We start from the raw sequence: 70,497 nt of genomic DNA on the forward strand, positions 1-70,497 counted from the left end.
GCTAGTCGTTAGCTACTAGCTAGCTCAGCAGAGACATTTCCTGCTGTTTTACGAAGCAGAAACAACAGTTAACTAATATTACAGAAGTCTAAATGTACTGTGGTTAGCTTTAAGAATGATAAATATGCTAGTTAGTCATCAAACGATCGCTAACAGCTAACACAACACCGAGTTAACTTACCTTTGCTAAATCAGCGTCATTCAGTAAACTAACCCAGGTTTACCTCGTCTCAGGAATGTCCTCTGACAGGTGAGCAGCAGGAGGGTGACATCACCATCTGGTTAACTAACTTACGTCTGCTTACGGTCAGGTAACCCTAAACAAACCCGTCCGTGGAGCGCAGACATATTTCTGCTCGAGTTGCCGTCGCCATGGCTGCGCGCTGCCGTGGAAAACCCCACGAACACACCCACGTGCACGTCAGCGTGTCACGCGGGTAGCTGATAACGCTTCTCATTGGTGGATACACACACACACACACACACACACACACACACACACACACACCTCTATCCAAAATGTGTGTGTTCGGTCTGTCATAAGTTACCTTTGGGGACAAATTTCAGACTTAGGACCAGTTATTTGGGGACGTTTTGTCCGATTTGGGACAAAAGTCGTGTCCCCAGTGAACCAATCATGTGTTCAATGATTTAAACCTTTGTACGTGAGTGTATGTGATGTACTATTGTGTGTACCTTTGCATTTTGTATTATGTGTCCTGTGTGTTTTTTTGCTTTGTACTGTTTGTTATTGTGCTGTTATGTGTTTTAATTGTGACCTGCTGAAGGGACTGCAGATGAAAATTAGCTTTAAGCTAACTCTGGTGCAGTACATCAAATGTTAACATTCATGTTTAACACTGTACATGGTCCCAATAAATACAATACAACTGGTATGGAACCTACTGTTTTCCAACATACAGAGTATGTAATGTATTTTTGTATGATGTTGTTTTATATATGATGTACAGTTTGTAAATTTGGTAATTGTATTGTTTTTAATCGTTTGTATTGTACTATATTGTTTTTTTTTTTAATTTCCCTGCCCGACGGTTGTGTTGTGCATGGCCCCTGTTAAATAAATTAACTAAACTAAACCCAGTTGGGAAAAAAATATTTTTTTAGGTCAGTGGTTACGGTTAGGGTAAGTCTCCAGGAAATGAATGTAAGTCTATGTAATGTCCACAAAACTTGATTGACTGTGTGTGTGTGTGTGTGTGTGTGTGTGTGTGTGTGTGTGTGTGTGTGTGTGTGTGTGTGAGTCTGATCTTCAGCCATGTGGCTTTTAGAAGCTGCTCCAGTGCAAAGTTCATATTAGTCACATCGGGCTTGAGGTAACTTATTTCTCCTATTTCTAACCACGATAATAATCAAACAGTAACTTATTAACTTACACGTTGGCTCGGTGCGGACAGGGGAGGACCATACTGTGTTACAGTGACCTGTTTATCCAGATAGTTTGGTCGTAAATCACCACTAAAACTCAGTCAAGTTGACCTTACAGTAACATATGCATACATGCATAATAGTAATATGTAATGGTGGAAATTAACTGTACAGTAATCAGTTGGTGCTGTTGTAAAGGCAAAGCGTACTCACACCAAATATTGATTTCATTTAGGTTTTTTCTCTTATCTGAACTTTGTTTGATGTTAGCTGATAAATAAAAAACGAACGATTCATAGCATTATTTTTGATCATCCTCACTTTACTTTTAGTGCCTAAAACTTTTACCCAATACTGTACATTTAAGTTAACAATTACAAAAAACTCTATACAGTATATTTCTACGGAAGCCAAGAATGGACGTGCTTGCAATTTTTTTTAGATCACGAATTAATTTATGTTGTGATATCGAGAAATTTGTTCATTCCTGTCTTCTCCTCTCCACGTCTCCCTCACATGCATATCTCAACTATTCAGATAAAGCACAAGAAGCCTTCAGGTGGACATGGTTTTGAAATCTGTCATATGCTGGTTCTTATTCCCTCTCTCCAGCCCACCTTCCTTTCTGTAATTAAGTCTAATAAAATGAAAATGCTTGAAAGGTACTCTTTTTACATCTCCTACATGAAACATCCCATCATATTATGACCAGGAGTTAATCAACCTGCTATTTGACCGTGACTCAGATGTCACTAATAAAGGTGCTGATAATAATAATGGGTACTCCTTGATCTGACATTTTCAGCTTAAATCAGTTGCTACAGATGTCAAGACGCCCTCTATGCTCACTGGCATGGCGCTCCTGATCTCTGATAAACATTATAAGTAAAAAGAGGAAACAACCTTTTGTTTTCTTGCGATAACGGGTTGATTATCTCGTCATCTCGAGATAACAAAGCTCGTTTTCTCGTAAGTAGGTGTATCTGCAGACTCGTAGTACTTTACACGACACACCCACTTGGTTAGGTTTAGTTATGAGGACTGAGATGGTTCTGTCTTAACTTACTGTTAAGGAAGATCAGTGGTTTGATCCCTGGCTCCCTCGGTCCATATTGTTGTGGAAAAATCTTCAAATTGGCCAATAAATCTTGTCACAACTTAGTATTATACTCAAAACTTATAAGAGAAAGACTCAAAAAATACACTGGAAGCTGGTAGAGTTCAATGTGAATAGGTTTACTGTGCATAAAGAGCACTACAAAGCAAACCGAGACCTTAATCCCGGGATAAAAAACCTAATGCAAAATCAGAAAACATGATATTTTCTACCCTTCTTAACCCCTTATATTGTGGAGCTTATTTTCTAGACTCCACCTTGTTTTTTTTAATCATACTCAACCATTTGGTCATTATTGCTGAGTTCATGAGCAACCTTGACGCTTGGTGATAATACAAGTATGATTTATCTTAGAAATAATACTGTCTCAGCATCCTTTAATCATCTCACACAGAAAACCAAAATGCTACACCACAGATAAGCCTTCTTGCTAACCCCCTAGGAACTGTCTCTCATTGACACAATGTTATCTTTGCACACTCACTGGCACATTCGTTTGATCATGGAAAGGCAGTTTCCACCACAATATGTTGAAGTGTCTTCGGGCAAGATAGTGAACCTCAAATTGCTCCATTGGTGTGTGAGTGTGTGTGAATGATTATTAGATTAGATTTCCTGATGAGCAGGTTGGTACCTTGCATGTCAGCCTCTTCCATCAGTGTATGAATGTGTGTGTGTGTGTGTGTGTGTGTGTGTGTGTGTGTGTGTGTGTGTGTGTGTGTGTGTGAATGGCTGACTGTTGACATGCAGGCCGTATTCAAAGCACTTTGAGTAGTCGGAAGACTAGGAAGGTGCTATATAAATGCCAGTTACCATTTAGCATTTGCTATATTGTTTCTTCATTTTGCTGTTCTGACACCTGCACCAAAACAAAGTCCTCGTACATGTGTTCTTAACTGGTGAATAAAGTCTGATTCTGATTCTTCAGTCATTTTTTATATGTGATTGAGAACTTAATTACAGTACTACTTAAATATTAGTTATGTAGTACTTATCAGAGTACTTCTACCCCCACTGCAAATGAATAAACCAAAAATCTAAGTGCACATTATCACTAATTTACAGCATTAAGAGATGCATAGCAAATAAACCTGATAATCGCTTCTGGTTTACTCATCTAAGTAAAATAAAGGGATTTAAATATTTCTCTACCAGAACTCTTCTGCTGGCAGTGTTGTGTTTAGACGTTCATTTAGTGAAATGCAATTTACAGAAACATAATGTGATAGTTAAACTACCTGCATTTTTCCAAAACATTCTCAGGGTGATGTGGTTGTACTTGGGAAACTTTGCACACATTATCTCAGCATTTCCAAAATTCTGGCTATGATCTGTTTATAACTGACCAGAATCAAAAACAGCTTTTTGCCATGTAGGTTTGCACATACAATGATAGAAAGACCTTAAATGTTATTTCACCACAGTTGAATTTCTACTTTTCAGTTCAATGCTTCATATAATGACATGAAATTGCATTTCCTAGGGCTTTTGTGAGAAAGTAGCATAAAATACAAGAGAAGTATTTAAAAATATAAAAAATATTTTAAAAAAAAGAATATAGTGTGCAAGGCTGAGTTGATGCAGGCAGTTGAAACTGTAGCAGCATTCATGAACATGGATTGTGCGAAAGATACAATCCAGAAATACAGAATATACAGAAGTTAAATAGTGCAAGAGGATCAGATGATCCAGTAATTGTGAATTGACCAGATGCTGAGGTAGTGCATTGAGATTTGTGTGTGTTTGTGTGTGTTTGTGTGTGTGTGTGTGTGTGTGTGTGTGTGTGTGTGTGTGTGTGTGTGTGTGTGTGTGTAGAGGGGTTAAGGGCATGAGGGAGTTGTGTGTGAGGCACGGTCTCTCTAAAAGTGTCCGTCGGGTGCAGAGGGGGCAGCAGGATGTTGAGGAGTCTCACAGCCTTTGGGAAAAGTTATTCCCCATGTGGGAGGTGAGGAACAGCTGGGGAACCTCCTGTTGGAGGGGAGGGGTGTCAACAGTGGTGGAATGTAACTGAGTACATTTACTTAAGTACTATACTTAAGTACAAATTTAAGGTACTTGTACTTATACTTGAGTATTTTCATTTAATGCTATTTTGTACTTCTACTCCACTACATTTACTGAGGTGCATTATATTGAAAAGTGTTCCTGATATTTAGCCCCCCTCTTGTATGTTAATGAGGTGGACAAAATATTAGAAACACCATTCAATATATGCACCTTCAGTACACCACCACCACCTACTACGACCTCAATATTAAACATAAAGTAGAATTTTCACCTTTCTGACAATGTCAACAAAAACTGAAAATGTAGAAGCTTCTTAATAGTAGAATTTATGGCAGAGCTGTTGTATTGGATTGCATTAGATTACACAGGTGCTCCTAATGAAATGGCCAGCTACACCTACCAGAACCATTACTTCTTCACATATTTTGCACAACTTTTTTATTTTATTTTATTTTTATTTTTTATTTTTACAACACACCAGTCAGGTGATGCATATAACCTAAGTATTGTAATGTAGATTGAATTCCATTCACTTGAGTTCTTATTTTGTTTTTTTTTATTACTTTGTTTGTTATTGTTACTTATTTCTTTTATTACTTTTATTACTCCTCATTCCTTCTTATCTGTTTTCCTTGTTTCCTCCTTATCTTATCTTATCTTATCTTAGTTAACAATAATAATAAAAAAAATCCATGTACATCTACACAATGCAGAATAGACACAGACACAGTATACACAATATGAACTTGAATTATGTACAAAATCAATCAGTTTTTGTGTTTTCAATAATTGCGTGTAAACTAATGTTTTCTTCTTGGAGCAGTGTGTTGTCAGGCTCTGCTCGGTAGGGGGCGGTGTAGTTCTGTTACCCGCCATAACGGATGCTGGCTGCTGTTTTAAAAAAAAAAACACACGAAGAAGAAGAAGCGGTGGCGCAACTCCGTTAGCTCTCGCTGACAGCCGCTGTCATCTAACGCTGCATCTGAGCTTAATTTACTGTCCAGCCTGGTTTTCTTATGACATCCTTCAAGCCCGGAGCTCACATCACACTATGTTTGAGGTAACCTACATAACTTTGCTATCATTCGGCTACAGCATGCAGCCGTTTTGCTGTGATTTTTAGATTTAGCTTTACTGTTACAACAGTTAGTTAGTTAGCTAGGTGTATGCAGCTAAACAAGAAGTACCTCGTTACATGTGTGTCACAGCTGGAGTGACATTAGTTTAAACATTAACCTTCTTTAGTTTTTTTACATTTAACAACCGCCCTAACTACTATTAATGTCACAATAGCACCACAGCTAGCTAGTTGGCTAGTGGCGTTTTGTTATTAATCTATAGCGTTGCAATTAATAACAGATGTAAAGTTACAATGATTGATGTGCTGCTCATGACTCTCTGGAGACGCTCAGGATGTTTTTGGGCTTCTTTTGTTTCCAAGTTTGATGAAAATACGGATAGCTCATGGTGATGTTTGTGGATAATGCTACACAACGTAACAAAACTGAGAAGTTTGTTTAAGACAGCAGCTTATTGCTTTTATTCAAGACCATCACTGTTTGAACAAATCTCTATTGCTTCTGTTATCCATTAAAGGAATAAATTAAAGCTGGCAGCCTCCCTTAAATATGTGAATTTGGCATAATGCTTTACTACGCTACATTGGCCAAATGAAAGCATGCAAAATGTTGACTTTTTGTCCAGTAAAAAGATTAATAGATGGAAAGAACAGCCACGTCACATCAATCACAAAAAATAAATAAATGAAGGACGCTCAGGAGGTAACGTTATATATGAAAACAATATAGAGATAAAGCCTTAAATAACAGATACTAGATATTCAATAAATTAAGTCTGAGAATAGAAATACCAGGACTTTATTATAACTCTAATGTGTATTGAATTTACACTGTTCATTGATAATAGGTATAGAGGGTAATATATCTATTAACCATAATCCTAATATACTATCCAATAAACACTTTACACTAAGATGCTGGATTGAGTTTGAATAGTAGATTAAAATAGAATGATGTGTTCATAGAATATTATTATTATTATTATTATTATTATTATTATTGTTATTATTAGTAGTAGTAGTAGTATCAGCCTATCACAAATATATTGGTAATTGTGTTATATATAGTTATATAGGCAGCATTTTATGTATATTTGATCCTTTTTCTTAATTCAAGTTTAACATATATGTACGTTTTTTTTGTTTTTTAAAATTTATACGTATTTATAATTATTAAATTCACAGTGAAGTTTACTGTTTCAGTGCACTGATGTCATTTTATATAACAAAGTTTATTGTTAAACTGTAAAATATTATGCCTCCATTACATAGTTTTGTCATAAGTGTTTGATAACCACATTTAAAGGATCATTGCAAAAAATGTGTGTTTATGTATATATTCTGTATAAATAAGATTATCCGCCGATATATCAATATCGGAATTTTTTTACTCCCTAATATTGGGATCGGCCCCAGAAATCCAATATCGGTCACACCCTAATATTTATTTATACAATATATTACTCAGCTAGAGAAGTAGTATGATGTAAATACTGCAGGTGGAAATACTTATCTATTTCAATAGTTTTATTATCTCACTTCTTTTTGTATTAGTCTCAGATGGTTTTTCTGTTTACATTTGTACTGTCTTCTTATCAGCTTGTCAGTCATCTGTAAAGCACTTTGAAGTATCTATGTGTCTGGTCTTTAAAGGGCCTCACCACTGTCTTAGCAGTTAATTACATACACATAGCTGAAACTAATGCATGCAGCAACAATGCAACAGCCCTGCAGTAAATTCCCGTTGTGACATGACATGAAAGTGATTCAGAGAGGTGTTTTCAATGTAATGGTCTTTAGTTTGGGGTGCTGTTGAACTGCATTATGTTATACTGTGAGGTGTTTCTAACATTTAGCCTACATCCTATGATATAAAATACTCAAAGGTATGATTCATTGCAGGGCTGCCACAGTAGTTTCAGCAAGGTGTAAACTGTCAACTGTGTGTGTGTGATCATCAACACAGTGCTGTGATTGTTCTGTCTGAATGGTACACACATCAACTTGAAAATCAACTAGCAGTGATTTGAAACTGAAATTTGTTAGCGTTGCGTAAATGTAATCACAGTAAATCTTATCTCAGCTTCTTTTTCTCACTCAATATGTAGAGAAATGGCCACCTGCTCACCAGTGAACGGACATAAATGTGCCAAATCACACAAAAAAACACTGTTATGGTCACATCAGAGCACTTTGCTCTGATATCTCTTTCTTTGTCGACAAACTGTCGCCACAATGGCTGCAACTATCATCTGCACATCACTGTGAATAAAATCTAATATTAACAATAATCTAGTTGGTTCAGTTCATTAAAGTCAAGCTGTAAAGATGATGAATTCTGTTTAAATCTGGTTTAACTTATTGACACATTGCTAGAGATAGGCAACACAATAAAAACAGCTATTTCAGGCTTCTTTTACATTTGTACAGTTTAAAACACGGCACACATTGAAAAGTCAATGTCAGGTGTTACAACTTTTTATTGCAACAAGTGCTACTGACTGCAACAACCAGTCAAACCACAAACACCTGAGATAATTACAATGTCAGTAATTGATCAAAAACATCCATAAAATGAGACGAGCAAAGCGTGACGACATTCACAGAATACAAAAGTAACCTGGAAATATAAAATACGTGATGGGTATTACAAAATATGCAAAAAAATTACAAACAGGGACCCATCTTCCTTCTTCTTTGATTTGATTTGTGATTAGCTGTTGCAACTTGTGTCTCAAATATGATATGAGTTGTTTAATGCCTGTCAAAGGTCTGTGACCGAAATTTTGCTTTTTCAATCAACTTAGTGCAATAGACAGCTGTCTATCAGGCGTGCATTAAGACAATTTAAATCTGACATTTAATATAAGGCTACAGGATTGATAATGCAGGTAACATTCTTGGAATAATACATGAATACACCCAAGTTGCAAAGATGACACAAAGGTAATTTCCTGCTTCCTGTTCTGGCTTAATGAATGTTGCATTAGTCGTCTAACCTGATCTGTTAGAATTTAAGATGCATGTCTTCAGAAGTATTTCTGCCTGATCTTGCTTATATTATTCTTCAAAATTTTCCCCTTCATGGTATCTGCCCTAAACTCTGAGGTTTCTGAGGTTTGTTACTGTACGTTGCTGGAACTCACCAAGTACGTTTGTCTTTATTTCTTAATAGGATCCTGAACTCCAAGATCCATTATCACTGAGTCTAAATGAAAACTATGGTGACCAGAATTCACCATGTCGTGAGTCAAAAAAAGCACCGTCAAGCCCCGACTACACCTGCGAGACACCTGAGATTCAAGTAATCATCAAAGAGGAAGAGGAAGGCTGGACTGTGAGTGAAAATCGTGAGTGGAAAATGAAATCCATATTTTAAATACCACCTTACTAGATGAGATACACACAGTCACTTTGTCTTGATTCTTCAAGTTTCTGTTTTTGCCTTTTTTTATTGTTAAATACAGATGAGAGCTTCGGCTCGGACGTAGAGAACGAGGATACTTCCGCACACACTTGTCATTCCCACTTCAAAGCATGTGGGAGGGACAGCTCCGTTTCATGTGGAGTACAGAGACACCAGAGATCCTGTTCTGTGGAGGAATGCTCTGAGGAGTCCGCCGGTCCCGCTTACTGTGAGCAAAGTTCCTCTGCAACAGAGGAGCAACAGAGACACATGGATTCAGATGAGAAACCTAAGCTTTCGTGTATTCGCGGAAACGGGCCGGGACATGTGTCTGTGCATCAGTGCAATAACGCAGGAGAGAAACCTTTCTCCTGCGCAGTACGTGAGACGACCCCCGGTCACAAAAGGAACGCGAAAGTCTGCGAGAGAGGGGAGGAGGGTTACGCTCAAGACCAGAATCTTGACGGAAAACAAAGCACATCTTTGTCAACAGAAGCAGAAGGACATCAGACCAAAATATCAGCACCTTACCAAACAGTATGTAGGAATATTTTCTGTAGAAATGTATTTTACAACATTATGCAAACAGTATATTTATAAAGAACAATGTCCTTTCTCTTGTTTTTCTAGTTATCCAGTAGACATTAAGTAATAAAACTGATATTTTAGGCATCAAACAAATTAAGATTATCAATGTAGGCAGATGAATCACTGTGCAAACCAACCAAACGAGACAAATTTGGCGTCACTTCTTCTCGTCAGACTCAACTTGTGGGTCAAAACACTTTAAAGACGTAAAGAAATCAGAGTGGATGAACACCTTATCAACCTGTTATCTGTATTTAGGATTCTCCTGAACGTAAACCCTTAATGTCACACGGACTCAAGATGGCATCTGCAAACTTAGAGGACCAAACGCTCCATCTGACTGTCAGGCTGCAAGCGGGGGAAGAGGAGGAAGAGGAAGAACAAGACGAAGAAATCGGTGGTTTAATCAACTCTGATGGCGAAGTGGTGGAGTGGGATAGCAGTAAGTGATTCATAAATGTACGTTTATTTACTGCAGAGAGAGTTCTCGTTGCTTTCTCCATGTGAGCTTTGAAGAGTTTATTTGATGTTCCAAACAAGACCAATGATATATTTTAAAAATGAATTGTACAAAGCCATACTTCTCTTGTTTGCTTCGTCATTATATGTTCGTTAGTTGACTGGGTAGTAAGAAATAACTGTTAGTATGAATTGAGTTTAGTTTTTTTAGGAAAACATGAACTGAAGCTTTTGATATAAACACATTGAACATCTTGATTTTTACAGGAGACAGTCCCGACAGAGGCTCTGAAAGCACAGAAGGTCCCAACCCAAGCAAGGTAATTTGTTTTTAGGCATCACTTTCTAGAGATAACTGTGCAGATTAGGGATTACTCCCATAATACAAAATTGCAATTGCATTCTGCAAATTTTAGTTTCACCGAGCTGTTGGTACACACTATCTAGCGGCAAATCCGATAACTACACCCTACTCCTGTGCTATTGATGGCTTCCAGGAAGTTTTGCCCCCCCCCCCCCGTAATACAATCACATAGTAATAGTTTTATAATGTAGGTTTCCATTTTGAAAAATCTTGACTAGATTAAAATTCATTTTAAAACCAGTTTGCCTACAGAAGTTTTCATGTGTATCCAAACCAAAATGACGGTGCGGCTGTTATTTGTCCCCCAAATTCTATTTTTCTAATTTCTATTTTTTATTTGCAGTAGATGTCAGACATAAACATCTATTTAAAGTCTTAAGATGTTAATTTTACAGTCTAAAATGATTGGAGTAGCACAGTGTAAATTCTGTTTTATGCTAGACTTTCCCTTTAAAGATTATAACAAGGTTCAGTGTCTTTATGGTTCACTGGAGCATAAACACACATAACTGCAGCTTCATGCGTACTGGTTATTAAACATAAAAACATCAGCCACTCTGGAATAGGAGTGCTTCTAATGGTTTTTAATGGTTTTTAATGGTTATGATCACAGGGTGTCGTCCTGTCAGAGTCTCAGCTGCAAGGCCAAAACCAGAGAGACAGCAGTAGTCCAACACTCATCATGGAAGTTGTGTCTGTGGGGGAAGATGAAGAAAGGGATGAAGGGGAGGATAAAGAGAGAGTAGTGAAGATGACAGCTGTTTCGCCAGTAAATCGTGGTAAACACAAGCGAAAAGGAAAAAAAAAAAAAGATACTGGTTGTACATAATATCAGACACAGTTCTGAGTTGATCTTTTTTTTGTACCTGATGTTAACAGGAAAGAGACGCAGGAGGAAGAAAAAGGCTCCTGAGGTAACGGTGGTATCGCCGGACATCCCAGATGAAGATAAAGAAGGTCCTGCAAAACGTGGTGAGTGAACTGACGGTTGGTTGAAGCGGGAAATGTTTTATTTTAAAGGCATTCAGATTTAGGCATCTATATTTGTCTCGCTTAACATTCAATAATTGTTTCTGTGTGTTGTTATGTGTTTCTCTCCACATGGTAACATTTTCTTCTCTTTTTCTTCGTCACTAAGTCAAAAGAAGGAGCAGAAGAAAGATTTCAGAAACTCCACAGTTGCCAAGTGAAGATTTGGAGGCAGAGCCAGGAAGTGAGTGTTCCTCTTAACGTCATGGTGACTGAATCTTTGTCAGTGCATCTACAATGATCATTTTTACTGTTTTGTACATTAATATTAAGTCTGTATTTTTATCTCATAGTATCAAGGCGCACCAGGAGAAAGAGAACGTTCCCTACAACGGTGGAAACAGAAGAACTAAACTCAAAAAGTCTCCGTCGTGCGGCGGGTAAGACGAGGAAAAATGACATTTATCGGTAGGGTTGGGTATCGTTTCTGAATCCAGTTCCGCTTATTGGTTTGAGTTCATAACAGTTACTGGTCCTGGTTGGTACGTTATTTGAGCAAGAAAAGAAAAATAAATCTATGATATGGATATTTTTTATGCTTTTTAGTTTTCAAGAAGCTGATCAGATGAGGAGCGATTACAGCAGACAGGGCACATCAAACTTTGAACACACCAGTAAGATAAAACACCGCTGAGTGAGTAGAATCAAAAAGTACATTTTCCTAGTTTTAAAAAATGTTTAATCAGAACCAATTCAGAACTGGTTCTCGATACCCAACCCTCATCAATCCTCATTAATTTAACAGTAGTTTTATGTTGCAGATAAAAAACAATTAACTTATTTTTTCTTTCACCAGCAAAGAGACTTTACAGAAAAAGAAAAGACGCCAAACTGTCTTCTGAAGGAGGCGAAAGTACAGGTACCAGCACAGCTCTGGCTAATGTTTGTTTGTTTGTTTGTTTGTTAAATCTACTTGGTGCAGTGATTTAGAACAGTGGACACACTGTTGACAGGAACTATAATTTAATGTAAACCTGCCAGTTATTTTCTGTTAATGGACAAACTCCAGCCATTCAGGCCACACTATAAGTATCAATGCTGAACTTTTTCTAATTTAATCTAACACACACACACACACACACAAGGAAGACACATTATAGAACAAGGACACACAGCATCATTGATGCAAAGTATCATTATCATCCTAATGCAGAGCAGCAGCAGTTTCAGACCTGCAGTTCCAGTCCGACTAGTGTCATCCGTCACCAAAAAACTGCAGCAGCAGCAGTTTAGAAAATAGGATTAATAGATAGGATCTGCAGACAAGAAAAACCAGGAAAAAAGGGTATTGGAGGAAACTTGGGTGGTGTGGAAGTCATTTACATATCTTTTTTATTGTTTTGTGATTTTAGTGGCTTTATATTAACTCATTTTTGTCTGATCTAAAAAAGCTAAAGGTCATAGATGTTTCAAAGTCGAAATAAATGATATATATTCCTTTACAGAACCTTCAAAAGCTAACTATGTGTTTTACAGTCAGCAGCTAAGTCATACTTCATGTTGAGTATTTAATATCTACAGAAGGCTGGTGTCAAATTATTGCCCGTTTTTACTTTATTTTGGCCGATAGCATGCTGAGGAATGTTAGGGAGGTTTGAGTTTGTGAGTAAATTACAAACCAGTTCCATTACGTTTTTAGCATCTTTCTTGTAAAAAACAGATTTGACTGCAGTTGTTTCATCAAACTATTAAGGATGTTAGCACAGTATCTGGTTGGTATGTGATTAGTCTACAAGCTCATATCATAACTGTAATTTCACTTTCGTTTTCCCCACACAGGGAAGAAGCGTCCCGGCAGAAAGATGGTTCACGTACCGATAGAAATACCTCCTGAGCTCCTGAAGAAGCCCAAAGAGAAGATAGACTACCACTGCTCAGTGTGTGGCAAAGAGTTCCCTCATGCCTACAAACTAGAGAGACACGAGCTGATCCACACAGGAGAGAAACCTTACTGCTGCTCCATCTGTGGTCGTGGTTTCAACCAGAAGGGAAACCTCAAAACACACTACAAAGTCCACTTAGGTGAGAGCTGTAGATACTGTACTTAAAGGATATGTCGGGTAATACTCGAGTAATTTTACAAATCTCATGAAAAGTTCAAAATTAAGAATGAATTTATACTAACAAACGTGTCCTGTTGCCTGTCTCCAAAGCCTGGTGTAGCCTATTCCTCTGTTGTCTTAAAACTATAAAAAACACACATCAATAAGCTTCATTATTGCACTGGGTCACATGTTCTTTTATTACTATGAACATGGGCGCTGTAGTTTATTTTAAGTCATTCCAATATCACTTTGCTGCTGCAGTAAATACTCACAAGAGAGCACCAAATCTGGAAATAGTCCTCAATAAATGCACTATTTTCTCCTGTTTGAGTTATATTTGATTAAAACTTCTGTTCCCAGCTGTTGTTAGGAAATTATTTTTGCCTTTTTAAAAAATGAAAGCATATATTTGTGATGCATTTTTAAAAAAAGATTTGTGTCTTCAGTAGGAAGGAATTGGCTTTGAGAGCCACAGACAGGCAATTAGTCCATCTCTCAATACTTCACATATTGAAAGATGGACTAATGTGTTGTTAATTTTTGTCTTCTCATGGGATTTGTTGATAATAACAAAACTAAAGAACAATGCCAACTTTATAACTATTTACAACTCTCTCAGATATTTGCATTTCTACCATAATCTGACTGATTAGATGGATTTTTGAGGCTGAAATCAGATAATGATATATCAGTTAATATTTATTTTCTTTACACAACCCATTACATACATATTTTTCTTTTGGTTTTACAATTGCGACCAAGAAATGTGCTGGACAGGACATTTTAACATTGGAAAAAATAAACTTGTCACTACCCTCTTGTGGACAATCTATAGAATAGTTGTGAAAGTCTGGAAAATTACAGACGTTACTTACGTGACAAAAACATAAAAGTGAAGTAGTAATGAACTCCTTAACAATGCAAAGATTGTTATACCTGAAGAGGACAAAGAGTAAAATCTGATTTGTCTCTCTTTGGTCTCTCTGAAGGTCGAAAGGGTGCTGTGGATTTTGACGACGAGGTGAACCCCATAGCGTCAGAACTCTCTGAATACTTGAAGTCTCTGCCGGGGGAGTCGAGGATCAGGTCGTCCCTTCATTGCCTGGAGTGCGGAAAGGACTGTGAGAGTCAGTCAGCTCTACAAGCACACCACATCACCACACACACAGCCGCTGAATCGGAAACGGTCGAGCACAGCGCAACGCAGCTTCTCTTCTGCCGCCGCTGTGGCATTCAGTTCACCGAGAAAGAGAAGCTGGAAGAACACATGAAAACCCACGTGAAGGAGAAGCCCTACTCGTGCCCCGACTGCGGCAAAAAGTTCATCAACGAAAGCTACATACAGATCCACCAGCGCATCCACACCGGGGAGAAACCTTTCCTCTGTTCCCAGTGCGGAAGAGGCTTCCACACCGCTTCCTCTCTCAAGCTGCACGAGATGCAGCACTCCGAGGAGAGGCCGTTCGCCTGCTCCATCTGCGGGAAGAAGTTTCGGATAAACTCGTACCTAACAGCACATTACCAGACCCACATTAAAGACAGACCTTTCATTTGTTGCGTCTGTGGGAAAGGCTACTCCAGAGCCGAGGAACTGAAGGTGCACCACAGGCTGCACACCGGGGAGAGACCCTACGAGTGCGGAGAATGCGGGAAGAGTTTCATTTATCGCCAGGGTCTGCGACAGCATCAGCGCACACACGCCGGAAGGCGCATCGGGCCGACCAGACAGCTCGGTAGACCGAAGCAACAGGCCAGGCTGGACATCTAGCTCTGTTGATGCGTCGTTTTTTTTTTTTGTTGTTGTTAACTGTGTCTGAAAATATTACAGTAAATTGAGCTTCTCTTCTGCTCTCCTTCCTTCAATTCCTCAGCAGAGACAGTTACTGTCTGAAAATACAGTTTGCGCTACAGTCAGTGTGGGTTGCCAAGAATAATTTGGAAGCTTACTGTGTTGTCTGTCTTGTATTCATGTTTTGTACCCATGTTTTTATGTTTACTATTCTCTAGTAGCCCATCTGTACAATTTGAGTGCCTTTGTATCCTGCATGCCAAATACTAGTACTTAATGTTAAAAAAATTATGCACAATATCCTTATTATTTTAAAGTCCATGTTGATGGAATACAGACTTTTTTCAGAAACATGTCTGAGTGTTTTTCTACATTTGAAATAATGGATCCTTAACATTATGAAATTTATATTAAGACCCACAGTTTCCCCAACCAGATGTTCAAGCTCTATTACTCTACTAACTCTTGGACCTTCTAGATACAAAATCTCACACTCATTTAACTCATTATGTGACCTCTAAAAACCATTGGCTGCACCAGTGATCATTAAGGTGTGCAGTAAAAGACGTTAGATTTTTCATATGTAGTGTATCAGTTTGACTTTTTTCTGTTGAGTAATGGAAAAAAAATCCAATTACACTGTGATTAGGTGTTGTAGAACTGAACAATATTTAGTATCGAGCCATATTTCAGTGAAAGTATGACATACAGCAGTAGTTTCATAAGTTTATTTAGACATTTTAGAGTCCTTCCACCATAAAAACCCCAAGCTGAATACAGCTGCTGTCCTCCGAGAGACGACGCTACCGACTTTTAACAGTCTCCTTACTTCATGCCTTCAGGGAGGTAAGTGAAACTAAAAAGACTGCGGGTGGAGTATCACTTTAATGTAGTAGTAATTTGGTGTAACAGGCTGAGTAAGTACAGTGAGTGAAGTGAGTGAATGAGTGAAATGTGTGTAATAAAGAGATCACAGCTTTACAAAGTGTCGCCACAGGAATTTGCAGGAATTACAGGAAGGATCGTCTTTTGTTTGATCATAAAAACTGGAAGAATGTTATTAAATCCCTGCGACTACCTGCTTTTTCTAGAGATGAACTGCAGTCTACAGCTAACGTAATAATATGTTTGTTCGTTATATGAACACTGAAAAAGGTTTTGCTCTCTATAATCATTCCTCCTGTTCATACTGGCTGTTGAAAGATCTTCAAATGTGCTTTTAATGGAACTGATGGGAGCTAAAATCCACAGTGTGTCCACACAATCATTTTGTGTAAAAATGCATTTAAAAGTTGATCTGAAGCTTATACGAGGCTTCAGCAGTCTGCGTTAGTCTTAGCAAGTGGATATCTGCCACATTTACAGTCATTTTAGCATCAAATTCCCTCTTTGTGTTTCCCTGTTGAGCTGTGGTGGACGTATAATAACAAAAAGTTGCTGGTGCTAAAAAGACCAATATTGAAAGATATCTACTTGATTTGATTCATTTTGATGGCTGAAGCTTCATATTAGCTTCAGATAAACTTTTATATACATTTTTGCACAGGAGGACTGTGGATTTTGGCCTCCATCACTTACATTGTAAGTGCATTATGAAGGGATCTTCTAATGGTCAGTATGAACAGGAGGAATGATTACAGCAAGAAAAACCTATTTCAATGGTAATTTGGGCTCCTGACTATTATTTTAAGACAAACTTGAAAAATTGTGAACCCGTCTTTAGGGTTAGTGGTGCATTAATATTCAGAGTTTGTGCTAATGTGGAAAAACACTTCTCTCTTTCTCTCATATAATAGCCATCATTAGTTAAAAAGTCAGGTTTTTCATTTTTTAATATTGCCTATTAATCCTTGAATGATATCTAGCGAGTAATACTGTAAAATAATGTATCAGTAAAAATTTCTAAGGCATATCAGAGCAATATAGAAATCACAAATTCATATTTCTCTTTGTCAGAGATTTAGATATTAATCCTTGTTTTAAGAATCATTTTAAATAAAGTGACTTAAACTTGAAAAGCAGAACAATGTTTTCAGCCATCAGTGTATGAAAGTGAACGTTAAACAGCCGTTAGACAGCCGTTAGACAGTCGTTAGGTGTCGTTGGCAGCTTGGATTGCTTATTTCAGACCTCCTAACTGGCAACCCTGAAGCTAGCTTCCCCCTTCTCCATTAACATCTCAAGCTAACTGCTGTAGTGTTATAATTGCTTTTACAAACACATACATTATCTTTTGGTAAACGTACAGTGGTGACGCTGAGATTCGGGTTTCTGAGTTTAAGCTAACGTCGTATTTTTTTTAATCTGCCATGAATGAGGTGAGTCTAAAAAAATTGCCCAAAACGGCCGATTCAGCGCAACATGCTAGCTAGCCGTTAGCCAACGGTCCAATAACAAAATGCAAGTTTGAGTAGCATCGTTAGCATCCAGTTTGTTGCCCGCAGTTATTCTGGTTAAACCGTATCAGCCATAGCTGTCTGTTAGTTATTTTGAAGCAGCTCAAGTTAGTAGTTAAAATGCTGTTACTGATCAGACATACGCAGATCCTTAAGTAAAAGTGTCAATACAGCAATGTGAAATTACTTCCCTACAAATAATGTAAAAGTCCTGCATGAAAAATCCTACTTAAGTAAAAGTACACACGTATTATCAGTCAAATGTAGTTGAAGTATTGCAGTAAAAGTAGTGGTTTGGTCCCTCTGATTGATATATTGTTATATATGACAACACTAGATTATTAATTCTGAAACATCAGTTTTAGAGCAGCATGTTACTGTTGTAGCTGCTGGAGGTGGAGCTAGTTTGAACTACTTTATATACAGTTAGATAGTTTAGTCCAGTGGTTCCCAATCTAGGGGTCGGGCCCCTCTAAAGGGCCACCACATATATCTGAGGGGTCGTGAGAGATGATTAATGAGAAAGGAAAAATAAATAAATAAAAACAAGTTCTGATGCACAAATCTTGTTTCACAGTTTTTGGATTTATTCTTTAATCTTTGATTTTTGGTGAAATATTGAATCATTTGGACATTCATTAAAATAAAACCATGTGAGAAGTTTAGAGGAAAAAAATCACTATTTGGTGGAGCTATTAACAACTCATAGACATCTGAACTGTGACCCCGACTACACACTACTTTTTATAAGACTTCAAAAGCCAAAAAGGTTGGAAACCACTGGTTTCATCTTTAACAATGTGTTATATTTTAAAAGATTGTTATATTATCCATTGTGTCAAATCTCCATCTGAAAAGTGACTAAAGTTGTCAAATAAATGTAGTGGAGTAGAAAGTACAATATTTCCTTCTGAAATGTAGTGGAGTGGAAGTATAAAATAGCATCAAGTGGAAATACTCAAGTAAAGTACAAGTACCTCATAGTTGTGCTTAAGTACAGTACTTGAGTAAGTGGTAAAGTGTATTGGGACCACACAGCATGGTGATTCTGCACTTTAGATAAAATTGATTGATTGAAAGTGGAAGACTATTCCAAAACATTGCATGCTTCCAAATAGTTTTTTTGTTTAGGATAAATGTAGCCCATATGGTATAAGAGCTCACAAATTAATAGTCAATTTTTATGTGTGAACAAAGAACTTATAATGTTGAGAAGTCTTATTTGTAATCATTTGTGGAGGAACTAAAAAGCAAGCAAGTCCATTACAGCAGCAACAGGTAATTCAGTGTTTTAAGATGGCTCTTATCAGGCTGCTGCTTGAATATTTTTATTGTTAATTAGTCTATTAATTTTTTTTTCGATTCATTTATTAAATATTTTGGGTTATAAAATGTCAGGAACTTCAGGGACTCTATTAATGTGCAAACAAATAATAATGACTTGAAACTTACATCTGACTGGTAGTCAGATACTACTAGTATTAGCCTATTATTTGTTTGCACATTAAGGTCTGAAGGATTATTTTTTCTTGTGCGCACAAGATAAAAAAAATATTATCTTTAGGCAAATTACAGCAATTTAAAAGATATAACGGACAGAAGTGTTTACATACAAATACACAAACACACTTGCATACATCCAAATATACACACATATACTGTATATCTTCATATAAAACTGCACAAGAGTTGGGAAGCATCTAAATGAAAATTTGACCACAGTATTTGAAAAAACGTCATGAAAAGTCTGGAGAATTGTGATGAAGCAGGGTGTGAGCAATATTTTAAAATGTGATTAGCATTTAGTCAATATAGAAAACACACTGAATAGATTTGATATGAACCTATAACCCTAAGCCAAAGTGGACCGGACTGTCATAAAGGTATGAAAGAGTTACTTTTTATTTACTTTACTTTTCTGTTTCCCTTATAGGAATCTTTTTGTAAATGCCCTGACCATGGCACCCTGTCTGATCATTTATCTGAAGCCAACCATGGACGGCAACATGGGAGCCAACCCAGTAATGACAACGCAAGTGACGAATGCCTTCACAGGGATGGAAGTCACTGTGGAAATAATCCTTCGCTTGGACATGACAACATAAGAAACGACTACATGTGAAATAGTTTCACAACAGATAAAAACTGAAGATGAGAAGTGCGGAAAGTGTGGAGTTGCTTCAGAGGTTGTAGCTGAATTTCCTTGGATTCTCATACAGCCAGGTGAGTAAAACACCAGAGGAAGAGACACCATTTAAATCTGACACTACACCCTTTAAAACTTGTATCAAATGTATTCTGTGATTGTTTGTTTTCTTTCCTGCAGAAAAAGTTAGATTGTTTAGTGATGACTGCAGCAGAAAAACCAGATACCAGACCCACAAAGACAGGAAACATTTCTGTCAACTCTGTTAAAAAGAATTCCGTACTTAAAGTCGTCTGCGCCAAAACACCAAGAAACATCATGGAGGAATCAAACCGTACAAATGTATCGATTGTCCGAAGAGTTTTACTTGATTGTCCACCTATGAAGCCACACTAGAGAGAAGCCTTTCTCTGATGTGAAGTCTCATCTGAAAACACACACTAAAGAGACAGCTGTCATGACCAATGTGCAGCTAGAAGAGGAGGCAGCTGGTGTTCTGATCAACTCAGGAGGAGAAGAGTTAGAACAGGATCCTGCCAACTCTGGTAAGTGGACACAGTAAATAAGTAAATGTAATATATGAAAGTAAAAACAGCAACAGTGGAGTGAAACCAAACTCCAAACCACAAAGATTCAGTGAGAAGCTGCAAAAGTCCTGAGAGCTCAACACAGAGAAGCTACAACATTTTGACGCTAAGATCAGCTCATTCACATTATTTGATTCAGCTACAAATGGAGAGGAGAATAATAATATATTGACTTCCTGCTGATGCTGTTAAATGATGAGAGGGGATGTCTTGCTGTCTGTATTTCTATCTGACAACTAACTGTCCCTGTTTCTGTGCGTAGGAGACATTCCTGATGTGCATCAAACTGATGATCAGCAGCTTGGCAGATGCACGGATTGGTCTTGCTGCCAAGTGTGTGGCAAGAAATTTCCGAACAGCAGAGCCCTACAACGACATCAGAGGATGCACACAGGAACCAGACCTCACAAATGTTCCCAATGTGGGAAAGGGTTTAATTTCCTGAACAGACTGAAGAGACACCTTTTAATCCACACCAAAGACAAACCTTCTACCTGTCCAGTGTGTAACAAGAGATTCTCCCACAAGGACAGACTGAAGGAACACCTCAGTATACACGGGTGGTCACCTGAAGCTTTGGATGGAGGAGAACCTGCTGGAGGCCTGATTACCTCAGATGTTGACATGGACAGGAATCCCGAGGGTAGGTCTGTTCAGTAGTAGAACAACAGTGCGGTGTCCATCAGACCTGAGAGTCAAATAAGTTATTGGACGTAGAAATGTTACTGTAAACATTTTGTCAGCAGAGCTGTTAAAATAATGAAGTGCTTCTAGTTTAAAGGGTCAGCTTTTGAGATCTTTGAAATTTGACCTGCCATCACAATACAAAGACAACAAATTAGTAATTTAAACCATCGACAATCACATTTGAAAAGCCCAACAGTAATGTGTCTTTGGGATAATCCACTGATCTTACTCTGAACAGTATCCACAGGACGTATTTCCTCAGTAGAAATTAGTTCCAGTGAAAAATATTGACAGTCCACAGTCTGTGGGTTATTCGTAGTAACAGGAGCACTGATTCTGGAAAGAATGGAGCTTTGAGCACCACAAATTAAGTTCAACACACCTCGATTGTGTTTGTCAGAGGCAGAAATAGAGAAAGAGATCTCAAAACCTCGACACATAAACCAAAACTATGTACATGCCTAGATATCATTCACTATCACATATGTGAGAAAATATGTTTTTTTAGTCATTTGGGTGAAAAGACACTTAAATGATAATATTACAAGTAGGTCTGAAGCAAAAATAAAATTGTACAGTAGATTGATTTAGAAAACCAAGAGATAAATGAAAACATAAGACAAAAATGAGATATTGTCAGTCAACAAAATTCAGGAGGATGTTCCAAACAGAGAAGAAAGAGTGACAGTTTTGGTGTTGTTATCTGTACAACCTACCAGCCTTTCTGTTTCATACATGTAGGTACAGCTCCTGGTGTTACATCATTACCTGGTGACACGCACACAGCTACACCAACCGAACCTGAACCCAACCGTTCTCTGAAAACAGCAACGCACGGGAAACGTCAGAAGAAAAGTGAGGCTGAGAAGCTCTTCAGCTGCACAGATTGCGGCAAAGACTTCCAGAGCGTTTACGCCAGAGACCGCCATCTGAGAGAGAAGCATGGCAAACACTCGCTTCACAAGTGTAGCGACTGCGGACAGACTTTTAGAGCTAATCGAAGTTTGATAGTTCATCAGCGGATCTACCATCCAACACCGGCAGCAGCTGTGGAGCCACAAGAAGAGCACAGGCCTCCAAAGACCTACATTTGTTCAATGTGTGGAAAGCAGTTCCCTACTAGTGCCTCTCTGAAAAGGCACCTTATTATTCACTCAGGGAAGAAACCGTACAAGTGCACTTTGTGTGGAAGAGGTTTCACACAGATTGGAAACCTCAAAACACACCAGAAGGTTCATAAAGGTGAGAGCACTGAGGTTCACAGTATTTGTTGTGGTTTTTTATGTTGAGACAGTTTTTTTATCACTGTGTTTGTCTCTCTGGTGAACAGACAGTTGGTTTACAAGTACTTAAGGTTTTCAGGTTCTACGGTGCTGTTGAGGTAGAAGAAGTTGATGGAGAACATGTTAGCGAACTTGGGCTAATTTACACATCAGGCAGATCCAGATCAACATTAGCATTCTTTTGGACTTTTTTGGCCATATGACACATGTAAGTCCAATATTCACTATCCTTCTAGCTCTGGTATAGTATCCATTATCTCCTGGGTAAAATATCCGGTCCTTTAGCTGCTGAATGCTCAATTATGTTCACCAGCTTGTCACTGACTTTGTCTACTGGTCAGATAGTGTACTGTGTGTTTGAAAGATTTTTTTTTTACTGAAAACATCTGGCAACTGACAATGAACCAAAGCAGTAAAATTACAAGCTGTAAAACCAAACGATGAGCTGAAAGACACTTAAACACTCTATAGAGCTGAGGGGAACTGTAGACTCAGGTGATCTTTTTCTGTGGGTTCATCGCTACGAAGGAAACCTTTCACATTACACACAGTCATTCAATCCATTGTTAATTTAAAAATATGTATTCATGTAGCTTTAAGGATATATGAACTTAATCTTGTTTTTCTTTCAACAGGGAAATCTATCAACACGGCAGCTTTAGAAAACAGTTCTGCTCAACCCGAAGAGGCGCAGTCATCAGTGGAAACCTGTTTTTGTCACCTGTGTTGGACACAATTTTCTGAAAAACAACTGTTAGATGAACACATGAAGCAAGTCCATGAATCAAAGAAACAATTCTCCTGCACACAGTGTGGCAAGAGATTCACGTATATCCAGAAACTAAAAGAACATGAGGCTGGACACAAGGGTCTGAAGTCCTACCAGTGCTCGCAGTGTGATAAAGGTTTCCAGACCTCAAAGGGACTAGAGAACCACATGCGAGATCACACGGGAGAGAAACCTTTCCCGTGCGTTATATGTGGTAAAAGATTTAAGCAGGAGTCTACTCTGAGAGCCCACTACGTGACGCATTCTGGAGAGAGGCCTCACCTCTGCTCCATCTGTGGTAAACGTTACGCGAGAACCGAAGAGCTTAAAGTTCACCTCAGAGTTCATACGGGAGAAAAACCGTACCAGTGTGACAAGTGTGGGAAGAGTTTCTACTACAGGCAAGGCTTTAACAACCATAAGAAGACTCACAATGCCAAACCCATAGGGCCCACCAGGCAGCTCGGCAGACCCAGACAGCGGGAGAGTCCCAGGAAGATGGACGGGCCTGAGAAGGTCTCACAGAGCGCTCTGCCTGACTCAGATGGAGAGGACCCAACCTGGGAGCCTCCTAATGTCGGTAGGTTTGCAGACTGACTGACTCAATCTGTGAGCCAAAAAATAAAATGTAAGTGTGTTAAGTTTAAATGAAAAGTGTGAAGTATTTATATGCAACTTTACAGATTTATATGATTTTACCAAATGAGATAAGCAGTTTCTCAGTTGGAAACTATAATATCCAAGACCAGTTTGAAGATGTTTCTTTCTATTTTATGTACTTGTGTCTATTGTAGACCACACGACATGACACAACTCACCCAAAGATCAATACAAATATAATATAATATAATAATATAATATATATATACAGCTTGATTTTTCTATAGAACATATGCCAAAAGTATTTTATTGAGTAAATAAGAACCTTAACCAGTCGTATTAGTAATAAAGTCATTCCTTAGGGTCTGAAATAGTGGGATGAATTAATATTAACTTCCACTAAGTTGTCAGTTTTGTCAATACATTTTTTCCATCATTTAGAATGACTTTATTCATTGGCTTCAGGACTCTTGTGAACGTCTTCCCCTCTCTGTTTGTACTGACAGGTTTTTTATTTTCTAACCATCCAGTTGTGTGCCTGGGATTGGATTGTTTGTGCCACATATATAACGTTTTCCCTCCAAGAGCAACACCAGAAATGTTCCTGTTAGTGTTTTATTTTTTTGTTGCCAATATATTTGTAATACTTGTCAGTTACAATATAATACAGGTCAAGTGTGGACTGTATTGTAATAATAATCTCAGGATAATCTCTGATAGCTGCTTTTAATAGTTTAATTCCACAACCGTGTTACTGCTGCAATCCTCAAGTGATCAGAAGTCACAACCGTTAAGCACATATATAATAAAGCATTAGTTGCTATGATATAATGAATAGGAATCATTTGTTGATACAGGAAGGAGCCCTCATCATCACCATGGCGACCAAGGGAATCATGCTGCAGAGAACCAGGTCCAGGTGAGAGACATGACGTCTTTTACATTGTAGTATAAACTCGCTGCCTGTTCACAACCTTCACATTCATTGTTCATATTTTCCAGATGTCTCCATGGAACTTTGCTCACTACCTGTCATTCAACTCGTGGGACCAAAACCCCAATACATCTAACTGGAGAGCAGCAGAGGGTGACCAGGATTACAGTGGTCCAGGAGGGGGAGGCGTGAGTTTCAGTGCCTTGCTCAGGGGCACGACAGTAAGTGATACTAAATCACACTGCTATTTTTTTTTTTGATCTATGATAAATGTGATTAAAGGAGCTCATCATTCTTGGCCACACATGATAATGAAATTTTAAAGGTTGGAAGTTAAAAGTGTCACCAGGTGGTGCTGTAAAATCCATGGTACCAAAAATCTGCATTCTCAGGTTTGAGGTTTGGAAATATTCTTATTCTTATTAGACAATCAGGAAAGTGGCGTAAATATATCTGCAAACTCGTTGCACACAATGAATTCAAAATTTGTCCAAAATACTTTTTCAGATCATTTTCAATGTTTCAAACACTCACAATGTAAAATTATGTTCTACAAAATGACTTGAATAAAAGGCATTCTGACCAACAGTTATGACATTTACCATTTAAACACATTTTTATTATTATTGTTTTTACTTTTTACTTAACCTTTATTTAACCTGGAAAACCTCATTGAGATGACACTGACAATCTTTTTCAGCAGTGTCCTGGTCCAGAGTGACCATGATTGTTACTCTTAACTAATGATGATTATTAAATATTATTAGGTTCTCTTCTTTTCATACACACATTTTCTTAACTTTGTCATTTTTGATAAACATTATATAGTCTGTGTAAAGATCACTGCATGTTATTCACACAACTAATAAGGAGAGACATTTATTATATATTTATATATAATTCAATACATTTGATGAAATCATACATAACAGCCAATATGATTGGCTTATGCACATGTTGATGATGTTGATGAATACACAAAGTCAATACAGACATGGCAAACAAAAAGTCTGGCTGGTTGTGGTCCTGTCAGAGCTGCGGCTGCAGTCTGACCAGAGGAGGGATGTATGGAGGTCTGAGGTGAAGGAGGACGACCAGAAGAGTCTGGAGAGATGCTGGTGGGACAGAAGTCAGTACGTCTGAATGTAATATAATGAACATAAACTGTCTGTTTATGAATCAACAGCAGTAAAAGTTTCATTCCTCACCATGTTGCACTGATGGACTGAAGATGAGACCAGTTCAAGGAGACACAGGAGCTTTTACAGGGCTAAATAAAAAAACACAGGGAAGCAAAATAAATATTACTTAACTAAAAACAACTTTGCACTATGAAATAAACACAAGTGCATATTTACTTGACAAGCAGCATCAGGTCTGTTGATCCAGATCTCCTGATGATGTCACAGAATTATAGACGTATCCATCGCTGTGATCACAGAGAACCTTTTGGTTCAGATCAGGCTGAGTCTCTGCTGACTGTAAAGAAAATATGCACACCCCAGTGAGATTACTGACACTCATCAGTACAGATCAGCTGTGGAAAAAGCATGACACTGAACTGAAACTATGTACTCACCCAGTGTGTGATCCTGGAGCCATCAGACCTGCAGGATTAGAGGCCTGAGTGAAGGCCACTGCGGAGGGTCAGAGGTCATGATGAGAAGGCTGAGCAGGTATCTGCTGTGTCTGTAGCTGCAGATGTTTCATCCTGCTGTGTGTGATTCTGCTTTTACCAAGAAAAAAAAAGATATAAAATATATCAATACATTCACAAACATATCAATCAGTCCTGCTGCTCCACATGCTGCCTCATAGTTCTTCAGCAGCTGAACGGACCTGAACTGCACTGATTTCAGACAGAGAAAGACAGAACTAAAGAAATCTGGATTTACTGAACCTGCAGCCTGTGATCAGAATACAGGGACAGACAGGATTAGGGGTAAAATAAAAATAAGACATTTCCGATTAGGTCAATAATTCAGTGTGCACGTGTATTCCAAAACAGGAAAAACAAACTAACTCTTATATAACTCACACCTCAAATATTACTGAGTTGCAGTGTTTATTCATTGAGTTACATCGTGCACATCCGTGTCTACCTTTTATAAAAGCGTGGCGTGGCTTTGTTTATCTGAATCAGTTTCTCAGTCTGACTACATCACAGACAATAATGCTCTGGTTTACTGTCAGTCACAAATACAGGAGACAGAGCAGTACGGTCATCTGGTGTTCATTTGGTGTTGTTACCAATTAATATTACTAGTGTTATCGCGTGGAGAGATCATCGATAAGATTACGTTATCCATATGACAAAAAAATTCAGAGATGAAACAACATTGTCTCTTATCGTTCATCCGGCTCCACGGCGGAGAAACAGCTGAATAAATGTCAGGAACAAACTAACTGAAGGCCAGCAGATAAATATCAGCTCGAACAAAGAAAAGTCTTCAGAGTTTCATTCACCACAAACATAAAAAAGACACGAATATCTCATATTTAGGCTAAAGTTTTCAGGGTTAGTTTCAAGTTAGTTGTAAACTTTGTTGCTGCTTCTGCTGTCCTAATTTCCCGTGGAGTCAATGAGCAGGTAAACGGACAGCGCCACTCTGCCATTGCAACTTATATGGTGGTCACAGGGGGGGATTACACCCGAGGTTTTAACTGGAGACTGACGCCTCCTGGTCTACAGCATGGATGTATAAATTGAGTTGTCTTTACACATTCATGGTCCACAGGCCGCAGCCGGACCCTTCTCATTTTTTCCCAGCCGCATTCCGCGAAGACCCGCCCTACTCTGCCTCTGATTGGCTGGCTTTGGTTAGGTTTAGCCAGGAGGAGTGAGATGATTGGGTTAGGATGAGAATATCACAGTCAGAGCCAATCAGAGGCAGAGGAGGGGCGGGTCTTCGCGGAATGCGGGTGGATAAAATATCAATTATCTGTTTTTGCTGAGATTGTTCTTCCCGCCGATTTATGTGCATTTCTATGGGCCAATCGGAACTTTGATCTCGTCTGCTACGTGACGTTGAGGTACGGTTTTATTTTCGTCGCGAACGTTAAAGTGCATCGTTACTCTAGTCATGTTTGGAGGTTACAGTGCGGCACTTTGTTTGGTCAGGCTAAAGTGAATTACGCCAGAATGATTATCCATCGCATGAGAGAGTTTACTGTGAGTGAAGTTTGATCACCTGCAGCCTGATCAAATAGAGCCGTTAGCGGTGCAGATTACGTAAATAACGTGGAGCGTTTAAAGCCACCTTCTTGATATGTGATGTTAGCTAAACTAGCTAGCATTAGCTAACTTCATGGCGTTTGTCAACTCAGTTACCACTGGTAGAAAGTAACTGAGTACATTTACTCAAGTACTGCACAGAAATACGAATTTGAGGTACTTGTACTTAACTTAAGTATTTCTATTTCCTGCTTATTTATACTTTTAGGGGTAAATATTGTACTTTTTACCACTACATTTATCTGACAGCTTTAGTAACTAGTTTGCAGATTCAGATTGACAATACAGACTATAATCAATGAATGAATTATGATATTATTATATCATTACATTAATAAGGCTTTATTGGTCTCCAGGGGGAAGTTCACAAGCTACCCAGCAGTACTTAAAGTAATAAATACAAAAAAATTCAAATTAGCTAATTTACAGCTGCAACATTAAAGCGATGAACACATGAATGCATCAATAATTATAATCCAATAATATAATATATATTATTCTTAGATGGGCCATTCTGCATAAAGAGTACTCTTTTGTTACTTAAGTATATTTTAATTGTTATACTTAAATAATATTTTCAGTGCAGGACTTTTACTTCTAACAGAGTATTTCTACAGTGTGGTGCATGTGAAACGCTTGTGCGGGTAAAGAGACTTTAAAAGTAAAAAGAAAGAAAAGCATGATGTGTGCTCTCCCTCTTCTCCCCCTCTCTCACCTGTAGTTAGACATTGTGGTTAAAATAATCAAAATTCAATAAAACAAATGTGTTTATCAAAACAAGATGTTATTTTCTCATTGTATTCTAATCTCAAAACGCTCCAAAAGGCTTCATTTTCATATTCATATCACTGTAACAAAGAAAGATCAAAGTCCGCACACTGTATCCAAGCGCCTGTTTAAAGTTTATGGGATGTGTGCGTCTATTACACTTTTGGATGTCGTATTAAAATCGCTAAAATTTTCTTCAGAGGGAGAAGGCCCAAAGACTCCCCTGCCTGATTTTAGTTTCGTATCTTGCAGAACTGATAATAAAGATTTTTTCTCTTTTAATCATTCTCAATATTGAAGAAAGAGGTGAAAGAGTCTTAAGAGTATCTGCTTGGTAATAATTTAAAACATCTTGTGTTCACAGGATCAAGAGCACCTTGAGGAGAGTTGTCCAGCAGAGCAGCCCTCCTGGCCCTCTGGGACTTCCTCTGTGCCTCCACCTTCTCAGGTTGGGCTCGGTCCATCTCACACACGTAACACCACGTCAAAGAAAATGCACGTGAGCAAGAGTCCTGCAGAGATAAATCACCATGAAGATCAGACACCTGCAGCACAGGACCAGGATCCCAGCACAGCACCTATAGGTTGGTTATTAGTTAGCTGATATTATCAAGTGTCTTTATATTGACAATGGATCACATCACTACTTGTGTGTGATCAAACACGACTCCAAATTAATGTCTGAATCTGCTGGTGTAAACAAGCAACTGTTTGCTAACAAGCTTTCCATACCAACTCCAATAATACTTGTTGTGTTTACAGCTTGTTTATGCTGCCCTCAAGTGGCCAAAAAAACAATTAATACATGTTTTAAAGTGACAAATCAGTACTGCAACTATTGGAACCATTTATTAAATGTTTGCATTTACATTTAGTCATTTTGCAGATGCTTTTATCCAAAGCAACTTACACGTGAGGCAAGACAATCACTCGTTAGAGGACAGTGACTCAGAGTGAGCCCTGGTACAAATTCTTAAGTAGCTGACCAGTTACAAGTGCAAGAGTGTTAGACAGAAGTTTTTTTTGTTTGTTTGTTTTTTTAAAATAATTATTAAAGCACGAAACAACTAGAAGTAGATATGTACATAAGAAATACCATAAACAACAAGAAAGTAGTGCAACAATGGTTAAAGGGGCTTAGAAAACTGCTATGTTCACACTAACTTGTGTGTTTTTTTTTGGTTTTGTTTTAAAGAAAGTCCAAGAAGATCAGAACCTGTCGATGACCTCAGCAGCTCCAACGAGCAGCTTCAGGAAGAGCCGTCAGAGGAGCCCAAACAACACCAGGGGCCACGTAGACCCAAGAAGAGCTACGACTGTCCGACCTGTGGAAGAGGGTTCTCTCACAACACCGCTCTGCAACGACATCTCGTGATCCACTCAGGGAAAAGACCTTTCAAGTGCTTCATATGCGGAAGAGGATTCACCCAGAGTGGAAACCTCAAAACACACATGAAAGTTCACAAAGGTCAGAAGAAACCGGAAGCTCCTGTCGTCTATATTGTTTGTTTTTCATACAGATGCTTGTGGAAAGATCTGGTCATGAGTTTTTTCATTGCGATGCTCTTGTGTAATGTCAAATATGTCCAATAATGCAGACCTGTTCTACATTTAATTTTGAATGTCTTTGTTTCTCTCACAGGAGAGTTACCAAATTGGACATTAGTTCAAGAGAAGAGTGCCCCTAAAGAATCTCCTGAAACAGTTCACATGTGTGGAGAGTGTGGGATGGACTTTCCTCAGAAACAACAGCTGGAAGAACACCGCGAGAGTCACAAGAAAGCTTACGCTTGTCCCGACTGTGGCAAGACATTCAAAAACGAGTATTATTTTAAACTACATCAGCGCAGACACTCGGGAGATTATCTGTTTTTCTGCTCAGAGTGCGGAAAGAGTTTCCTCACTACAAACTCACTTAAAAAACACAAGCTGACACACACTGGAGAGAAGAACTTCCACTGCGAGCAGTGCGGGAGGGCGTTTTCACAGGCCTCCCACCTCAAAGGACACCTCAAAACCCACAGCGGAGAGCGGCCTTACTTGTGTTCAATCTGTGGTAAAAGTTACTCAAAGGCATATGTTCTGAAGGTTCATCTGCGAGTTCACACTGGAGAGAAACCGTATACTTGTGAGAAATGTGGGAAGTGCTTCTATTACTATCAAGGTTATCAAGCGCATCTGAAGATTCATGACAAGAAGCCAAAACCGCCAACAAAGCCGCTGGGCAGACCAAAACAACAGCTGTTAGTGGAAGATAATCACTAAAGTCATCTGGGAAAGTTACAGTAATCTGAGCAGACATACAATACGAGCAAAAAAGTAAATAAATCATTCTTAAACCCAACTATTATTACCAAGTGAAATGTAACATCTTTCAAGTGACTGAAGTGGTAGATCGAGCAATATGATAGTACTTGTATGTACGTTATTGCATGTACAGTCAGCTCCATTGTTACTTGTGTGGGACTTTGGTATTTAAGAAAATAAATCATCATATTGTGAATCATTGTGAATATTTGTTTATATTTGTGATTGACCCAAACTTCACCCTTGACCAGTGTTGATTTTATCCAGTAGTTTGACTTCACAAATTACAGTATGAATTGATGTGTTACAAAGGAAAAAGATCCTACTGCATTCTTAACAGAAGAAGTTAAAAAAAAGGAAGCTTTTATGTTTTGTTGGTTCATATATGTCATCCAAATTACAGTATTTATCCAGTGGTTTCCAGACACCCCTTTGTAAGCCAAAACAAATTGTGAAAAATGTGAAATACAGGAAAGTAGTAAAAAGGAGAATTTTATTGCAAAAATATTATTATTATTATGATCTGAGCAGGTAGAACTTTTTTAATGTTCATAAATATCAACATTAATATCTAAATATATTTTTTAGAAGTTTGGCTAACACAATTCCTGGTTTATCCTCATTATTTATGCTTAATAGTTACTTAATACCTTACATAATTAATACCTACATTTATATTTATTTTTTAAAGTTTTGTTTCCCTACGCCACCTTTTGTTTGCATTCATTCATCGATTAGACCACATTATTTGAAAGTCATACATTGGTGTCGCTCAAACGCATATCCTTTTTTTCTTTGCTTAATAGTTGCTAAAATTGCTTCCTTTAATAACATTTTCTATGTATTTTCCATCTGCTATGGTATATGGTCCTCCTCGGCCACTGTAGCGTCTTGTTTGAGTGGGCGTGGTTTGTAGGTTCCGCAACAAGGCCGCAGCTGGACCATCATGAGCCGGACAGCTGGACTCCTCTCAGCTAAGCGGACATATTGCTAAAGCTAGCGAGCTAGTAACACAAGCATGGCAGAGAAAGTGCAGCCAAAATGTCAAAATCTGCCTCTACGTCCAACAACGTGCAGCGCTAAACAAAGCAAGAAGAGAAAGACAGTAGTCGAGAAGGCGATGACCAAAAAGAGGTTGGATCAAGCCAGAGCTCAAACCAGAGTCAACATCGGTGTCGCTTTTCAACGATGGCGACAACTGAGAGAGATGAAGGGCCTGAAGAGTGATGCCATGGTCGCTGTGTTTCTGTTGGACAGGTAATTATCTGGTTTGTTTTGTTTTTGTTGGTTATTTTCCTGAAGTATGTAGCCAACATGGAGCTAACTTACGCAGCTACTGTATTCATTAGCCCAACGCTAATGTTAGCTACGCTGCAGGTGTAATGTAGTAACTAGACTGTGTAGCTGTGTTTGTTTACACTGTTCACCGGTGTCACACCGTATTTGGTGACTTGAAGTGTTGGAAGATCAGTTACTTAGGGCAAGGCAAGTTTACATGTGAATGACATTTCAACAACAAGGTAACTCAGAGTGCTTTACATAACTTAAAGGCATTAAGACATGTAAAAGCAAAACAAGGCAATATAAAAACATATTTAAATACAGTTATGAAAAAAGCGTTCAATTGGAAATAAAAATAAGCTAAAAGAATAAGAGAGAAAACAGGAGAGTAATCAAAATCCTCAAATTTGATTTAATATAAGGCAGCAGCAAACAGACAAGTCTTCAGCTGTGATTTAAAGAGCTTAGAGTTGCAGCAGACCTGCAGTTTTCAGGGAGTTTGTTCCACATATATGAAGCATAAAAACTGAACGCTGCTTCTCTATGTTGTGTTTTGGCTCCTGGGACAGAAAGCAGACCAGTCCCAGACGAGCTGACAGGTCTGGATGGTTCATTACGTAGCAGCAGATCAGAAATGTATTGTGGGCCTAAATCATTCAGTGCTTTATAAATCAACAGTAGTATTTTAAAATCTATTCTTTGATCAACAGGAAGCCAGTGTAAAGATCTGAGAACTGGAGTGATGTGATCCATTTTCTTGGTCTTATGGAGGATTCGAGCAGCAGCTTTCTGAAAACCTAAGTAAAAGTATTAATACCACAATGTAAAAATCTTTCATTACAAATGAAAATTCTAGTAGTATTAAAGTAAAAATACTCATTTTGCAGAAAATTGGGCTCAGTTTTCTGCAAAATTAGTACTTTATGCAAACTTAGCTGGTGATACTTCTATACTTTTACTTAAGTAGGATTTTAAATGCAGGGTTTTTACTTGTAATGTAGTATTAATACTTAAGTAAAGAATCTGAGTACTTCTTTCAACACTGCAGGTCACAGAATCTGATGGGTCACCAAATATGGTGTAACACCGGTGTCTGCTTTGCAGTTGTGAGCGAGTGTTGTTTGGTGTTTTTTATCTTTTGTAAGTCTATGTTGGCTTTGAACTTGACGATTTATAAATGTGGTGATTGTAGCCTTTGTGTTTTTGTAGTTATGAGAAAGATTCATCGTCCACACCTTCGGAGCACGGACTGACCGGACCCCCACCGCCTTCCGTCTCTATCATATTAGCAGAGTCTCTCTCCGACCGGTGAGTGATGCAGATAAGAACACACAGCTTAGACCACTGCTCTCTTTGATGGGCAATATTCATAAATATGTGTCTTTCTCTCATATGTAGCTCATTTGTTTTACATACATGAAGGATGGTTGAAGGATTGGCAGAGATACAATAGAAAAAATATTCACATTTTCATCAGCTGCACCACTAACATGTTTCCATTTCTATGTAGCAACAGTCCTGCGTTGTGTCCTTTTTTTTTAAAAGAAGGAAGAACAATTTAATGTCCTGTAAACAGATCCAGATGTTCTTGTGTAATTATTATTGTAATTACTGTCATTTTTGCAGAGATGATGACTTCTCAGTAGCTGGAGTGGAGGAGTTGGACAACAGCGGCGCTCAGGAGTCGGCCATTCAGGAAATGGATGCAAGGTACGGTAACCGTAGTGATGAATTCTGTTCACATTATTTCCAAAGTACAAATTTGAAAATAAATTCTTGGTCCCTGAATGACTTCAGCGACATGTGGTGATGTAACATCCCGTCCTTTGTTGTTGTTTTTTTTTTCTCTCTGTTTAGTATGTCCACACTGGATCTAAACGTTGATGACATCAGTGCAGATGAATTTAACAACATTCAAAACTCCACCTAAAGTTGCTGTGTGGACTGCGGAGATGTTTTTACTTTTCTTTTTCTTGGGGGAAATGATTATTTCTTGTGTGAATAATACTCTCTGAATTTATCCTTTTTCTTCGCTAGTATTGACTGGGAAGATGACACATGGTATTCTGATAAGGAGGCAGAGTCTGTGTCATCGTTAGAGGAAGATGAAACAAGGGAAGTAGAAACAGACTACGATGACAGTAACGATGAAGATTATATGCCTCGTAGTTGTGTGCGGTAGGTTCAATACCCTGTGGCTCTGCTTACAGTCAACTTATTGTGTTTTTGGTTTTTTTTGATTTTTCATAATTATTTTTATTACAACAGGACTGGCGCTGCTCTAAAGACCCAGATTTGCTTGGATGCGCTTCCAACTATCAGCATGGAGGACTCTGTGCACGGTGCTGTAGACGATTACTAACAGTAACTTTAGCTTGTTTCTGCTTTATATCTTCATGCTAGCGGCTGTAGCGCTGTTAGCGTTAACTCAGCGGAGTAACTGAGCATTAGCTATGCTGTTAGAGACCCCCCTGAGCGTGCCCCCTCCCCGGCTCATAATCAGCCTATCATATCCTGCGAGTGACACGCAAACAGCCAATCATTTAACAGACGAACCCTAAGCGTGCTCCCTCCCTGCCTCATAAAACAGCCTAAATTATCTTTTTGATAATTGAGTGTGCTGCGAGTTACACGCAAACAGCCAATCATTTAACAGGTGTGTTGTTCGGTTGCACCGTCGACATGTGACGCAACAACAGAAACAGCGTGGAGAGAGAAAATGAGTGCAGACGGTGAGGAAACGGTTGATTGATAAAGGACAGGTCAGCTCATCAGTGTGATAGTTTTTAGGTGTGCAAATAAAGTGATTAAATTCAAAATACAGTGGTTAAGGTCAACCTTTTTTCTGGTCTTTTATTAAAAAATAGGTCATTAAACATTATAATTATCAATATTATAATTATCAAAAGCCACTTCTAAGTGAGGCAGGACAATCAAGCATTAGAGGACAGTGACTCAGAAAGAGCAGTGGTACAAATTCTCAAGTATCTGATCAGGTACAAGTGCATTGAGAAGATTTTTTAAAAATAATTATTAAAGTAAGAAACAACTGAAAGTAGATAAGTACATAAGAAATACCATAAACAACAAGAAAGTAGTGCAACAATGGTTAAAAGGGCTCAGAAAACTGCCATGTTCACACTAACTTTTGTTTTTTTTTTGGTTTTGTTTTAAAGAAAATTCAAGAAGAACAGAACCCGTCGATGAACTCAGCAGCTCCAACGAGCAGCTTCAGGAAGAACCGTCAGAGGAGCCCAAACAACCCCAGGGGCCACGTAGACCCAAGAAGAGCTACGACTGTCCGACCTGCGGGAGAGCGTTCTCTCACAACGCCGCTCTGCAACGACATCTCGTGATCCACTCAGGGAAAAGACCTTTCAAGTGCTTCATATGCGGAAGAGGATTCACCCAGAGTGGAAACCTCAAAACACACATGAAAGTTCACAAAGGTCAGAAGCAACCGGAAGCTCCTGTCGTCTATATTGTTTGTTTTTCATATAGATGCTTGTAGAAAGATCTGGGGTCTCATTTATAACCATTGTGTTCGCACAAAATGATGCCTGAAAGAGGCGTTTGCCACTTCCCAGGATAAAATTGTGATCTATAAAAAACTTGATGGCAGAATGTGCGCATCTGTACGTAAGCTGTGACCCAAGCGTATGAACATTTAGAAGATAGAAAATTGGCGATGCAGATGGTGAATTGAAGCCAGATTGTATAATTATCCTCTCACACAATTTCTAATTTCACTTAATATCAAACCTTAATTATAGATCCACGTTATCATAAACATTCAAACCAGCAGTGTTATCTGTACTTGCGCTCTTAGTGAGCCATAACTATTCCATAAGCACCTTTCAATTTGAGAAGATATAAGCCTACGCAAAACTTACATCAAAGTCCGCTCAACACTTCATCAGCCAGGAGGAGGAGAGGCTCAGTTGCAGCAGCTGCAGGAAAGTCTTGCCTTTCCTTGATATTAAGCATATATATACTGATTCCAAAGCACTAATAGATTTTTAATATCTTCTAATACTGTGCGTATATCACCAGGTATGATTTTAGTTTTCATGTAGTTTATGTGTGTAAAATCGCTGCAGTGAACACATGACTGTCAATGGAGAGACAGCGTTGGCTGCCACACACACTCTGTCTTCTCCAGTCACCTCATCAGCACTTCTTCACCCCCTGCACTCATATATGGACTGTGTTAATTAGAGAAATACCTGTGCGCTGGATTCTGGAGTAAATATCAATGAATATGGTGTTTATTGTATTGTAGATATTGAGTGTAAAAACTACTTAAAACTGATTAACTGGGGGCCGGCCCGCTGCAGGGTGTTTGGTAAGAACTTAACCAGAGATGTCTGACTTAATGATCAACAGGAATGTATATAGAAGTTGTATATGGTTGTTTTAGGCTACACACATAACTTCAAGAAGTCCAAAAATGGGGAAATAAAACAATAAAAGTCCGTTCATGGCAGTCACGGTCCTTCATCTGCAGCTGCCTGAGTGAGAGTGACGAATGAGAGGACACATATGCTGACTCTCGACACTGATTGGTCAGACGTCTGAAGACAGAGAGACTGATTGGCCCGGCGAAAGAAACACATGTACATCAGTGTTCATGAATACTTTTGCATCAACCATTTATGGTTGAATGTGGGCGGGATATGAGGATGATCCACGTGCACACATTTCCATGTGGACTGTGATTTATGAAGGGAAATGTACATGCATTCGTGTGTATGCACGGTTTTATAAATCAGATTTTTTGGCGCACACTGTTTTAAGCTGTTGTGTGCATGTATGCTTTTAGTATGGATCCTCCATCGCTGGTTTTATAAATGAGACCCCTGGTCATGTGTTTTTTTTCAGTGATTATAATATGTCTAATAATGTAGACCTGTTCTACATTTAATTATGAAACGTCTTTGTTTTTCTTACAGGAGTGTTACCAAATTGGACATTAGTTCAAGAGAAGAGTGCCCCTAAAGAATCTCCTGTAACAGTTCACATGTGTGGAGAGTGTGGGATGGACTTCCCTCAGAAACAACAGCTGGAAGAACACCGCGAGAGTCACAAGAAGCCTTACGCTTGTCCGCACTGTGACAAGACATTCAAAAACGAGTATTATTTCAAACTACACAAGCGCAGTCACTCAGGAGACTCACCGTTTCTCTGCTCGGAGTGCGGAAAGAGTTGCCTCACAGCAGACATACTTAAAAAACACGAGTTGACGCACACTGGAGAGAAGAACTACCACTGCGAGCAATGCGGGAGGGCCTTCTCACAGGCCTCTCACCTCACCGGGCACCTCAAAACTCACAGCGGAGAGCGGCCTCACCTGTGTTCAATTTGTGGTAAAAGTTACTCCAAGGCATGTGCTCTCAAGGCTCATCTGCGAGTTCACACTGGAGAGAAACCGTATACTTGTGAGAAATGTGGGAAGTGCTACTATTACTCTCAAGGTTATCGAAAGCATCTGAAGATTCATGACAAGAAGCCAAAACCGCCAACAAAGCCGCTGGGCAGACCAAAACAACAGCTGTTAGTGGAAAATAATCACTAAAGTCATCTGGGAAAGTTACAGTAATCTGAGCAGACATACAGGGAAAAAGTACATCTCTTTTTTTTTTTACCAACTATTACTATGTGGAAATAAAATATCTTTCAAGTGACTGAAGTAATAGGTCAAGCAATATGATAGTACTCTTAGGTACGTTATTGTGTGTACAGTCGGCTCCATTGTTACTTGTGTGGGACTTTGGTTTTTAAGAAAATAAATCATGATCTTGTGAGTCTTTGTGAATATTTGTGATTGACCCAAACTTGACCTTTGACAAAGGTTGATTTGATCAAATAGTTTAACTTCACAAGTCACCACATGAATCAGTGTTTTACAAAGGAAAAAGGTCTTACTGCATTCTTGACAGAAGAACTAAACAAAGACGTTTTATTGATTAATATATGCAAGATGTTTCAGTCAAACTTTTTACAGTTTAGTAGTTTTAATATTATCTCTGCTATTGTTAGGAATTAATGTTAGTAACCAAATTCCACCACTTCATCCAGAGTTTTTTTTTGCCAAAGCTGCTTTGGAAACCAAAAAAATTGCAGAAATGTGAAATATGAGAAAAAACAAAACAACGAAAAACAAAAGGAGAATTTTATTGCAATAATATCATCACTACATGGGCACTCTTGTCATAGCAGGAAAAGTACCGTTGGAACTAATTACAGCAATTACTGCCATGCAATGCAGCAATTAATGTTAGTTACACCCGTGTCAGTGGTGTTTTCTCTCCATGTTTTTCTGCCAACATCCAAGTGAAGAAGCACTGATTTAGTCTTAAATCTCTCTTTGAACACCATCTATCAATCTGTCTATAAATATTCAGTATTTTATCAGAGTCTTGTTCTTGGTATTCCTGCCGATGTTCTGCCCCAGATTAACGTACCAATCCAACAACCCTGGAAAAATTTCACATGGAGGCATCTAGGATCATACAAAAATAAATATTTTGGAACATCCTGCCTCTTTTAATTTTTTAACTAAAGTAAAACAGGGATGTGTATTTTTCAGCGTTCTTGTTTCCACTAAAATTATGAGATTATTAGATTAGATTAACAGCAGCCATAGCAAAAGAGAGATAGAAAAGAGTGTTTTTTAATTGAGATTTTTTCCATATATTTGTACATTTTTAAGAAGTGAGTCATGCTAGATTTAGTTTGTAAGTCCTATGTGATTCATGTGTGATTACAGAAGCTGTAGAATGATGGTAGGCAAATAGTGGCCCGTGAGCTATTTGTTGGCCCTCCAATAAAAATATTTGGCCCCTGAAGAAAGGTTAGCTGTTCACTTTCATAGTTTACATCAAGATTTTTGCTATTTTTCAATCCAAAATTTATAAATATGCAAATATTGTTCATTTCAGAAATTTAACTGTTGAACACAAGATGTTTCCTATTTCACTGAAAAGTCAATTCTCAGTGTTTGTACACTGGAGGCTTCAAGTTTCCACATCACACTTTTGCAAGTTGAATATTGGACCATGATTGGCTTCAAACCAGTTGTGATGTCATAAATCAGTGCTCATAGGCCCGCCCCTTAAAGGACCAGTGTGTAGAATTTAGAAGCATCTAGCAACTGAACACCCCTCCCCTTCCAAGCATAAAGGATAACCTACGGTGACCACAAAACTTGCTAAAAATGCGAAAGGCCAGTGTTTGGTTAGTCCATTCTGGGCTGCCGTAGAAACACGGCGGTGCAACATGGCGGCCACTGTAGAAGAGGACCTGCTCCCTATGTAGATATAAAGGGCTCGTTCTAAGGTAACAAAAACACAATTCTTATTTTCAGATGATTTTACACTAATTAAAACATACTTACGAATATTATATAACATTTCTGCCAAGTTCGTGCCACTACTAAATTCTACACACTGCACCTTTAAAATGGTATTTATCAGTGAGCACAGAGAAACTTTCTACTTTCAGCACGCAAATGTTAAAACAGCCTTCTAGTGTCAAACTCTGCACATACATCACAAGGGACAAGAAGAGAAACATTTTTGAGTGGAGGGGGGCTTTAAGGATTTTAACAAGGTAATTCAAATTTTTTTGTGTGGAAAAAAATATGTCAGTTACAAATTATTATTCAAAGTATAGTATTTTATAAACATCGGTGAACGTGTGGAGAGGATCTTTAAGCTACAGTATAATATCATGTTATTGGCTCTATTATTGACTTGACTTAATGTTAAAAGCCAACCGGAAGTTCCGACTGTACTGTAAGTGGCTACCAGCTAATGCTAGAAAGGTTGTCATCAGCTCCAAACGCTTATTTAACTTACCTCATTAGTTAGTTGTCATTAATTAGACACGCTATTTGAACACACTGGGCATGAAAATGAGAGAAAAGTAGGAATATTGTCAGGTCGTCTCAATAAACTTCTATCGAGCGACTACTTTTTTTTTTTTTTTTTTTTTTTTTTTTTTTTTTTTTTTTTACCTGAGGGAGAATCTATGCTGAGGTTGGTCAAAACGTCTATTGTCTGTTGGTAAACGTTAGCTAGCTAACTTAGCGAGTGTTGCCCTGAGCTGATGTGAATTTTGCAGCACGTTTTTTTTTTTGCATGTTCACGCTTGGATTTAACTGTTGATCTGTCGGGACTCTCATTTGTTATTGTTGAATAGCGGTTGTAGCTTAGGTGGCTAATCGTGAGCTAATTGCTAAGCTCAAGCAAAGCGAGTGAACGCTGTGACGGTTGTGGCTAGCTGGCTAATAGCAGTCTTCTTCTCTGAGGCAGAGGTGGTCGTTTGACCAAAGAGCTGGTCACCGACTGAGACATCTCATTCAGAGGTCAAATACTGGTGTCTGCACTGCTGGTCGCGTTTGTTCCTCATGTTATGTGTGTTATTATGACACCGCAGACACCAACAGGTCAGTCAGTGAGGTTGATATCTAACCTCAAATCAAGACTAATGTGGGATTTAAATGATGTGGCATAAAGCAGTCACAGCTAGCTAATGCTACGTAGCTAGCAGGGATACCCAGTGCAGATAAGATGTTTCACACACACACACACACACAGTACATAATAAACACAGTAACATAGTGCCATGACCAGTAATGTTGCACCTGGATAAGATATTCGTTATGCAGTAAACATTTTAAGGACAGCTCATCCTTCAGGGAGATTTTCCTGTTGCTTTAAGGCCCAGTCAGGTTGTCACAACAAAGCATCCGCCCTGCTGAAGTGTCCTTGAGCAGGATAATGGATGCATTTTAAAAGGATGGAGGCACTGCTGGTACAAGCAGTCCTCCCTGCTTAAGGGGATGAGTGACAACAATACTTCTCCCATAGAGATCTGCTGGGAATTTAGTTTGAACTTTCACCTATATAACATCTACATACGTATCTATAGCTACATCCACCAGAACCATTAATAATGCATATGTTTTGCACAACTTCTCTATTTTTACAACCCACAAGTCAGGTCATGTAGCCCAGTATTGTAATGTATTTAATGTTTATAATGTATATAGATTGAATTCCATTTACTTGACTTTTTATTTTGTTGTGTTTAGTTCTTATCTGCTACCTTGTTTCCTGCACTGCTGTAAAATGCTAATTTTCCCTCTGGGGATCAATTAAGTCCTATCTTATCTTAACGAGCGCTACAGAAAGACATAAAAAAAGACAACTACAGTCACTGAATGAACCCTTGGGATCTTTGTATTCATACAAAACAAAATACACTATACAATAAAGCAAAGAGACATACACTCACTGGCCACTCCATTAGGAACAATGTAACACAATCCAATACAACACCTCAACAACTCGGAAGTGGGTGGTGGTCTACTGAATATTTAGCCCCCCTAATGTATGTTAATGGAGTGGACAAAATATTAGAAACACGGTTCAATGTCATGCACTCTAGTACACCATCACCACCTACTATGATCTCAATAACAAACATAAACCTTTCTGACAATGTCAACAAAAACTGGAAATGTATAAGCTTCGTAAAAGTAGAATTCATGGCAGAGCTGTTGTATTGGATTGCATTAGGACAGATGTTCCTAATGAAGTGGCCGATGAGTGTATAGTGATGCTCATTGTGAAAATATTTATTTATTTTGTCTGTATTAGCCTCCAGTGTACAACCAGTGTCATTTAAAATAGTTCTGATCAGCTGATATCTAAGTGATAAGAGAGCTGAGATGTTTAGGACATGTTAACGAATAAAGAAATGTGCTGTTTGAATTAGTCATCAATAATACAAGCCTGGTTTCTGCTCTGAAAACATCTACACAGGAATATCTGTGATTGGAACATGATTGTATAAAACTATTGTAATAAGACTATGATTGTTTTAACGCTACGTCATTATTTATTAACTGTGCGCATGTAAATCTTTCAAATAACACTTTCCTCTTGTGATTATTGACCTGCTAAGTTGAGTCTCGACTTACTGACTGACACTTGATTGTTCGTCTCTGTAAGGTTTGTTTGAGGGATGGGCTCTGAAAACCCAGAGGACTTTGAACCAGCTGTGATCCTGGCCGAAGAAGATCAGCATGAAATTGGAGGCCTGATCAACTCTGATGGAGAGGAAGTGGATTTCTCAGATCTCGGTGAGTAAATGGTTTATAACAGCAAAGAAAAACCGTACATTATAATGCAATCCAATACAACAGTTTATTGGATTTAACTGGAGTTTCTTTTACATGGTCAAAATATTAAACACCTTTCATTATAATGCAGTCAGATACGTCATCACAAACTGCAGGAGCAAAACTTACCTCAGAATTGATTCAACAGATAAATAAATAATTTGAGAACTTTAAATAAGTCGATATATTTATTTTTATTTCAACTCCTGTGACACCTGAATACAATAGTTTATAAATAATGATTGCTGAACAGGATTCTTTAAACTAATGTTTGATGTAAGACTGTTCCTAGAAAATCTAAATCTAACTACCTCGAACTGACTCACAAAGAAATTACAACATGCTAATTTTGCTTCTGAGTTAGCCCCGATAGTATCTTCTATGGAGGTCGAACATTAGTCACAGATGAAAGAAAAATGTGCAGCCACTGGATGCACTTCATGGAAAAAGAAATATCCAGAGTCTCCTCTATTCATTCCCAGCCAAGCTATTGTATTTGATTTTCCTGTGAATCCCTGGAGGTACCTGAATGCTACACACACACACCCTCATTACATTATTTTATCTCTTTTGTGTCTTTGCTTGCTTTGTGCTGCCTACTTTATGTTTTGCTTTTGATTCTGTGGTTGCTTGTTTGTTTATTTTTGTGGATCACATGACTTTTGTATTTGCTTATAATGCGTAATGAGGGGAGAGATCACTACCAGCCTCTAGGGGGGGTTTCTAAATCTCACCTGCACAATTTGTTTCTTCTCTTTTGCTGTTGTGTTTATGCTGCTTTGTTTTTATTGTGCAAATAAAATAAATTAAAAAAAAAATTAAATGCACAATTTCTGCACAGTTAATCACTTACTCAGACTACAAATGTACTGAGACCTGATACTTTAAGTTCTTTTTTTTTTCAGTTGAAAATCGATATACTTCAAATTTCTTACACTTGTTAGAAACCTGTGAGACCTTAAATGACACTGAATTATCACACTGACTTCTAGGGGACTCACATCACTTCGGTTGTGTTCAAAGATTTATTGTTTAGAAAAGGTTTATGCTTTTTTGTTTTCCTAAATAAAACACCTCCTCGTATCTTTCTGTTCACACAGGAGACGGCGCTATCCCCGGCATCGGAGTTGCGGAGACCCCCTCAAAGACATTTGGTCAAAGTCAAAATGAAAAACCACCATCTCTTCATAGCTGCTCAGTGTGTGGGAAAGACTTCCCTTACGCCTCTAAACTCCAGCGCCACCTACGCACTCACTCGGGAGAGAGGCCTTTCCCCTGCTCCATGTGTGAGAAGAGGTTTCCGGAGAAGGGGTTGCTCATGATTCACGAAAGGGTCCATACTGGGGAAAAGCCGTTCCCGTGCACTTTCTGCGAGAAAAGGTTCGCCAGTCAGGGCGAGCTGAGACTACACCGGCGGACTCACACTGGCGAGAGGCCGTATCACTGCTCCATCTGTCTGAAGAGCTTTTCTCGTCACTGGCATCTGAAAACTCACTTAGAGGCGATGCACTCTGAGGTTGTCGCAGGCTTTACAAGGAAGAAGTTCCCGTGTTCCGACTGCGATAAGAGCTGTAACTCGGCGGCCGAGCTGAGAGATCATCAGAGAACTCACACTGGCGAGAGGCCCTATCAGTGCTCGTTCTGTGACAAACGGTTCGCCTTGTCGGGTACGCTTGTGAGACACGAGCGTCTCCACACCGGCATAACACCCTACCACTGCTCCGACTGCGGGAAGACATTTTCACAGCAGTGGACTCTGACGACGCACATGAGGACTCACACGGGTGAAAAACCCTACAGCTGCACACAGTGCGATAAGTCTTTCGTAGCTCCCGGAGAGCTTCGGAGGCACACCAGGATCCACACCGGCGAGAAGCCGTACACCTGCGCGGACTGCGGGAGGCACTTCTCGTTGGCGGGGACGCTCAGAAACCATAAAAGGTCATGTACACAGAACAAGAACGGATCAGCTACAGGTCTCATCTCAGGCTCGGTTCAAGCTACGGTTGGAGAATCATCCCAGCAAGACGTGGTCAATAATATCACTGAGGTAATGATGATACACAGCGGTTCATTTACTGTGTACATCAAATTTCAACATCACAGCATCATTTCTGACCTGAATCAGCGCTTGTTTCTGACTCTGATCTGTTCTCAGGTGTCTGACAGTCAGAGTGTACCAGTCGAAGTCGAGGCTCGTTCCTCAGAGGGTCTTAACTGCGACAAAGCCGGCCAGTGTGAAAATAACTTGAGAGAGACAGAAGACCGGCTGGAGGACAGCACTTCCAGTCCACACATGAATGTAATAGTGAAAGAGGAGGAGGAAGAGGAACCTTTGTGCGGTACATTAACATGAGATTACAGATTTCTGTTATAGATATATAGATATAGTACATAAAAAGGAATAGTAATGCCCTTGAGAATGATTTTAAATCCCCTTGGGTTGTTTGATTTGTGTTTATCCCAGTAGATGAAGCTCCTGATGAAGTGTCTGGTAGTGAAGATTGCACCATGCCAGCGGAAAGTGAAGAGCAGCAGCAGGAAAGCAACACAGAAATTCGAATTACAGTCAAGGAGGAAGAAGAGGAACTTGTCAACAGTAAGTAAATACTTTACTGGAGTGCAGATGTTAAATGTCAGTATGGTAATTTTATCACTATACTATATGTCTTTTACTAGAGCAGGTCTCAGTCTAGGTCCGTCCTAAACAATCTGTTGAGTGAGACAGTGCTTGTCGCCACTGAATAAATCTTATCAGGGGCATCGTGGTGGTTTAGTGATGAAGATGCATAAAGTGATCGTCACATCATGTCATTCTGGCTGCTAAGCTTTCTTGCATGTCACCCCCCTCCCCCCCCCCATTTTAGTAAATGGGCTGCATTTATATATATTTTTTGCCTCTTATTCACCCATTCTCACACACCTTCACTCCTAACCATCAGGAGCAATTTTGGGTTCAGTGTCTTGCTCAGTGACACTCATGTGGCTAGAACAAGGTGGGGATCAAACTCTCAACTCTGGGATTAGTGGACGATGTGCTCAGCTGAGCCACAGTCACCCAAGACAAAAATGCCCCAAAAATACAAAGGCATCACTGTAGCTGGCAGTACTTAAACCTGCATTAACTACAGTCAGTGATTTTTGTTTTTGGCCACCAGGGGGCAGCGTAAGCAAACTGTGGCAATGACAACACTAACATTATCTTTCAAATTGATACTTTTTAGCGATCAGTTGCCTATTTACACATCCTGCAGACACGGAGCAACATTGGTATTAATTTAGAGTCGTGTTTCTGGTCACCTGATGAATATTTAGTCCGATATTTACTCTCCTTTTAGCTGCGTTTTAGCTCGACTGCGTTCACCGGCAAGTGACTAACTTTGTCTGTCTGCAGTTTGGTGCTGGGCATACAGTGTACAGTGGGTTTAGAGTTTTTTTTTATCAGGTGGCTGCTTCTGGAAACATCACTATGAGAGCGGTGAGACTGAACCAAAACAGTAAAATTGTGTTTTGGCCAGAAAGCCAAAACTATAAACTGAAAGACGCAATAAATCTTCGGAGAGCTGACAGGAGCCGCAGAGTCTCTGTCATGTGATCCATTGTTAATATGAAAATATTGACTGTAGCCACTTTAACTCACTTATTATATTAGCAGGCTTCTCATTTTTAGCCAATTTCAACTTTAGTCAATTCATTCTGTGAGTTGGCCAAACAACAAAATGAAAATCTTGGCTGTTGTCTGCTTACTGTGCTCCCTGCAAGCAGCTTTTCTGTACTGTTTATGCTCAGCCAAAGATAAGTATTTCAGTATTTAAAATGATAGAACGTGGGCTGTGTCTTTTTGCAGTTCACTCCGGCTGACTTTTTGATGTCTCTGGCTGACTGGTTCGAAAATGAGAACCCTGCAGTTTGTGGTTAGTGTGGATTTCTTGTTTTTTTTTTGCTAAAGTCTCCTGATTTTCTAGAATTTGATAGAATTTCCTCTGATTAATCTGTAACTAATCTGCCAGAGGTTTAGTTTTTAGGGACTGACTAATAAGACCATGTATATACTTTGTTAAATTCAGAAGAAAAGCCAACAGTTCCCTTTGTCCTTTCTTCTAGCATCAGTCTTAAGCCTCTGAAAGGGCTCATACCTGTAAAAAGACTTGATCAACTGCTGTGTTAATGTTGCTGCTCTGAACATACACAGTATTTAAGATGGGAGGCAGGTGTCTGTCCACAGTGGGGTGAGACATTTGATGCACCTTGCATTGTACTACAGAAACATAAACTCATATAGGCCTTTACTTAACACCTGGGCTGGATGATAATGCTTATTGAGAACACAGATGAGTTGAAAATCATCTGCTAATGTTTTTATCTCATTCGGTCTCCTTTCAGTCTTATATCATGTTGGATTCCACAGTGAGCAGCAGTGTCTTAACCAGCAAAAGCTTTGTGTTCATTGTTTATAAATGGCACGTTTCAGTTCTTCTCGTTTATGTTTCCACAGTGTCTCGAGAGGATCCCGATCACGCCGTCGACGGGGATAAAGACCGTCCTCCAGCATCACCGGAGCAGGAACAGTTTAACAACAATCTGACGAAAAGCTCTTACTGCTGCGGGCTCTGCGGAAGAGACTGTCATAAGATGTCGGCGCTGCAAATTCACATGCGGATTCACTCAGGGGAGAAACCTTATCAATGCACTCTGTGTGGGAAGCAGTTCACCCAGAAAGGTCAACTCAAAGGTCACCAGAAGGTCCACACCGGAGAGAAACCGTTTTCCTGCCCCGACTGCGGGAAGAGCTTCGCCCACTCGGGGGCCATGAACAGACACCGGCTCACGCACACGGGAGAGAGGCCCTACCACTGCTCCATGTGCGACCGGAGCTTCAACCAGTCCGGCCGCTTGAGGGAACACGAGAAAATCCACTTCGGGGAGAAGTTCGACTGCCCCGAGTGCGAAAAGAGTTTCACGAGAGCTTCAAGCCTCAAGAACCATTTCAGGCTTCACACGGGAGAGAGGCCGTACGGCTGCGACATCTGCGGCAGAGGCTTCAGCCGCTCTCAAAGCCTGAGGCTCCACAAACGGAAACACGATCCGATTCAGACTGAGGAGGAGTCCGCGTTCAGCGCGAAGAACGACGATTTATCGCAGAGTGACGATAACTCCCCGATAAATATGTGTATAACAGACAAAAATGACTGATAACGTATTTATATGAAACCATACAGATACGAGTAGTAGTATAATAATACTGTTGTCAAGATTTTAGGCAGTTAATAATAAAAATAAGGGACTACCTCTGTGAATAGACCAACCTTTACATGGTGGTTCACCATAAAAGTATCAAAGCTGAAATATTAAAACTCCCAGAAAGGTGCAGAAAAAAAACATGATGAACAGGTACGCGTCAGGTGACTAGCAACACTGTTTCAAAGAAAAACGACCAAAACATATTTACTACAAACAAAACTTTTGTAAAATCTTAAACTGTTTAGATGGCAAATTTTAGAAGTCATATATACTCTTGTTTATCACTCTTACATATGTTAGCTGCATCAAAATATTGCACTCACATTTAGAGTATTTATGGTAGTACAAAAGACTCATTTAAGGTCTGTGATTTCACTTCTTCCATGCAGTATTTGTCATTCAAGCTAATCGTGTACGTGGAAATTTGGACTTAAGAGTAATGATGTTTTTGTATCGGACGTTACAGCGGCCAGTGAGCAGTCTCAGAAGAAGGTGAAACTGGATTTCATGAGATGGGTGCTGAGATTACGGTTTATTATGTCAGTAAAAATTTAGCCAGTAGTGAAATTATGGGATCATTACATTCATCAGGTTTGTGCCAAAACCATTTTTGCCTTAGTGGTGATTCATTTTTGTTACCTGAGATCCAAATCATGAATCAGGTTCACCTGCTTTCGTCTTCTCTTTAAGGCCAAGTAAACATTGTGAATAAATCGATCATTGGCTTGTGACACGAAAGGCAATAATTTGAAGAAATGTAGATGGTAAATTTTGCCCAGTGCTGCCTCTGTCTAATTGTATGGGAAATGTTATACTGAACAATAAAGATAAAAGTACTGAAGACTATTTTTTGCTTTGGTGAGGTTGCTGCATGCAGATATTATTGTTGGAGAAAAGTCTTGAATTAAATTGTGCTTAATTTGCATCAAAAGTTACAAATATTCTCAATCAATTTGACCTAATTTTGCTTGAAATTGACCAAGAAATGCTTAAAAATGCTTGCTTTTTATCTGCTGAATGTGAGCTAGTTTCTTCCAGAGAAGATTCACATTCATTATTATGATTTCCAAAACCTGCTCAAAGATGTGTGCAAAAAAATACTACACATATATTTTGGGTAAAGGCAACGGTAGAAGATGTTTTTCCCAAAGGAACAAAATTGGAGGTCTTCACTTAATGTTGCAACAGTACATGAATGAAATTAACTCTTTGTGTCATGTTTGCCACACAACACAGTATATAAAATAGTATCTCTTTGAAAGGTGCTGGTCATTTATTATTTAGTGTGGAATATTTTAATAAGCTGTTTACTTTATTCACAATATTTGAACAATATTTATACTGATTAAACTATCTGTGTTATTGGGTAATCTAACTATCACCGATTATTCTCTACCAGAAATTACAGGAATTTTTTGTTTACCATTTTCTGACTGGAAATTTTCTCTTTCTTTTTTTCCTTCAGCCCAAGACATGGAACATAAAACAATATCTTAAATGAGATGACTTGTTCATATTATATACAATTATAATTCATATTAGGACTTACTGGTTATGTATTCTGCAGTAGTCAAAGAAGTACTGAGATCTTTAAACTTAAGTAAAAGTAGCAATAATTCAATGAAAAAATACTCCATTACAAGTCAAAGTACTGCATTTAAAATGTTAAGTACTCATTATGCAAACTGTCCTCATATTTATCATAAATATATTACTGGAATCTAAATACTGATTTATTGACATGTACATGTGAGCAGCATATTAGAGTTGTCAACGCAGAGATAAGCTTTACAATTAATACTGTTGGATAGTATCATCTATAATTGCTATTTTATAAAGATTTTCCCATGTTTTACCTATAAAATATAGATTTGAAGAGTAGTTAGGAACTATAGCTGATTAATATATGTACTGAAGTAAAAAGTACAATATTTCCTCTGAAATGTAGTGGAATAGAAGTACAAAGTAGTATCAAATGAAAATACTCAAGTAAAGTACAAGTACCTCAAAATTGTACTTAAGTAAAGTACTTGAGTAAATATAGCTAATTAGTTACTTTCTCAGCACTGCCGAAAACATGTAAACACATGCGTTTACAAAATCCACAGCTGCTCCTGAAGGCAGCACTGCAAGGAAAAGTGTTTTGAAAAAACAATAACAAAAAAAAAGACACCACTTGACCAATCATAAATAAGCAGCGTGTTATGTTTATACAGCATAACATAGCTGACGATTAGTACATGACATTTTGAGTTAAGTTCACAGAGCATTAGATCGTTGCAGGCTTAGATATAATATGGTTGCAGGACTCATCAAACGGAAGTGCTCGAAATTACGAGGTACACTGAACGTGTCATGGAGATAAACAGACGCACAGCGTGTAGACAGCTGAAGGCGTCAACGTTACGAATCATTTAGCTTACCATATATATAATTAGTGTAAAGGTTTTGCTCTGTTTGCTGCATTTTTCGTCTCTGAAAAACCGCAGTGATATCCAGGTAAGAAAAGCTGACGTCATCGCCCTTGTGAGCCTACAGTAGCTCCTGTTAGCTAAAGTTTACCCTGCTGCTGAAGTTAGCTAAAGCTAACAGACGTTTGACCTCTGCCAGTTTCAGACGATTAGTCATGGTTGTCTTTATTTCTACAGAGTTAATGACCGGGGTCTAACAAGGCCTGTTATGAAGTGGTCAAACGTCTCCGTGGTGAACTTTGACATTTACGTGAATTTCTGTGCAGGGCTAGCTAAAGTTAGCTTCAACATACTGTTCCCTGAACTTCATAGAAGTGTGAGCGGTCATATTTCAGCAGCTGTAGATTATGTAAAGTGGGTGTAACCAGAGTTTTGTTTTTAAAGGACGGGTTCACAATTTTTCAAGTCTGTCTTAAAACAATAGTCAGGTTCCCAAATGAACACTGAAACAGGGTTTTTCTTGCTGTAATCATTCCTGCTGTTCATACATTAGAATATCCCTTCATAATACACTTGTAACGGGGGACAAAGCCTCTACAAGCCTCCTTCTGTGCAAAAATGTATTTAAAAGTTTATCTGAAGTTAATATGAAGCTTCAGCCGTCCAAATGAGTCAAATCGAGTAGATATCTTTCAACGTTACAGTCTTTTTAGTGCCAGAGTCCCTCTTTTGGTTGCTATACTTCCACCACAGCTCAACAGGGAAACTGTCTGAGGAAACACAAGACTTTAACTGTGGAAGATATTAACTTTATTTGGTTAACTCAGACTGCTGAACCCTCATATAAGCTTCAGATAAACATATTTTTGCAAAAAATGACTGTGTGACCATTCCTCAAGTGGTCACTGCAACGTTTTTTTCTAACAGAAAAGTTAATCTATACTCTACAATCAGTTATACATAAAATGGATTTATGTGAAACATAGACTTTATATAATAAGGTCATTTTGAGATGTGCTAAATGTGGGTAGTTCAATGCAGGTTGGTCTTGATGGACTATTATCCAGATATGATCACTGAGCCTGCTTTTGGTGATTAACAGCAGTGTAATTGCACATCTATGATAACTTATTAAAAGTAATGTGACATAATCTGACTCTTAACCTGCAGTTTATTTCAGCTGCAAATCAGAGAAACCATCATTTTCACTTCAGCATTTTTAAACACACTTCTCCCACTAACTCCAAACATCAGGAAATGACATACGCCACTGTACTGACCTCCCTCTCTGTCTGTCACAGTTTTTCTCTCTTATAGGCATACAGTCTCACTTAGACAGACACACAATATCAGGATGGTGTCATACAAGCGCCTGAACCCAGAGGATGTTCAGTTCTCCAGTGAAGTATTGTCAGTGGATCCCCGTCCTGTCCAAGAGGAAGTTTCAGTGAGTTCATATCTCATTATATCATATTTCTACATCTTTTGGTCTGTCAGTGAATTTAAGTCTTTGCTGCAGAAACTGTGTGCTGTGTCATCTGGCTGCAGATGTTTCATAATCTGGATGTATTTGTCTCATTAATTTGTTAGAATTTGGTTTTTTGATTGTTATTTATTGTAGGTTGAGACTGAAACTTTATTCTTGGCTTTGGAAAGTGTAGTTGGCAAAACGATCTCACTACAAGGTCTGTACAGCAGGAGTGGGAACCTTTGAGAATATCACGATTCGATTCAGAGTCGATTCTCGATTTAATGAGTAGAAAAGGCGACACTATTTTTAGGCTCTTAGTCCAGTACACTTTGTGCCAAACTATTCACTGGTTTCCTTAGTCCGATGAAATGTTATATGAAACATAACTGGCAGTTAAGATACATGGTCTTGATTAATGTCAGTGTCAGCAGGGAAGAGAGTGTTTTGATTTTAAAAAGTTAACTGGAAGCATCTTACAGTCTTCACGTTTGTCTTGCAAAGGTAATTATTTAGTCATTAAACCCAAAATGTACCCAATCCTTTCCTTTTTTTGAAGACTGTCCAGTTGCTGCACTGCTCTTGCAATTGACTTCTGCCTTTTTTTTCATTTTGTTTATATAAAAATGTTTTTTGGCATTTTTGAACTGATTCAGAATTGTAGAAAATAAGAGTCATGATTCTTATGTGACTTGATTGTTTTTTTTTGACCCCTCCTATTTAGTAGCTGTTCTAAAGTCCTTAAAATGTTCAGAAAAATGGGAATTTGAACGTTTAGTATTCCATGACAATTAGATATACTCCATCAGCTGAGGAAGACCGTGTGATACAACTGAAAGCTCAAGAACAGTCACTAAACGGACCTTGTTGTGAGATTATTTTTTAAAGTTCTTATATGGTTTTGGATTGTTCTAGGATGTGGTCTTCTCATCAGTTTTGTTTATTGCATTGTTTTTGAGTCTAATTTTTAGATATTTTATGTTGTATCATCGCTGCATATATTCAACTAAGCTTAAAAGTTTAGACTCAATGAAGCTTTATTCATTAAACGACTTTTCCCTCATCATGGTTACCCTGATTGGAAAAACTCAGACTAGTCTAGTTCCTGTTGATGGATTTCTTTTCTGAGTGTGATATCTGATTTCCCTTCTGTGTCTCAAGGTGCCGGAGCAAGAAGAAGCCACTTTGCTTCCACGCAGGCTGTCATGTTCTGTCACCACAGGCGTCCTGGTGATTGGCTGCCTGCTGCTGCTCCTCTGTGGAGGCTGGCTCCTGGGCACCATGTTCTGGTTGCACAGTCCCTCCAACCAACAGCCACATAAACCCCCAGCACCGGCCCCGGCACCAACACCAGACTCTCTAAACAACACTGCGGCTGCCTCCCGCCGAGAAGCTTGCAGTTTAATCCCTGAGGCGTGGAGGTTTGATTGCTATCCTGAAAGAGGAGCCGTTGTTACCAGAGAGTTGTGTGAAGCGAGGAACTGTTGCTTTATCCCCGCATCTTCTCCCGCCTCCTCTGCCACCCGCCCGTCAGGGAAAAACGGTATCCCTTGGTGTTTCTATCCTCCCGATTTCCCCTCCTACTCGCTCAAATCAATAAACGGCACATTACTGGGACAGAAAGGTGCGCTTGTGAAGAAGGTGAAGACCTACTACCCAGGAGACATTCTCACTCTGGAGGTGGACATACGTCATGAGACAGACACTCGGCTACGTGTCAGGGTGAGTACAGTGCTCACATGATAATCTGATAATCATACAGCAATAGTTTCTGTTTTCGCACAAGAACGATGACTTTAAGCATCATAAATGATCTAGCATGTATTTAAGGAACATGTACATCAACCCATTAAGCAGGTGAGCAGACAACACAGATCACATTCACAGCTGTACCCTTTTTGTACTACTTGTGTAAGACAAACAAGATCTATCTGTGATATGTAATCTTTTGATTAAACAGTGTGGGTGTATATTATAGGTCAGTTGATTAAATGTTTATAACATAACAATGCAAATTTTCTGGTCTGTAACTCGATTACAAAGTTTTTTTTCCCCCCACATTTCTCAATCTAGATTACCGACCCTTCGAGTTCACGTTTTGAAGTTCCAATCTCTGTTCCCACCGTCACCAAGAAGGCTGAAAATCCAGAATACGTTGTGGAGATTTCTAAGGAGCCGTTTGGCCTCATTGTGAAGAGGAGCTCTACAGGAGCCGTGCTGTAAGTTTTAGCTACATTTGATCGGATTAGAGGAAAGGACCACGGTCAGAGTTAGACAGATATTGTATACTAAAAATGTACAACTTGCACTATAACATTAAATCTCTGTCCAACCGTTTCCTGTCAGTCTGAACACCACAGTGGCTCCTCTCTTCTATGCGGATCAGTTCCTCCAGTTCTCCACCTCCCTGCCCAGTCAGTTCATCTACGGCCTCGGGGAGCACCGTTCCACCTTTCTGCATGATGTTCACTGGAACACGCTCACCATGTGGGCCAGAGATGTGCCTCCGATGGTAATGAAACTCCTGTTTATGTCATTGTTCTGCTTGTAGTTATAATATTTTAGCCACAAACACGGATTTATGAGTGTGCAGTTCACTTTTGTGCAAGTAGTATGAAATGAATTATTATGTTCTTGTGTTGCTCTTTACCATGCAGGAAAAGACAAACCTGTATGGAGCTCATCCTTTTTACCTGGCAATAGAAGAAGGAGGGATCGCATATCATGGCTTCTTCCTGCTGAACAGCAATGCGATGGGTCAGTCTGCTAGTCGCCCTGTCGCTTCCACTTCTGGTTTCTCCACGTGCAATAATACACATGATAGCTGGAATTGGTGCACAGCAGCAACAGAAATGTAGCTGATTCTTACAGTTTCACAACTGTTCAGATGACAACATTAAGCAATTTAACAAAAACAGAAGTTGCATGTGGCGGTTAACGCGATTCATTTCTGTGGTGTGACAGCAGCGTGACTGCAGCACCATTAGATATTAACTTTCCTCTATTGTATAAAGGAGGAAATTTAGAGGTCATGTTTTATTTTAACTAACAAAGCTAACGAGCGTGCACACTTTATCAAAGCCGAACACTTGTCATCCACTGCCATCAACAAAAAAACTGTTGAAAATTTAATGATATAACGCAGATCTTTGTACTTTCTTGTTTCCACACAGGAGCAACAATCAGCTGCTCTGTTCTGTTCATTTTATTCTCAGCTACTCCTTGTAGCCCATGTAGTGGTTTTCCTTGCTTTGTTGCTTCAGGTGTATCTCATTAGTCTTGATTATAGCTTAGTATGATTTTCCTGTAATAAATGTTTCATCAGTGGTTTTTTTTTCTGTTTGATCAGATGTGGCCCTTCAGCCTGCCCCGGCCCTCACCTGGCGCTCTATTGGTGGAATCCTTGACTTCTACGTTTTCCTTGGTCCTGATCCCGGTTCAGTGATTGGACAGTATATGGAAGTCATTGGTCAGTAAGAGTTTGCTGTTACGTGGGCACGTGGGAATGTTCTCTACTGCAGCTGCATGATCGTAAACCGTTTTTACGCAACATATATTTCACTCCAACTGTTTACTTAAAGAGATTTCAGTCACTCTAAGGTGCTCCTGTTGAACTGTTGCCACATTACATCCTGAATAAAGTGACCATGAACAAACAAACCAGGGTAGATGTAAATAGCAATATTGAAAACTTTACTCTGTTAAAGGATAAGGCTGGTGCTATTCTATATTTTGCTCATAGTCAACAAATCCCATGAAAAGAACACTGTAGTTTATTTTGATTTGAACCCACATCCACCGTCCTCCTGCTACAAAAATACTCTCTAGAGCGCCGAATGTGTTTTAATCCTCACCCAACAAATGCACCATTTATTCCTTTTACAGTAACATTTGATAAAACTACAGTAAAATGCCAAACTGCTTTAAGAAAACACTGAGCCTTATCTAAAAATGAAATTATATTTGTGGTTTGTTTTTTAAAGATTTACATCTGTAGGAGGGGCACATTGGCACATTGTGCTACAGACAAGTGTGGGAAATCATAAAGTATTGAGACAAGATCTAAAATATTGTTGGTTTTGGCCTTTTTATGAGGTTTGCTGACCTTAAGAATAATGTCAGCTTTGTCCTTTTAAGTAACTGTTTGCTCCCTCCTCTTCCTCTCCTTCTAAGTAGAGTTTATTCACCACCACATTTGACTTAAATAGCTGTAAAACCCATAACACCTTTTTTTTATATAAGTAAAGGTAAAAGATGAATAGATTCAATACTATCTACAGAACATTTATGGACTGATGTTGCAGTTATATGTGAAGGTTTTCAATTTTGATTAACACTCTCTGGACAGCCTGAATCTGTATGAATTATGGCAATTTGACACAGAAACTGAGAAAAGTAGTTAAATGCTCTACAGACCACTGGCCTGCAGGTTGCTATTTATACATATTTTTTGGTATTTATCTGTGTTCAGTGTAATCAGTTCTGTCACCCTCAATTTAAGCATTTTCCCTCTGATATCTCCCTCCATCTGGTCACAGGCTACCCAGCGATGCCTATTTACTGGGCTTTAGGCTACCATCTCTGTCGGTGGGGGTTTAACTCAAGCGAATCCACCTGGAACATTGTCAAGAGCTTGAGAAAGTATGGGATACCTCAGGTAAACTTGAATCAGCAGACTGAGCGTTTAAACTCAGTGTTCATTTTGAATTTTAAGTTATTTTCTGAAATAACAATTTGTGTGTATTCTGTGTTTCTTTGCAGGACGTCCAGTGGAATGATATCGACTACATGGAGCAATTTTTGGACTTCACTTTTGACCAAACAAATTTTGCCACGCTGCCTGACCTGGTCAAAGACCTGCACGCTCATGACCAGCGCTACGTGATGATCCTGGTACAAAGGAGTGTGCACTTGCTTTCATACGTGCTGCTTCTTGTTTTGCATGTCTGTATGTGACCGTTGTTTGTCACCCTGCAGGATCCGGGTATCAGTAGCACTCAGCCTGAGGGATCGTACTGGCCGTATGATGAAGGGCTGAGGAGAGAAGTTTTTATTAAAGATGCTGAAGGAAAAACACTTATTGGGAAGGTGAGACACAAATCCCCACTTACCCACTTACTACTCAACTGCTTGTCTTTTCGGAAGGAAACATATAGTGTGTTTTACAGAAGAAAATCTCAATCCCTCCTTCTAGGTGTGGCCTGGTCTGACAGCATATCCTGATTTCTCTAATGATGAGACACATGAATGGTGGTACGAAAACCTTCAGAAGTTCCATGAGAAGGTGCCGTTTGATGGATTATGGATTGTAAGTATGGAAATGGGAGACATTATTTAAAGGACCAGTGTGAAGAATTTAGTGGCATCTAGTGGAAAAGACTTGGCAGAAATGGAATATAATGTTCAGAAGTATGCTTTAATTAGTAGCTCTGGCTGGCTCTAGAGAGGGCCCTTTGCATTTTATGTGAGTTTCATGGTCACCGCAGGTTCTCCTACAGGCTTGAAAGGGGAAGGGGAGGGACATTCAGTTGGTTGCAATCTGCAACCTCACCACTAGATGCCACTAAATTCTACACACTGGTCCTTTAAAAACCAAGCAACTTTGATTTAATGACATTGTTGTAGTGGCTCTCAACAATTCATGATATCTTCTCCCTGATCTTTGTCTCATTCGTTTTAGGACATGAACGAGCCATCAAATTTCTTAGATGGGTCCACTAATGGATGTCCATCAAACAGTCTTGAAAATCCACCTTACACACCAGGTGGGAGACATGGAGCTCACACCACACAACCGTTACACAAACTCACAATTACAGAGTACACATGATTGTCAAAATGTAAAACTATGTCTTTTACCTTGTAGGTATACTAGGAGGTTTGCTGAGAGCCAAAACTGTGTGCGCATCTGCACAGCAGAAGCAGTCCACACACTATAACATGCACAGCCTGTATGGACTCATGGAAGCGAAGGCCTCTGCAAGGTTAGGACTTATAATGTGCACATGTGAAAAGAAATCAAATGCTATAAAAGTGTCTTTATTAACAAGACTAAGTCTACAGCCATGCTAGCTGCTCTGGGGACAGTGAATGTCGGTCGAGAATTTCATGGTAATCCGACCAATAGTTGCTGAGATATTTCAGTCTCGACCAACTGCTGCTAGCATGGCTAAAAAACGGAACAATTTGTCTTTGTTCTCTCCTTAAATCTTCTACTTGTCGGTCATCTCCTCTTGCTGTCCTCTTGTCCAGTGCTCTGAAGCGGATCGTGGCAAAGAGGCCTTTTGTGATCTCTCGCTCCACCTTCCCCAGTCAGGGGCTGTACTCCGGACACTGGCTGGGAGACAACAGAAGCCAGTGGAAAGACCTGTACACCTCTATAGCAGGTTAGATCACAGACTGTAGATCACATAGACGTATTTTAAAAAATACAAACATGCTCTCACACACAGCGAATAGTGGATTCTAATATTAACATTTAAGTTCTCTGATCTTTATCGAGATATTTAACATTGAATTGACTCAAGCCAACTAAATGGTTCCTTCACATTGTTTCTTCTTCAAGGTCCAGGTGTCGCTTGTAGTGATGAACCCATAGAGAATGATCACCTGACTCTGCAGAGCTTTTTTAGCATCTTTTAGCCTCTTTAGCATTGTTTTGTTTTTTTTAGCCCACACATTTACTGTATGGTGCTGTTTCACCGTTCTCATCAGCCACACTTCCAGCAGCAGCAGGCAGCAGTTTTCAGTAAAAATGCTCTGATAAACCAACTCTATACTACCCAACATCAAATGTCTGACAAAGTTAGTGACTAGCTGTTGAAGAAAAATGCTATCCACAGAGCTGAAGCTGTTTCACAAGGCAGTTACTCTGTTCACTGTTCTTGGTTTAGCCAAGTACCTCCTTTCCATATTCTCCAAACGTCACCTACCTTTCCTTTCTCTCCTTCAGGTATCCTGACCTTTAACCTTCTGGGCATCCCGTTGGTGGGAGCAGATATTTGTGGCTTCAGTGAGGAGCCGCAGGAGGAACTCTGTGTCCGCTGGACGCAGGTGGGAGCTTTCTATCCCTTCATGCGCAACCACAACGCCATCAACATGAACGTAAGTATTTAACATCACTGCTCCAACTGCTCTGTTGTCTTTTTTTCATAGTTTATTTCTTAAATATTTTATTTTTGAAATGTATTTTCAGCCCCAAGACCCAACAGCTTTCAGCCCTCAGGCTCGGCTCGCCATGAAGCAAGCGTTGCTGTTGCGCTATTCTCTCTTCCCGCTCCTCTACACGCTCTTCCATCATGCGCACGTACACGGACACACTGTTGCACGGCCGATCATGTTTGAGTAAGTGAAGCACAAAAACACAGCATTGTATTCTTCATTTTTTTATGTTTAATTTTACTTTTAAACAGTAATTCTTTGATTTTATATTTCGGGTTGGCTGGGCAGATCCTTTACATGTATTGTGTCTTTATTCGGGCAGCAACAATTACTCAGGAGACACTAAATGCTGTTGTTGGGCATGCATACCCGGTATACCTTGCAGTCGATTGGTTAGGTTTAGACATAAGAAGTGAAATGATTAGGATAAAATAGTAATATAAAAGAGTAGGGGCATTTAGTCTCTCCCCAATTACTCTATTAATGAATCAGTCATTGAAAGAAAATCAACAATTTTGATAATCAATTAATTGTTGTTAATTGTCATTATTCAAATTCACTATTTCCCGCTTCTTTGTTGTTAATTTTTGTTTCTTTTCTATATGTGATTGTAAACTAAACATTTTTTTACATTTAAAACACAATTCTTTGAAGTTTTCTAAAGGATTTATCGAGAAAATAATCGATCGGATTAACTGATAATGAAAATAATCATTTGTTGCATCTCTAGTCTTTACGTGTCTTGTATGTATTCAACAGGTTCCCAAAAGATATAAGAACCTATGGGATTGACAAACAGTTCCTGTGGGGGAAGAGTTTATTGGTGACACCGGTGTTGGATCCTGGCGTCGACTACGTGGATGGTTACTTCCCAGCGGGTCTGTGGTATGACTACTACACGGTAAGACCCACACATTATATACACTGTTGTATGAGCTGGGAATGAAACGTTGTAAACTGTGTACTCGTATACTAACGTGTGCTCCTCTTCTATCCAGGGAGACGTTTTGAACAGTAAAGGTGAAGAGACGCGACTCGTTGCACCTCTAGAGAAGATCAACCTGCATTTGCGTGAAGGATCTGTTATACCAACACAGGTAAGCCAGATTCTTGGATAAATTTACATTGTTTATATTTTTTTTTTTTGATAGATTTTAGAAGTGGTTTACCAAACTTGACACGAGAGTAAAGTACTTGCACCAGCTGATAAAACGGAGCATGTACAGTATTTGAGAAAGAAAATTGTTATAACTTCTTCATATCTTTTTTTGCATTTGTCAAACAGTCCCAAACCAAAAGATGATGATCAGTTTACTATCATTATGACAAAGAAAAGTATTAAATCATCACATATGAGAAGCTTAAACCAGCAAATATTTGGCATTTTTGTTGAAAAATGACTGAAATGATTATTCGATTATCAAATAGTTGAAGATTAATTCTCTGTCGATCGACTAATCGTTGTAGCTTTATACAACAGGATTTGTCAAGACTGTTTCTTTCACAGGAAGTGATTCCATTGAAAACTGTTTTGTCTTTGACCTCTGTGCGATTATCCTGAGCAAACGGGATGTTGTTTCTGGAGAGAGATGTTGAGTTTTTTCCAATTTTTTTCAACGTTTTGAGCTCCGCAAATGAAATTCCATTCAACTGCACTGAGTTTGGTTGGAGGCAGAAATCTCAGAAGCAGACATTTCAAAATCTATACACATAAAAGCTCATTTCTCTGTGTGGTAATTAACCACTAGAGATAAATCAGAAAATTGGTAAAAAAGATAAAATTGTTGGGATTTTTTTGTATTTTGAGTGAACTGACCCTTTAAGATGTTTTAAGTGAACTGGCTAAAACTTTAAAACCACATTTCAAATGTTCTAGAGAAACAAGAATATTGGTCACACCTGATATTTGGATCTGACTTGTGAACGCTTCCTAAATTTTGTAACGTAATGTTTGCTGACCTCACACGCAGGAGCCCAACGTGACCCTGTGGGTGAGCAGTGGTCAGCCTCTCCACCTGGTCTGTGCTCTCTCTGATGATGGCTCAGCCAGCGGAGATCTGTTCTGGGATGACGGAGAGACCATCGATACCTACGAGAACAACCAGTACGCCTACATCACCTTCAACGTCTCTCAGGTGCTCACACTCGTCTGTTTTTACTCTCAGTATCTGTCACTTTGTCTCATTACTCACATTTCCCATTTCTGAACTAAATGGATCTAGTTGTGGGGTATCTGTGTAGATGAAAAGAACACAGCAATGCATTCTGGTCTACTGAGTCCAGGTCTCGTTGGTAGAAAATGGGGTTTCTTGTGAGAACCTAAGATAATCAAAAGTCTTTCAACGAGAATTGTTGCCATCACATCGTGTACATTTGGCCTCCAGGAGTCCGAGCAGTGACTAAATGAACCCAGACGTTAATTTATTATTAATTAATATCTAATGTTGGGTCACTGTTCTTTAAAACATGTCTTGCCATAAAACTCACATCCATCCATCTGCTTATTATATAGAAAGTGATGACATCACAGGTGCTCCACAGCAACGTGGAGGCCACATACATCACGGTGAAGTCGGCGACCTTCTACGGAGTGAAGCAGGAACCAAGCAGAGTGCTGGTGAACTCCCAAGATGCACCGTTCACCTACAGAGTCAATCAGGTGAGGCGAGGGTCAGAGGTCGTGTTAGTTTATTCACGCTCAGTCGCTCAGGCTCGATGGAGATCTTGCATCTGGTGAAACATAAAAGATAAAAGCCAATATTGTTAGTTTCGCTTTTACATTTCGTCTTTGAGAGAAAACAAAGAATCACACACATTGTCCATCACTTGTACTCACTTTATTGATGACATTTCAGTCCTCAGATCTTTATCAGGCAAAATTCATAGAGACAAACAGCAGGGAAAAAGCTGCCAATCAGAGGACACCTGCAACACTTGGTATGCATGTAAATCAAGGTCAATGAGCACTAAATATAAAGAAACATGATAATGAGCTCTTCCAATTGTAAAAAAATATATAATAGGAAGTAGGATCACATCAGACAATAAGGTCCTTTATGAACAAATCAGTCCCATTTTACACAATGTAGTCAATATTCTTCAAAAGGTAGAAAAAGAAACTAAAAGCAATCTAACAATGGGAAAAAAGCCTAATAAACAAAATACAAATAAGGAAAAAATATACAAGATATATATGAGGAGAAATGTATCTTAACAAGAAGATCGATGAATATTGGAAGCATATAACAATTTGTTTTCTTTCCAAGTCAACAGTTTTTGCTTCTTGAGACTTAAAGGTGTGCAAGAACTTACTAGAAACAGCTACTTCTCCATTTTTATAATATTAATTATTAATTCCATTAGTTGTATTTGTGTTTATGTTACCTGCTCGGTGACCACAGATGGAAATTATCTAGCTGGTAGCTAAACAATACATCTCTTTGTATGAGATTCATGTTTATTGATTTAATAAACTAAATTATTCATATGTGTGGGTGCAACTCTATGAAGCTATGTAAGAGCAGACCCAGTCCAACTTGAACTTTTTATGCTTTTAGTTTACAGACTGAATAAATCCTTCACGTTGAAATGATCTTTGTTTTTCTTTGTGTCTCTGCAGGTGTTGACGGTTACAAATCTGGGTCTGAACCTCAGTCACAACTTCACCATCAGCTGGATGTAAAGAATCAGATTTTGTTTCATTTGTTGGTTTTATTTCGTTGACGCCTATTGAAGCTGACACACAGAGCGCAGCCTGTCAGTATTAGCACAGTGATGTTTTTCACTGTTTTGGCTCTCTACTCTACACTGGATGATAAAGGGAACGATAACTGAGGTTAAAGTGTTAAAGTTCACGTCCATATCCGGTGAACAGTGTAGGAGAGTCAGCGCTTTAAACTTTATAGTTATTGTTTTCATTTCGTAAACAGCGTGCCGGAGTACAGAGCCAACACAAAACTGTCCATCCGTCAGGAGAGATGAGCAGATAAGACAAAGCGGAGGCGCTCTGGAGGGAGCGAGGTCACGGTTGTGTTCATCTTATTCATAGTTGCAACATCATCTTGAAGAGGCTTTGCACACAAAAGTGTTTCTTTGTGCAAAAACACGCTTATTAAACAACAAAACACAATCCAACGGTAGCCTCGACGCTGCTTTTAATATCTGTGCGGACATTTCATAAATGATAAATTATAGACGAACCGTCAGCTGATTTTAACCAAAAAGCTTGGCTTGGCCTTGTTACTAATTATTAGTTTTTATCTGTATATCAAATCTGTATTTTTGAAAATTCTCATCAGCAGAAGGATAAAGTGCAATGAATTACAGAGAGGAGAATCGACTTTCCTGCAAATGTGACAAGAGTCTTATTAGAGTTCATGATGTAATATATTGTACATGTGTGAATGCAGTCGACAGCCTATTTTTGCACTAATTAGTCCAGCAGTAATTTATAGGTAGATACAGGTGCCTTATGATTCCTGTTTCTGTGTTTTTGAGCATCTCTGGGTTTGTTCCAGATGATCCTTTTTTTTTTTTTTTCAGCTTTATGTTGTAAACATGTTTGCAATGCTGAAGAACATGGTACTGCTGTGCCTGACAGTGGCTTTAAATGGAAAATGATACCATGAGCAGCCATGAGGGTTCTTGTAAATATACTGTGAATTTTCTCAGCACTGATTTTCTGACAGAATGCAGTTTAAAAACTGAAGCCAGATGAATTTCTTGAGGCAGTTTAGTTACATTTTCAAGATTCATTCTGCTTAAATCTGACCATGATGCTGTGGACATCTGATATGAATGTCTAAAGGCTTTTCTCACAACACACACTAACTGAAAAGTTGCCAACTTTCAACTTTGGAAGATGCACTCAGTTGCTATTTCAGCGCTACACTCTTTCATATTAATAAGGTGGACACAGTATTAGAAATACCTCTAAGTATAATGCAATATAAGTCAACAGCACCACAACAGTTTGCAATATTTGAGTATTATTTTTTGTGTGATTGTTCAGATTTAATTATATGAACAATATGAGGAAATTGTTTTTTTCAGCACGTTACCAAAAATGATGATTGACACCTTTTAGCACAACAACAAGTGAGGAAAAAGAACATTTGTTGATTTCTAAACTAATGTCATGTTAAAGATTCAAGGCAAAGAAAAATCTTAGTTCTATTTTGTTTTTAATTGCAGATGCATAAGAACCAAGTTCCATTTATTTGAGCTCTGTTGTGATCAACTGATCATATTTGAATAAATAGTATTTTGAGCTTGCCTGCATTGGGATCTTGAACCTGAAGCACCGGAGCTCATGTGCCACTAGAGGACACAATTTCTCAGCACTGTGACGATTGTTGGTCTTATTTCTCATAACAGAAAGTGTCATTTTCCTCATGGCGACAAAGGATTTGACTTCAGATACGTTTGTCAGCCTTAATTACTGAAAGTAACTAGGTTTTTTTTGTGCTTTTCTGGTTTGAAACACAAGAGCAGAATGTTTTTAGGGATAAAACTGAATAACAAACGCTGTTCCCTCCCACTGCCTTCTGCATGAGACTTAAACTACAGTTTCAATGTAATATCTGTTTAACTGTAACATCTAATTGTCTCATCTTTTACCACCAACTAATCTAGAATAAATTACAACCCATGTGGACTGGCACAAATGTGTTGTTGATGTTTATCTGATATATTTTTGCATGGTTGCTATTTGAGCCATCAACAAGGTGGAAAATCTGGTTGTGTTTCTGCTTAAATTGACTAAAACTCTTTGTTTCCTGTCTAAAGAAATATATCACATTTCCCTCCTATTGTCTTCACAGCATCAGAGGTTCTTACTGGTTTCACCTCTTTTGTTCTCTCTTCCTGTTTTATGCTTTAAAAGATCATTAAAAGCGATTTCAGTCACAAAAATGTTAAGCTCAGCTTAGACGGTAAAGAAAAGGAAAAAACATCCTTCTTTACATGCACATTGCACATCACTTTGAGTCAGTTATAACAACACAGCAATCACCATAGTTAGGCCTTATTATCTCACATAATTCATATAAAACTTCTAGTTAAAAATCGCAGACATGTTCACATTTATATACTCAAAAAATTAACAGTCCTGGAGTGAATTACCCAAGTCAGGAAGTCCAGCGGAACATACTTCATGATTATCTTATGCCAGCCGGAGATAGTGGGAGTCTTACAGGAAATCCACTGAAGAAACATATTTCTACTTGTACAAAATGTCTTGAATTTTGTCTATGATGGTCCATAGCAATATGCACATTAGGAAGACCAAGGAGGAATCAAGTTCAAGCTCAGTTCCCCATTGCTCCCATTTAACCAGCTCTCCATCCATGTAAACCCAGTGCTTATGTAGATAGAGGAGTTTCAGGATGTCTGTAATTAAGATACACGGGTCGCCTGAGGACTGAGCTAAAATAGTTTGTGTCCTAAAAATATATATATATATATAAAATGTTATCTCCATAGAAACATACAAGGAAAGTAAACTGTGAAAGGAGCATTGTCGCATTGAGCCAAAAACTGGATCTCATGAGTCATGACACCAAACAAGTATTCGACTGTCCCTAACACACACACACGCACACGCACACACACACGCACACACAAGTGGCAGAAAGTGAAAGCAAATAGCGTGTCCCATATTCCCCTCTGATGGCGGGGGTTGAATTGTACTCCACTACTGATAAGCTGCATTCAGGATAGACATGTTTTTATTGGCTCTGTGCAAACGTTCACAGGCTAACTGTTTCCAGATGGCAGTTTGCGGAGGGCATATATATCATTCAACAGAGGGGGAGGAGAGAGCAGAAAGAGAGAGAGAGCGAGCAGCGGGGGTCTGTCAAAAGCATTCTGCTCTACTGACGAGGGCATTTCCTGTCTGGATTTGGGAGGATTAAGTATTTGTGCGTGGGGGGTGTTTGTGGGGTCGGCATGTGGAGAGAGGGACAAAGTACAGATCTTTTTTGGGGGGGATTCTGTGCATGTTGGATTTGCGTAACCATCCTCGTAATGCTAGTTAGGAAAACATGAAACAGATTTTTCAAGGCACACAGAGCTGAGAAAAACCATTGTTGCCAAATAGTGTTTCATTGGAGTTCTGAGGTTGGCTTGTTTTGTCATGTTGAGTCACATTTCTGTAGAACATTTCATACAGAAAACTTCCCAAACAACAACAAAAAAACCTGTTAAATATTGTTGTGAAATGAAATATGTTCAACTTCATTTAAAAACAAAATGGCTTTGGTATGTAATCAAGCATGAGGCTGTTATGGGTCATAAAAAGCTAAAAAAAAAAACAACCTTCCTTCTTTGTTTCTTTCCTTTTATTTTCACTCTGAAGCGTTCAAGTTAGTGGTCTGGGACAAAAGAGCACAACAAACCTAACTACAGCTCTTATGTGTGCATGTTTCACTGCTTCTATTCAGTCTATCAAGACCACCAGTTTTGTAAAGTGAGGTCACTTTTGGCGAGTTCTCACTTCCTGAGGAATATCTGAGTTAGATGTAGGTAATAATTAAGGGAAGAAATGTCACACATAGATGGTTCTATGTATTGTTTTATAAATGTGTAACTTCTTAAAGGGGAAACATTAAAAGCATGTTGGTGAACTAACATAAGGGGTTAAAAAAAAAGCAACATTTCTGCAATAATCTGACTAAAAAATGATTTTTAAGTCATCCTGTTGTTTCTTTTTACCACAGTAAAAAACGTGAGTACTTGAGTTAAATGTTGCAACAAATTCTTCAGTGAAAGCATTTGGAAGAAGAGATCGTCTGCACTCTTTAAAGTCTAAAGTCTTTCTATTAATCTGTACATCTACACACACCTATAGTCCTTGGATTTTGGTCTTTCTTTAAGGTGTGGTGAGGTCTGTCGCTTCATGATATGACTAACCTAGTCAAATATTTACCCTGTAATCAGATGGGATCCAGCTCCTTACTTTTCCTTTCTATTTGCTCTCAACTGTTTCATTTCTGCTCCAGTTGACATCATGTTTATGCAAAGTCTTTGTCTGTATGTTTCTGATTTGTAAACAAAAATTATTGTCTGCTTATCACAGAACCAAATTAGGCTTGGAAAGTCCAGAAAAATGTCCTCCAGATGACAGATTTCCTTGGTCTGCAGCTTTAATTCATCATTGGTGGTTGACGTTGTGTCCATTTATCTGTTCCAGCAATAACTTTAGCATCTAGCGGACAAACAGCAGCTGGATATGAATAAACTGATAGTTATTTCCACAGTGTAAGTATAGAAAAAACTTGTTTGACCCCTAACATAAAGAGGAAACTGATGATTCAGAGCATGTGGACTAATATGCGGTTGACAATGCCACTGTCACAGCACAAGAATACATCAATCAACCCTGAACGATACAATCATGTTAAACTAAAAAGCAGCAGGAAGTACATACTGGACCTCTGCCAAAGCTGTGCAATCCTACAATAACTGAAAATATTTAGGAAGCTTTAGTTTGTGAATCCAGATCTGCGTTACCACACACAGTGATAGATTATGATTGGCTGACTGTGGCCATAAGTTTAGGACAAAACCTGGGAATGTCTAGGAATGTCTGGGAATATTAGAGCCCTTTAAACAGATTAATTTGCCAAATGGCTGGAATAATAGATTTTTTTTTTTTTAAATAATAGATATTAACAATAAATCAAATGGCTGTGTGCCATGAAAGTGATTTGAAATGACAAATAATTATTACACAACTCTGCATTTCTTCTCAATTCTACGAAGCGTTTTAGCGTCTTCCAGCTCTTTGTTTTGATTTTTACGGCTTGCAACATTTTGGTTCACTCTCACAGCTCTCATCAGAAACTCAACTCCTAATAATTTTGCTGGAAGTGTGAATAGGCGACTCTTTGTTACACACATATAAATAAATTTTACAAGGTGACAATATGTCAGTGTTCACGACTTGGTCCACTGCCGCCAAGTGGCCAAAAAATCAAAGAATACTGCTTTAAATAGTAACTTAACACTGGTCAGACTAATTTTAAAGCTTCTATAATCAATACTTTTCATAACAACAATCAAATGACAATGTATAATATCAGCGGCGTTGCTGTTAGTGATGAACCTACAGAGAATTATCAGCGACTCTGCAGCTCCGCTTGGATTTACGAAGCTTTATAGTGAGTTTCAGCTCATTGTTTTGCTGTCCGGCTGCAAATTTACTGTTTTGGTTCACTCAGGCAGCTGTTTTCATGGAAAAACCACTGTAAAAATCCACTGTACACCACCTGCTTAGCACCAAACTGCAAACAGACACAGTTAACAACTACCTGGTGAACAGAGTGAAGCATTTAGCATCTAAAGAGCCAAATATTTCCCTCAGGAGTCGGTAGAAACCAAAAACAGAACTAAAAGAGAGTGAATATTGGACTTAAACACGACTCCAAATAAATGATGTTGCTCCATAATTGCTGGATGTGTAAATAAGAATCTGTTTGCTAACAAGTTCAACATATCAACTTAAAAGGTGATGATATGTCCGTATTATGTTCACAACCTGTATCTCGTGCCCCCAAGTGGCCAAAATAACACTTGACGCAGGTTTAAAGTGCACTGAGATATGTTAATTTAATCATGTTGACGTAACACCACTTAAAGGAAAAATTACATTAAATTTTCGGTATTTCTTGGAATTGATATGTATACATGTTGTCTCAATTTGGTAGCAATTGCATAATTAGCGTAACCCGTTTAAGAATGATGGCAATTTATGTCAGATAGGCCTCACGTACAAGAATTTGGCCACTAAATGTAGGAAAATTATATAGAACATCAAAATACAAATGAAAAACTTTTAAGGTATTGAAACATGCATCAAATTTGGTGCAAATCAGGTCAAGATTGGAGGATTTAAGTGTTTTATGAATGCCCACATGGTGGCGCTATCAGCATCAGAAACTATCATTTGTTTATTTGTTCCTTTCCATAACTTTCCACCTAATGTCATTGAAATCTGCAGATTATCCTGCAAAACAAACAAACACAACACTACAGTGAAAAAGGGGAAGTACAAAGAATTTGCTCATTTGAATCAGTCAAACAAAGCCGCTCTCTGCTATCGGACCCCTACTTTATGAACACTGCATGTGTGCAGGTGTCAGATAACTTAAGTGAACAGACGCCAACCACCTCCTTTATCACGCCCAGTGAACAGGACAGGACAAGACAGGCTGGCTTTCACAAGCAACAACCACACCTGGTTAACTGGTTTCACAGTTTATCCTCCATTTAACTAAAATAGCCACACATTACAACCCTTAAATAACTATTACATTCTGCTAAAGTAACACAGGAAATAGACATAAAGTATAATATATGACTTAGCAGAGCCAATGAGTCACTGACGTCAAACCGCTGGAGGTCAGTAAAAACAGGAATTTCATCTGGTGTCAAGTTGCACTTTAAAGTAAGCAAGAAGTGCGCTGAGTCATGTCAGTTTGACTGTGTCGTCATACAAACATGAAATTATGAGGGACTGTTTGTTTTTGCTTTGCTCATGTGTTCTCTAAATTTAGTTGTGATTGCTCAATTACATGTTTCCACATCCTCAGGTTTGTTTGGGGGAATTTTAAAAATATACATTCCACAATTACACATAGAGAGTCTTCAAAAAGCTGCTTTATATAGTCAAGATCTTTTAATTCAATGTGTTTGAGTTAAATTAAAATGGGAATTAAGCATTTAACCATCAGAATTAATGGGTTAATTACTTCTGGCAGTGTTGAAGATTCACTGAAACAGCCTTCAGACTTGTATTTTGGAGATAAAATGTACAGAAAATATAATAAATCAGTTAAATAGATAAACATAAGCCTGATTTGAAAACATTTACTGACTTTATGAGGGTGTGGGGTAATTTGAAAATCTTATTCATGACCCTGTGATTCAGAGTGTGAATGTAGTCCAGTGTGACACACATACACACGGAGAGAGTTAAACAACACAAAGGCGGTCTGAACTCCACCCATGCCGCGTCACTGTCGACCTTTCTTAACAGGTGTCACATCCAGTTTCTTTCCATGTTCTCAGCGGAGGGAAGGTGATTCCCGCAGTCTTATTCTTCCCGGATCCGGTGTGTGTGTCCGGGCTGCTGTGGAAAGTTCCTAAAGTTTGCTGTCAGGGAGGTTGGAGAGGGAGGTGCGAGCTCCGTGAGTGTTAAAGCGGCGCTGCTGCACTGACTCGCGGCTCCTGCAGCAGTTTGTGTGCGGCTCGGAGCTCCAGGATGTCGGCCGTGAAGGCGCTGCAGCAGTGGTGCCGGGTCCGGTGTGAGGGCTACCGGGATGTGTCCATCACCAACATGACCACGTCCTTCAGGGACGGCATGGCTTTCTGCGCCCTCATCCACAAACACAGACCCGATCTCATGTAAGTAGGAGCTGAAACCAGCAGACTGGACGACGGAGAGGAAGTTTTCAGTTCAGACTCTTTAGAAACAAACCTTTTAACTTTAACCTGCAGTCTGTTTACAACACAGACTGTTTAGGGAACAACATCTCCTGCTTTCATTATGATTTACGTTGCAATGGGACTTTATTAAAGGGAACAGTTGAGTCTCACTGGTCTGTAGGAAAAACAGGAGCAGCAGAGGAGCTCAACTGTGGACTGATGGATTCAGTCTGTAGAGCACTTCTGCTGCTGACAGGGGAAGATTGTGGAGTAGCTCAACTGATTAAAAAGATAGAAATTATAATTACATTAAAGAAAAAAACATATTCACATATTTGT

General features: G+C 38.9%; 6 protein-coding genes and 1 long non-coding RNA gene across 15 annotated transcripts in view; 5 read left to right on the top strand and 2 right to left on the bottom strand.

The window, feature by feature from the left end:
• LOC122979823 (bifunctional apoptosis regulator-like) overlaps positions 1-414 on the bottom strand; it is a 9,226-nt gene extending 8,812 nt beyond the window's left edge. Inside the window, exon 1 of one of the 2 annotated variants that reach the window (XM_044347588.1) lies at positions 225-414. The gene's annotated coding sequence lies outside the window, so the exon portion shown is untranslated. Of the gene's footprint in view, positions 1-181 lie in introns of both variants that reach the window. The other variant, XM_044347586.1, reaches the window with a different exon arrangement.
• A 5,015-nt stretch (positions 415-5,429) lies between these two features.
• Positions 5,430-15,619, top strand: LOC122979827 (zinc finger protein 878-like). Its single transcript, XM_044347592.1, has 12 exons — positions 5,430-5,570; positions 8,764-8,938; positions 9,056-9,531; positions 9,841-10,024; positions 10,309-10,361; positions 11,019-11,184; positions 11,285-11,377; positions 11,544-11,618; positions 11,728-11,814; positions 12,231-12,293; positions 13,214-13,456; positions 14,469-15,619. The coding sequence occupies exons 1-12, from the start codon at positions 5,562-5,564 to the stop codon at positions 15,245-15,247; spliced, it is 2,403 nt and encodes an 800-aa protein (XP_044203527.1). The 5' UTR covers positions 5,430-5,561; the 3' UTR covers positions 15,248-15,619.
• Positions 15,620-17,366: 1,747 nt separating this feature from the next.
• On the top strand, positions 17,367-38,065 carry LOC122979826 (zinc finger protein 665-like). 2 transcript variants are annotated; one of them, XM_044347590.1, is made up of 12 exons: positions 17,389-17,586; positions 19,598-19,887; positions 19,991-20,355; positions 20,660-21,040; positions 21,826-22,326; positions 23,003-23,716; positions 24,594-24,655; positions 24,739-24,891; positions 29,038-29,257; positions 29,869-30,141; positions 30,316-30,973; positions 37,872-38,065. In XM_044347590.1, exons 3-11 carry the CDS (start codon positions 20,268-20,270, stop codon positions 30,936-30,938), a joined length of 3,015 nt encoding a protein of 1,004 aa, XP_044203525.1. In that variant the 5' UTR covers positions 17,389-17,586; positions 19,598-19,887; positions 19,991-20,267; the 3' UTR covers positions 30,939-30,973; positions 37,872-38,065. The 2 variants fall into 2 exon arrangements, with proteins under 2 accessions (XP_044203526.1, XP_044203525.1); XM_044347591.1 differs by lacking the exons at positions 29,869-30,141; positions 30,316-30,973 and adding an exon at positions 35,438-35,710 and having other exon boundaries at positions 17,367-17,586; positions 37,214-38,065.
• LOC122979830 lies at positions 24,898-27,703 on the bottom strand. 3 transcript variants are annotated; one of them, XR_006402936.1, is made up of 5 exons: positions 26,773-27,703; positions 26,250-26,396; positions 26,029-26,149; positions 25,879-25,940; positions 24,898-25,785 (listed from the first exon to the last, which is right to left on the bottom strand). It is a non-coding gene; the product is annotated as an uncharacterized LOC122979830 (long non-coding RNA). The 3 variants fall into 3 exon arrangements; XR_006402934.1 differs by having other exon boundaries at positions 26,250-27,703; XR_006402935.1 differs by having other exon boundaries at positions 26,246-27,703.
• Positions 38,066-39,850: 1,785 nt separating the features above from the next.
• On the top strand, positions 39,851-48,537 carry LOC122979828 (oocyte zinc finger protein XlCOF28-like). 5 transcript variants are annotated; one of them, XM_044347595.1, is made up of 6 exons: positions 39,851-39,872; positions 42,281-42,411; positions 43,551-44,500; positions 44,609-44,792; positions 44,918-45,049; positions 46,946-48,537. In XM_044347595.1, exons 2-6 carry the CDS (start codon positions 42,294-42,296, stop codon positions 47,641-47,643), a joined length of 2,082 nt encoding a protein of 693 aa, XP_044203530.1. In that variant the 5' UTR covers positions 39,851-39,872; positions 42,281-42,293; the 3' UTR covers positions 47,644-48,537. The 5 variants fall into 5 exon arrangements, with proteins under 5 accessions (XP_044203530.1, XP_044203531.1, XP_044203529.1 ...); XM_044347596.1 differs by lacking the exon at positions 39,851-39,872 and adding an exon at positions 39,991-40,057; XM_044347594.1 differs by lacking the exon at positions 39,851-39,872 and adding an exon at positions 40,064-40,300.
• Positions 48,538-50,006: 1,469 nt separating this feature from the next.
• Positions 50,007-64,397, top strand: gaa2 (alpha glucosidase 2). Its single transcript, XM_044347598.1, has 21 exons — positions 50,007-50,190; positions 51,404-51,549; positions 52,732-53,292; positions 53,644-53,789; positions 53,917-54,082; positions 54,228-54,327; positions 54,920-55,039; positions 56,109-56,227; positions 56,332-56,463; positions 56,548-56,658; positions 56,765-56,878; positions 57,251-57,335; positions 57,437-57,554; positions 57,823-57,956; positions 58,523-58,674; positions 58,766-58,914; positions 59,491-59,632; positions 59,730-59,828; positions 60,702-60,866; positions 61,244-61,390; positions 62,351-64,397. Exons 2-21 carry the CDS (start codon positions 51,457-51,459, stop codon positions 62,411-62,413), a joined length of 2,916 nt encoding a protein of 971 aa, XP_044203533.1. The 5' UTR covers positions 50,007-50,190; positions 51,404-51,456; the 3' UTR covers positions 62,414-64,397.
• Positions 64,398-69,016: 4,619 nt separating this feature from the next.
• micall2b (mical-like 2b) overlaps positions 69,017-70,497 on the top strand; it is a 20,681-nt gene continuing 19,200 nt past the window's right edge. The window contains exon 1 of the mRNA XM_044347599.1: positions 69,017-70,137. Within this exon, the coding sequence (XP_044203534.1) occupies positions 69,995-70,137 (143 nt within the window). The 5' untranslated portion in view covers positions 69,017-69,994. The remainder of the gene's footprint in view (positions 70,138-70,497) is intronic.

The sequence above is a fragment of the Thunnus albacares genome, chromosome 3 (assembly GCF_914725855.1).
Source record: "Thunnus albacares chromosome 3, fThuAlb1.1, whole genome shotgun sequence".
Classification (NCBI taxonomy): Eukaryota; Metazoa; Chordata; class Actinopteri; order Scombriformes; family Scombridae; genus Thunnus; species Thunnus albacares.

Excerpts from the sequence above, each read along its gene's own strand:
- LOC122979827 (XM_044347592.1), top strand. Across the intron at positions 9,532-9,840 it reads TATCAGCACCTTACCAAACA|GATTCTCCTGAACGTAAACC; the intron begins GTATGTAGGAAT and ends ATCTGTATTTAG. Across the intron at positions 11,619-11,727 it reads TTTGGAGGCAGAGCCAGGAA|TATCAAGGCGCACCAGGAGA; the intron begins GTGAGTGTTCCT and ends TTTATCTCATAG.
- LOC122979826 (XM_044347591.1), top strand. The coding sequence starts at position 20,268 with ATGACCAATGTGCAGCTAGAAGAGGAGGCAGCTGGTGTTCTGATCAAC. Across the intron at positions 21,041-21,825 it reads CATGGACAGGAATCCCGAGG|GTACAGCTCCTGGTGTTACA; the intron begins GTAGGTCTGTTC and ends TCATACATGTAG. Across the intron at positions 35,711-37,213 it reads ACACATGAAAGTTCACAAAG|GAGTGTTACCAAATTGGACA; the intron begins GTCAGAAGCAAC and ends TTTTTCTTACAG.
- LOC122979828 (XM_044347595.1), top strand. The coding sequence starts at position 42,294 with ATGGGCTCTGAAAACCCAGAGGACTTTGAACCAGCTGTGATCCTGGCC. Across the intron at positions 44,501-44,608 it reads TGGTCAATAATATCACTGAG|GTGTCTGACAGTCAGAGTGT; the intron begins GTAATGATGATA and ends ATCTGTTCTCAG. Across the intron at positions 45,050-46,945 it reads AGAAGAGGAACTTGTCAACA|TGTCTCGAGAGGATCCCGAT; the intron begins GTAAGTAAATAC and ends ATGTTTCCACAG.
- gaa2 (XM_044347598.1), top strand. The coding sequence starts at position 51,457 with ATGGTGTCATACAAGCGCCTGAACCCAGAGGATGTTCAGTTCTCCAGT. Across the intron at positions 58,675-58,765 it reads ACAACGCCATCAACATGAAC|CCCCAAGACCCAACAGCTTT; the intron begins GTAAGTATTTAA and ends ATGTATTTTCAG. Across the intron at positions 60,867-61,243 it reads TCACCTTCAACGTCTCTCAG|AAAGTGATGACATCACAGGT; the intron begins GTGCTCACACTC and ends CTTATTATATAG.